Below are 72,089 nucleotides of genomic sequence, written 5' to 3'. Positions count from 1 at the left end.
AACAGAGACTAATAATGCGTGCTTCTTCTTTGGCTCACACAATGAGCATTTAAATATAAAACTTATTTTAATTTAGATCAATAAAAGTATAATATGTTTTAATATTATAAATAAAATATTTAAAAACTATTATTAAATTATTAATAGTTAAATATTTTTTTAAAAAATAAATACATTTAATAAATACAAATGATGAATTCCTCTTAGAAGACCATTTATCAGGAAAATGGGAACTAACATTAGACATAATGACTTTCCTTCAAGCAACTCTTTTAGGCTCTATGTGATCAACAACTCAAATTCTGGGAAAGAAAAAAAAAAGAATTGTTCAAATATTCTCCACTGAAATACTGTTCAGCATTTTATTCTCACAGCAATTCAATTGTAACCTGCAGTATGTACTGAAAATATGATTATTTCAGTGTAAAACAAAATATAATTAGAGGAAATGAACATTTGAAAGAGTCAGCATTAGGTACAAAAAATCAAATGAGCCCAAACAACCACCAGAACTTCAAACTCAGCAAAATTTCTCCCAAAGGAAGTCTTCATGTTCATCATTGGTGCTACTAGATGCAGTCTTTACTACAGCTCTTTGTAAATCAAAAGGTGTGCTCGTGAGAATGATCCTCTGTCAACAACTGGATACATAAAATTACCTTGGAAATCAACAGAAACTGTGGCTATGAAGATAGAAGATGGGTACAATATCTCTCAAATCTCTTACATTATTGAACAAGGTAAATGATTGTTAGAGCTAGTCTTTTTCCTTATGGAGACACAGGCTAATTAAGAAGCTATAGGAAAGTAAATGCTGAGAGGCACTTGTGTTCCAAGAACAGGGTTTGGGTTAAGCAATGATGGCCAAGGCAGAAATGCCTGCTCTCCCTTGCACTGAGAGATACTTGAGGTGCCTCTCTGAGACAGAAGGGTAAATCTAATGGAGGCAGGGGTGGTGCGAGGTAGTAGGGGTCCAGCCTCTTGATGCTGTACTGCTTCCTTTCTTTAGATGCTGTGGCTTTCCTAAAGCTGATGAAGGAAGAAACCACTAAAGAATAGGGAAAGAAAGCCATTCCATCTTGCAAACACTGGCTGCTCAAAGATGGTGCTGGCACACCACCATCTGTGGGCTGGTGGCTGGAGTCCTAGCTGCCATTCTTCATCTCAGAGATTGTCAAAAATGTCTCTGGTGCAGCTGTGACAGGACATCAGAGAAATTCAAATGACAACATCCTGACGTTTTTCTAATAGGTGTATACATTTAGAGAAAAAAATAATAAAATTGAAAAAAAAAAGTAACAAGTAGATATAGTCTGGTAAAATAAACCAGGAACAAAGTTATTTAAAAAAATATATATATTTAATTTAAGTATTAGTTAAAGCATGTTTTTAAATCATTTATGATCTGGCTTATTTTCAGTATAGGATATCTTTTGGCATTTTTCATTAGTCTTCTTTGTCTTTTTGATTGGGAATTTTAACAGCAATAGCACTAATTTTGTGGATAATACAATATATATTTATATATGTGTGTAATATATACACATATGTGTAATATATATTAAATATGTATACACATATATTAGCACATACACATATATTACACTCATGCATACACACATATATGTGAGATATATGTATATATGAAACTTGAATACTGACAAACTTAAATGGAAAGATGTCACAGTTTAAGAATGCTGTTCTCTGGACATGTGTTAAAAAGTCTGAAGAGTGAACTTTAATCTGTGACATTAGGAATGTCACTCTATTGTTGGAGCTAAGATCATGTACACTGACACTTGAGGTAGATGGCTTCGAAAGATCTTCTGGAGCTATAATCCGAGGACCAAATAAAAACAAAATATTTTTCAGAGGGAATATAAATAACTAGAAGGATTTTGTTATATCGAAGGATTTTTCTTGGGCACTTTACTCATATTTATTTTCAGTAGTAGAGCTTTAAGAGTGCCCTCTTTCTAGGAGATAACTCATATTCTGTTGCCAATAAACAACATCTCAAGATTCCATCCCAAATCAAATATGCCCATCACTACTAGTATATAGGTAAACTTCAGCAGTTACAGGCTCATCTGCTTACAGGACTTTAAATCATCTCCACACCTGTGGTATATCTGGATAGTAGTCGTCCTATGATGTCTCATTCAAATGTACCTTTCTCTTCCTCCAAATTCCACTGATTGTTCTAGGACAAATTCAAACTTTTCTTTCTCCATAAGAGCCTCTTCAAATATACGGGGCAATCTTCAAACTCTCCTGATGCCTTTTGCTACAATTCAGCTTGTATGACAGGACATAGGAATGGCCTTGTGAAATGGCTCCTGCACCTGGCATCTTTGGATATTTTAACAAATAGTTAATAAAAAGAGTCAGGGCAAAATGATGAGTGAGACAGGCGAAGACCCTGCCATCCTGAAACTTGCACTGTAATGGAAAAGACTGAAAGGCATAAGCAAATCACCAAGTATATTGGTAACCTCTAATCGTTATACAAAGAAAATAGAGCAGAAATGTGTGATTGAGTGGGAGGAAGGATGGCTCAAGAAATATGTTGGAGGAGAGCACAAGTCAGATATGTGTCCGAATCCACAAAAGAGCACTGTAGAGAGAGGAAACACATTTCAAGCACAGGGTGATCTGAGCCTCTGTAAAGATCAAGGTTTATATGAGTCTGTGATCTGCCAGGTAAGACAAGTGGTGCATATAGACTCAGAGCCAGAGAGCCAGAGTCTCTGTTATGGAATGTTGGCATGTAAGTGGCCTGTCCCTAGGCTGCCTAGCAACCTCTGATATCATCACATGCAGCCAGCTGTGTGCCAGACTATAAAAGATCCGACCTGCCATCTTGTCTCTCTTTCTCTCTTTCACTTTCTCTAAGGATATTCTCTCTCTCTCTCTCTCTCTCTCTCTCTCTCTCTCTCTCTCTCTCTCTCTCTCTCTCCTCTCATGACCCACTCAGAGCCCAACTCCTCTCCACTTCCCTTCTCCCCAACTAAATCTCTCTATAATCATATCTGTTGTGTGGCATTTCATTTTTAGTGATAACAAATGTGGCATTCCTTCTTAGTATAAAATGAAGCAACTGAAAGCTTTTAAGAAAGAGAGAAACATGGACCACTTTATATTTTTAAATAGCTATTTTGGATGCTATGTGAAGATTTTCTTTTAATTTCTTTTAATGTTAACACAAGAGAAACTGTGGCATGAGGCCATTGCACTAATAACTTCATTCCTCCCCCATTCATGCCTTCCCTACTCTGAAATGCTGGCAGATTTCTATTAACTTACATAGCAGAATTAACATGAATTTTTTGCATATATAAAGATAATTTCTAAAGAAATATGTCATAATAATGAGGAAAACAAAGGCATAAATATTATAAAGCTGTGGCTATATCAGCTGTGCTATTTATAGCAATTGTTAACTCATTTACCAACACAATATTGGTTGAAAGCTGGGCTGAGTCAAGTACAATGTGAGTTTCTAAGACTAGAGAAATTATTATAATGAACAAGCTAATTAACGTTATTGCTTTCAATATTTAAAGTTTACAAGTACTTTACATATTCTAATTCAAGTTTTCTCTTAACATATTTATAATCCAAAGGTTTTAAAAAAATTATTTGTCACTTTGTATTATATACAACTCCTATGGAGAACTTCAGAAACCTCCCATAGATAACTTCTGGTGTGTTGACATGTATTCCTTGGATAAAAGGTGGAAGATGATATCTAGCAGTATGCTTACAGTTTGTCATATTACATAACAGCTGGCCTTACTTTAAGCATTTTGTGTATTACATCCAGAACTCAGTACCATACAGGTTCATGAACTGAACTCAGGTTTGTAAGGGTTTGGTTTCAGAAGCCTGAGACAAATGGCTAGCTGAGGTGCCTATTTAACGTACCGAAGCCAATTCTGGCCTGTTCCCCCCAGCTCTCCCAGCATAATTCAGTACCTGGGATTCCTCCCCAGACTTCTTACCCTGCCCCCTACGCAGAGGCTTGCCTTTCCCTTCCCCAGATTGCTCCTTATATAACAGCCATTTTGGCTGTGCCAGCCTCTAGGTCTTTAGGCCCAAGCTACCTCTGTCAGCCAGCAGCTCCTCTTTCCAATGTGGCTGCTATGCAGAAGTCCCTACATCGGGTTAAGGACAGGTCAAATCCAATTGTGAAGTATTAATGAATAAGAGAATGTGGAGGCAATCAGAGAATGGATTAGTAAAAGTGAGAATGCTTCCAGAGCCAAATAAACCATTATCAGGGATGGGATGTGCACTTCACGGCTGAAAGCTTCTTACTCCACCGGGGTTGTGTGTCACACATCCTCCTGAAGAACAGGTGTCGGCATCGCCTGCAGCTCATTCATCATTCTGCTACGGCAGCGTCAACATATGTTGCATTTGCGCTAATTGTGTTTGTTTTCACATTCAACGTTTGAGTTGCCCTTCATCATGCCAAAGAGATAAATGTGAGCTAAGGAGAAGCAAACTGAGAGCAACCTATTACTTACTTATTCAGGTGCCTCTGCTGGCTTCCCCCTCCAAGTATGAGATAGGAATTCTCAAAGATGTGAAATGCCAGGTTTGTGATAATTTAAGAGGGAGACATAAGAACTGCACTTGCCATGAAATTATTAGTGAACCTCTGGTTACACTTTTAACATTCTGATATTGATTTTATGTCAATGGCTTAACTGTAGATCACTTAGTGGTATCATTTTGAAAAAAGCCATTTGGAGACAAGAATTTGAAGACAAAGTTGAACTAGAAACAGGCTTGGTTTTCAACTGACAACATATAAGACTAGAATTAAATGTTTAGCACTTTAGGAAGCAAAAGGAAGCAGAATTCCATACTTTCAAAACAATATATTATAAATATCCATTGATTAGGTGCGACGCGTCTGATTTAAGGTAAATATCCACGTGTAAATTGTTCCTTCCCCCTTGAGTTTATCTGGGGCTTCCATTACAGTCACCTGACTTTAGCTGAAGAGATGAGAACCGTTAATTAATTGGCTCATTGAGGATTTTTAATATGCAATTTCTATGATAAATTTTAGATCTGAAACAGGTTTCCTAAATACCTAGAAAAATTTCTTCTCAATTTTTAAAATTGTTTACATTGCCTGTTTCTTATGTTGATAAAAGTAAATTTCAGCTTATGTAAATACATTGGAAATATATTTTTTAAATCGAAGAGTAAATAATTGAGGGTGTACAGATACTTTTAGCAGCTTTAAATTTTATTGTGCTATGTTTTGTTTTGTTTTATAGTAGCATACTTGTTTTACAGTCATGCACATATTTGTGTGTATGTGTGTGTCTATGTCTATGCGTCTATGTCTGTGTGTAATGGTCTATGGCTGCATCTCATTTCTCATTTGGGTTTTAGCTTGTCTTTTTCAGTGTGATTATTTTCTCCCTAGGGTTCTGGATTAAACTGCATTCTCTGTGGTTGGCCATTTCCTTTCAGATCTCTGACTATAATTGACTTAATGTAGTGTTGCTTTTTGTCCAACTTATACACTTGATGGGCTTGTTGAAATAGCGAAGTTTATTTGATGAATGTTTACTGCACTGAACTTTTCTGTTAAATGTTTCCCAACTAGTTTCTTATTTTGGAGCCTAATTTTACTAAAATCCTCTTTCTTTAATACAAATATTTTATTCTGTTTACTTTTATGACACGGAATCTTACCGTTTTTATGATTTCAAATTACCTTTAAATTTTTACTCAAACAATAAATAAATATTTTCTGCAGCATTTTCCATTATGTTAACCTATCCATTTTTTAAAATAAGAACTTAAAATTTACTATGAAATATAACCATGAGACCACCCGGAGCCAGGGAGATGTCTCTAAGTCCAGGCACACGCCACCAAGCCTCAAGCCCGAGACCTGAGCTCAGTTCTAGGATCCCATATAGGAGCAGGAGAGCGGAGACTCCTACAAGTGGTGCTCTGACCTCCGCATATGCAGTCTGGTATACACCACACACCTACACCCCTACACAAGTTAATGTTAAAACATATTAGTGACATTCATCCTGGAGTAAAGGCTGAACGAATGAACATTTTAATCAAATGATCTTCCATTCTTACCAATTTATCCTTGAACATATTATTAGAACTGCTACCTCAGCTACAGAATATATATAAGATCAATATGATGACTTTATAAAAATACAGTTGTTCAACATTATATGAAGCATTAAAATTTTACTGTTAAAAATAAAGAACTTTGAGTTTTCAGACCAAGCATGATCTTATCTTTTTTTCTGGGTTCAAATCTTACATGCATGTTACTTCCATGAATTGATGTGTACATGAACACACTCCCATACATATCACATGGTAACATACATTCATACATAAAAGCAAGCACACACCACATACACAACACATGCAGAGACACACACACAAACACATACAAGCACATACACACATATACTACACACACAGAGACAGACAGGCACCATATACAACACACACACACACTCACACAAACACACACACACACCTAACTGTGCCTTGAAAATATCCATGTAAGAACATAAAGTGCTGTTTTAACACCCAGACTACATCCCGAAGCCTAATACATTTGTTGACAGGGATGCTCCCCTGTTACATAAGCACACTTTATTGTACACGCAATGATCACATCACAGAAGAATGTACTTCTCAGATGGACTGAGGTTAAATGGTGCGAGACTGTCCTCCACTTTAGTTATGTCCAAATGTCTTGTATTTGCAATCTCGGAGACCTGAATTTTGCTTAGTGAGAATAAGTGCTTCCATGAAAGATCCCCTATATTAATGAGAACAAAGCATGACCAGTGTCCTTAACCATCCTTCACAGCTTTCAATTCAAGATCTTGAGCATTCAGAAAGCAAAGCTGTGTATCTACAAAATGATTAAGGAAATTTAATGATGATGTATTAACAAACTCAGGTTTGTTAAGATCTTTCTCAACCATCCAGAAATCCAAAACTTCGCAATAACCAGATATAGGCAACTCTCGAGCAGTTTTTCTATGGAGTTTAAAATATTAGAAATGATTTCCACATATTGTATTTTATCAGTGAGTATTAAAATCAGGATATAATTGATATACTGGTACTCTTTGAAGTAAAATTATGTCCGAATTGGACGTAAATAACTCACTGTCTAGGCTGTATACTATTTCTGATTACCACTATAGCAAATAACCAGTATTAAAATTCAAAATTTCAACATAAGGGGAAAGCGGATCATGTCATGTCATTGAAAGTATGGCATTCTACCCCATGGTTCATGGAATGAAGTCAGCTCCCCTGCTTTTAATAACTTAAGATACAGCACAGATAGGATAAGACTCCCCTTGCTTACCTGTCAGGTACTATGAAGCAAAGGTTAAGTGATATGTCAGCTTAGTGCCTAAGGGATTGCCTTCTATTATTCTGAGAGCCTGTTACCATGGTAAATTGTGATCTTTCTCAGAGCATGGCGCTACAACCACTTAACACTCATGTTTTGAATGAAGTGTCTCCATTAAGAGTTGATATCGAGGTGAGTGAAAGAACAAAGACACTGGTCACTGGTCTTATAGCCAGGACCCGGTCTTGGTACAGTAAGAGTCACTTGCCTATTATTTGACTCATATTTTAGTTTCTAGTACATTCAGACACAAACTACGCTGTATATTCACAGAACATTATATTACCTAGAAATCATAAAAATGTGAGGCATGCTTTTTACTTGTTAGAAGTTGTGATTTTTTTTAAAGGTTCATTTGGTCAAGTATGGTGGCACACCCTTTAATCTCAGCCCCCAGGAGGCAGAGGCAGGGAGACACCTCTAAGCATCAAGCCAGCCAGGTCTCCATAGCAAGTTCAAGGCCAGCCATGGAGACACGGCAAAGCACTGTCTGAAATGAAAAACTTTATTTGTGCATTTGAGATGGTGACAGCATTTCATATGTATTAACTAAAGTGTTGGTCTTCAAGATGTCTTTAATTTTAATGTGTTTGTTTTTTACTTCCTTTCAGTCCCTTTTTGAGGGTCATCGTATTTCATAGCACAGTAGAGAAAACACTGAACAGACAAAAATGACCTACTCTCTTGTCAGGAAGCAGGTTTGACAGAAAGGAGTCTTGTCAGTCGCTAATCAGCAAATTTGACATCATTGGCAACAGTGGCTTTTGAACCTCTTGGCATATGAATATACGTAGTAGTGTACTGTGATAGAATGGTTGAACCTCAGTTAATCTTTAAGTGACGTTTGTTTTCATTTTGTCCTTATTTTGACATAACGCTGTACAGAAACCTGCAACCCAGTAGGAAAAAAAAAATACATCATAGTAGCCATTGCTGGAGTCATATATAGCATGTTGTGATTGGTATAGGAAGGTATTGAAGCCATGAGGATACATCATGGACACTTTCTTGTTGCCCTTTATTTATTTCATTCATAAATTTCATCTCAAAACCATTATCTCCATATCTAGACATTTAAAGAACTGGGTAGGACTGCTCGAATTTTGCCTAAAAATAGGCAAGCTTGGATGCAGGCAGAGTTGCTGGCCAAACTCTGCCAAGACAGGGTAAGCAAGTCCTCAGTAGTTCCTGCCTCGCAAATATGTCTGTCAGATATCTTGAAGGCTGAAGAAGATGCTCCAACATAATAGAGAGTTGTGGCTGACTGTTCTGGCAGAAAACTGTCTCTGTCATTTTTTTTTTTTTTTTTTTTCACTTTGGAAGCTGCTAACCTGTACTTCCTGTTTACTCAGGAAATTAATTTTATTCCTTCTCAAGTCTCTGATAGTGTTGAAGAAGCTTAGTTTTTTAGGGGTTAAGACGTTTTTAGGTCTAAATAGATGTTTTAAGTTGATAGAGATGAGATATGACAGATATTGTGTTGCATTCAGAATTTTAGACTCATCAAGATAGGAAAATGTTTTCTTCAGGGCTGCCGAATACAAACAGCCAAAACACTATGAATGTATTGATATAATTCCTGGCTGTTTCATGGTTCTTCTTGCTGTATGTAGTTTCATTTTACATATGTATAAAATATAAATGTATAAGTAGAAAAATAAAAATATTTAAAAAAAGAAAAAAAGCCATTTTCAATACAAGGAAAAAAGACAAGAAAAAGGAAGAAGGCTTTTCATTTTATGAGAAATTTCTATTCTTATTATCTTTAATATGAATTATTCATTGTAAGAATACACAAATGTTTCTTTTGCAATCTCTAATAAGCATCTCAATGACTTGCCAGTTATACATGTATACCAGTTTACTATGGAGTGCAGAGTAGCATACATAAGAACACTTGATATGGTACCATGGTAACAATAGAGTATGAAACCACGAGAGAATTTTGTTGTGAGACAGAGTATTAATTAATGTGGTTTATGAAAGAGTGGGGAAGAAAAAAGACAGTGATTTAGTATAAAAATGAAAATTTCAACGTAAAGGGGGGGTGGCGGTAAGGGGAATCAGTTAGAATCATGATAAACTGAATGTAAGCAAGCAGAATAAACTTTCTTTTCTTCTTTTTCCAAAGATCAAGAGCATATAATTACTAATTGGAATGAACTGTTGTATCTTACCTATTTTATTATAATATATGTTATTCTTCACAGCTTGAAAACAATACAAAATAACATAAATATTCTTTATAAATAACCAAATATACCCTTCAGTTATTGCTCTATATTCTCATCTGTCTTCAATCACTGGAAAAATATTCACTTGAGCATTATTCTGGCTAATGATTCGCCCTCCCCTTTCTTTTTCCTAAATAAAATACTGAAGTGCATGGTATAGTCGGAAAGATATTTGGTGATACTGTACATTGTTTGGCTCATAGAACCGTGGAAATAACCTGGAACACTTTATTTATATAAATGTAAATGTAACGAGTAAATTAGTTCGATGTCCACCATTGTGGTGGGTACCAACACATTTCACCATTGTGATGGGTACCAACACATTTCACTATTGTGATGGGTACCAACACATTTCACACAACTGATGGAAAGGACAAGGAAGGAAAACAGAAGAAACTGGAGGCAGATAAGGAGAAACAAAATAGTAAGGAGTGGGGAGAAGAAGAAATAATGGCAGCTAAGAACATAAGGAGGGATGAGTTGAGCCAGTGGCAAGGGGGTCCATGTTGGTGAACAAATGACTGTTTCAGTCAGGAAACAATACCGTTTCCTTAATACACATTTTCAATCTTTGGACGTTATTACAAAACAATTAAAATATGAATTATTTTAACCACTAGAGGTACCCTTGAAGATTCCAGGTGACAGAGTGTATGTACAAGTTCTAGTACTTGGGAAACTGAGGTAGAAAAATCACTCAATGGTAAGCCTAGGCTTCAAAATGAGTTCCAAAGTTTAGAACCATATTAAACACCACAAACACAATACACACACACACACACACACACACACAAATCCATAGTTAATAATATCATATAATACACAAAATGAACAGGTTTAGAAATATGGGCACTGCTGGGTGTGGTGGCACACATCTTTAATGCCAGCAGAAGTAGGTGGATCTCTATGAGTTCAAGGCCAGCCTGGTCTACAGAGTGAGTACTGGACATCCAGGGCTCTGTTGCACAAATCCTGTCTCAAACAAATGAAAGAAAGAAAGAAAGAAAGAAAGAAAGAAAGAAAGAGGAAGGAAGCAAAGAAAGAAAGAAAAAAGGGAAAAAGAAAATATGAGCTCTAGATAAAAATTTAATGTATTAAATATTTGCCTAAAATGATCTCATTTTCTTAATTATTCAGGAAAATATTAAACACTAAGATACATCAAATCTCAAGAAAGTCCAGCTCAAATGTCATTTCTTTTCTGTGTAGTTTACTCTATATTGTCACTATATAATTTAACTTAAATTAGAAATTTTAGTCTCCTGTCTTATAGTCATTGATGTTTCTGATACTAAATCTTAACATTTCTTTCATGCTGCTACTAACCTTTTTGAAAAAGCTTCAGTTTATATGGGATGGAACCATCAATACAAATTTAATCTAAAAAAAAATAAATAAAAAGAAAGAAAGAAAGAAAGAAAGAAAGACTTAAAAGCGAAACAGCAGAGCCGAACCAAAAATAATGTGAGCAGGCCCTCCTGCCAGTTTGCGCAGAGTGAGTGTTGTCAATTACTATCGTGGGACAGTAAATTATGTGGCACATTTGGCGTGGTCATGTCCATGGGGAAATGAGAAATGCTACAATGATTTCCATTTGCTCTCTGACTTTGAACTTTAACTGCTGATGGATCTCACTTGATGGAATTTTCTGCATGGAAGATTTAAACTGATATGCTGGAAATTAAAAATAAAAATTATGTAAGGGTTTTTTGACATGGCTTTTAAGATCAGTGTCTGGGGCTCACCAAACTACCAATGCTTTTGTTATAACCATTAATGTGACCGCTCCTGTGTTTTGCTATATGAACCATGAAAAGATGTGTACAGCCCTCCCTCCACATGCAGAGTACATACAGGGGGTTCGGGAATTGTATCATAGAAAGTCTTGGAGTGGAGGAAAGTAAGGATGCTGCTGCCAGTTAGGCCCCAGGGTAACGTTCATCCCAAGGATAATGTAAAAGGTTTGCTGATGAGGCTCTTTGAGTTTTCTCTTAGAAGGCTATTAGGGCCCAGCTGCTTGATTGGCTCTTTCATCCTGAGACCTCTGGGACCACATCCACAGCTACCATTCTGTACAAAGCATCACTCTGCCTCTAAATTGGACAGCCCATAAGTCACAGATCTGACACTCCTGGGACATAAAAAGGTGAGCTTTAAGATTTAACAGATTTGAAATTACACCTCATATTTGTACCAATGTCCATCTTCAGCTAAAAATTCAGAGCTTTTGGGTAATATTTCCTAAATTACTTGTTTACCTATTAAAGAAAAGTTTTAAAATAAACTCCAAATCTCCATTTCCCAGGTTTATCAGAAAAGAAGCTAATGATCAAATTCAACACTAACATCACATAACTGAGGATGTTCGGAGCCTGGATTGATTTGAGTGATGCTGTTTCTGAGATATTTTAAATTTATACTTGGGGCACTCATCTCTAATTAAAATACATTTAAATTTTACTTTGAAATAGAATATTTTAGAAGATTAAGTCACAAATAATACTTATTATCACTTAAATTTGAATATTTCGTATAATCCTACCATTTGTAAGGTAATGCCAAATGTGATTTTCAAATGCAGTTGAATTCCAAATAAATGGGGCTGTTTTTAAATATATTTTATTAATTTATTCATATTACATCTCAATTGTTATCCCATCCCTTGTATCCTCCCATTCCTCCCTCCCTCTCATTTCCCCCTTACTCTCCTCCCCTATGACTGTGACTGAGGGGGACCTCCTCCCCCTGTATATGCTCATAGGGTATCAAGTCTCTTCTTGGTAGCCTGCTATCCTTTCTCTGAGTGCCGCCAGGCCTCCCCATCCAGGGGACATGGTCAAATATGGGGCACCAGAGTTCATGTGAAAGTCAGACCCCACTCTCCACTCAACTGTGGAGAATGTCCTGTCCATTGTCTAGATCTGGGTAGGGCTTCAATGTTTACTGCATGTATTGTCCTTGGCTGGTGCCATATTTTGAGCAGGACCACTGGGCGCAATGGAGCTGTTTTTATTGTGGAATTTATGATCTTTAGGGAGTGATCAGACTGTAAGGTATAGGAAACTAGGCAAAAATATTATTCAAAAGTAACAACCCTAATTAATGGGTTCAAATATCATAGAACACAAAAATATGTGTGGCCAAATTTTTTTGAGTAAAAACCTTGAATAAAATGGTGAAAGAGAAGATTATTAAAGTGATCAAATGAAGTTAGCATGGTGACAGGAAATATGCCACAATATCATGTATTGACACATTAAACACTTCCCTACATGAATAAAGTCTGGGGTTCTTCCAGTGTGCTAATTGGCACTGTTCCTATTTTCTTCATTTATTTTAGCCACCTGACAATACTTGCCAAAATTCCCAGTTTAAGTTTTTAAGAGTTTAAATCAACTTACTTTGAACATACGTACTACCCTTAGGTCATTGCATTAATTGGTTTATTAATTCCCTAGATATCTGCTACATAAAGATGCACTGTGATAAACTGGTTTTGGAAACACAGAAAAGGAAAGCCTATCTAAGCCTTATTTCTCACTTTAAGAAAAAAGAGACCAGTACTATTTTCATCAAGGGCACTCTTTCTTGCAGAGCATGAAGACAACTTAACCAAAGAGGATATGTATTTCCGTCTCCTGTCACAACCAGAATCTCTGTTTGTATTAACTAAGCTCACAGGAAGGCAAGGAACTAGTTCCTCAAAGGAGAAGTGGAGATAGGTCATGTAGAGCATTTCTTTTCCTCATGAGGCCCTGGCAGCTTTAAGTTATTACATTACTCAAGAGTTCTGGAAATACACATCCAACTATTTTTTAGTGTTAACTGAATAGAGCATTGTATTATTTTTCCCTCAATGCATGGCGTGTCTGCCTACCTGTATGTATGTGTACAAGGGGCATGCAAAGGCCCCATTCCTTTCATTTTTGTTGGACCTTCCATTACACAAACCACCCGACTTCAGGTAGATAAACAAAAGAGAACTTGTTAATTTATTGACTCATTCATTAGAGACTGGAAAATGGCCTTGTATCCCCTGAAACTGGAGTTACAGATGTTTGTGAGATACCAGGTATCAACCAAATCCAGGTCTTTTGCACAGCAGTAAGGCTCTTCACCATTGAGCCCTCTCTCCAGGGCCAAAAAAAAAAAAAAAAAAGACGTCTAGCTATGATATATCTTTTCCTTGTCTGGTACTTACTATTTTCATCTGCTACCACTGAGGACTTAAGGAACAATGCCTTCACCCTTCAAGTTCAAGGTCCTCCGAAGGATTCTGTGTACCTTTATGATTTAACCATTGTTAGTTTTAAAGAAAGTCAGGTGTGAGAACACTTGATCTTCCTAGATAGCCCTCCTAAAAACATATTACCCTGTAATCAGTGCAAAGTTAACCCATTAATCTATCTTTTAAAATCTAAAAAAAGATAATGCTTTCTCTAATTTTTATCTCAAATCCTTTTCTCATTCAGTGAATGAGTATTGATTTTCTCCACAGTCAAAAGAGTATCTTTAGCTGCCATTGATTCTTAGTTGTGTATTATTCATATGACACCAAATATGTTTAATGCACTCTTTGCAAGTGAATAAACATAGTAAATAAAATGTCAGTAAAATTTAAAACCTAGAATGAAAGGTTTATTGCATCCTGGAAGCTACAAAACTAATGTCCAAAACTGGTTTATGCCCATGTGTTTGAAATATCAAAATACTGACAACCAACATATAAAAATTCCTCTTATAAAATATTATTAAAGCTTCACAAGACTTTAGCCTCTGCCTTTATGTACTCATCTCAATGAAAAACATATAAAGGTTCAAGTATGGAACTTCAATATTTATGTATATAGTATTTTAAATGATGCTAAACATTTTAAATTCCTTAAGAGCATAGGACAAGCAGATGTCAAGCAGAGTTCAAAATTAAGTATTTTAGAAAACATTATTAAAACATATCAAGAAGTAGATGCACAAAACATTTTAAGATATCAGAGTCTGCAAAGCAAGCTATATTAAAATGTATGTGTAGGCTAGCAAAATTCCTCTGATGTCCTGGAAATGCACGTTCAAATACACATTCCCTCTGGAATCTGTATGTTGTTCAACACTAATTGCCAGCAAGGCTCTATTTACAGAAAGCTAAGTAAGACATCTCATTAACGTTAGATTAAATTTGTGAAGCCGATCCGGATTTTACGTCCTTTTAAAAAAACACATTATACGCTATCGTTCTTTAAAGACATTCGGATCATTCTAGCGTGGAGGAACTAGTGATGTTCCCTTAACTCGCGGCTGCAATCTGCAAGTATACACGAAACGCAGTGACTTTTCATATATGCTTTACTAATTCTTGAACCAAATTAAAGCTGGGACACTAAAGAGGAAGCCCCACTGATAAAGTATTTGCATTACAAGCATGAATACAAGAATTCCATCCCTGTAATGGAGGATGGAGGCAGGACAATCCCTGGAGTGTGCTGGCCAGCAAGCCTAGCAGAATCAGTTACCTTGAGGCACTTGGAGTGATCGTATCCCCAAGGTACGGAGGAGAGAGATGGAGGAAGATACACAACAGTAACCAAATAGCACCCATATGAATATGCACGTGGATATGTGAACATGTACACATATACGTGCACTCAAAATAGATTAAAAAGTTGAGCTCTAATTTAATATAAATGAAATTTAAGTTTAAATTGACCAATACTTTAGAATTATCCAATGTAGCTTTCAAGTGGATGTTAACATCTTCACGGTGACTCGTTTGGTCTTATCTACTACTTCTTCCATTATTATTTAAATGTTTATGGTTATGTATTTGTGGGGGGGGCACGCACGCATGCATGGGTGGTTATGCATAGCATGGTATGCTCATGGAGATCAGAGTCAACCTGCTGAAGTAGGCTCTCTCCTTCCATCATGTGAATCTCAGGGATCCAACTCAGGATGTTGGACTTGACGACATGTGACTTTACCTACAAATCCATTTCTCTGGCCCATCTTTACTTTTAAAGACACAGCTGGAACTCTTGATTGGTATGCAGGCTGTACTTGGCTATATAACCTTTCAGAGTTTGTTATTTTATTAATATCACTCCTTATGGACATTTAACTTGAGTCTTAGGACAATAGATATGTATATAAAAATTCCTAAGAAATATTAACTAATGATAGGAAAGGTACTATCATCCTAAGAAATTAAAAATATTTTGAGTACTATTTTTTTCATAAGCTAACATTTCATAGACACCTCTCACTAAGGTTGACAGTTTGGAGCAAATAAAAGCAGTTTTGAATTTCAGTAATGAGTTGACACCAATCAACAATGATTAACAGCTATTTATTGTCTATATCAGGCACATTCTAACCACTTGATGGTATCAAAATTCATTAAATTATTACATCTCCTTATAAGCAACTCTGCTATCCTCACTTAACAAAGCTGAAACCCAAAGAGATCACGTGATTGGTCAACGGTACAAACAGTAAAAGGTAAATTTCAAATTTGAAGTGATCTTTTGTCTTTAAGACCCAGATGATATGTGGCCTCTTTTGACATGAATTTTGATTTAGTTACTTAGCATCAGAGTCATTTACAATGTTACACCCTACAAGAGATTTACTATTTCCAACTTCAAAGACTGTTGTAGGAATTGGAAGAGAAAATGTCTATAGCCGTATTTTGAACACTGCGCAGCAATAGAACAACCTCAGGCTATACAAAATTATAACTTATATTAAGGCCATGTCACCTCTAAATATCGTAAGTAAGTTATTGCAACATTTAGTTAACATTTTTCAGTCAGTATCTCAGAAGAGAAGATCAAAAAGTAAGTTCTTATGTCAGGCAACAGTTTTTAATGTAAATTAAAATAATAATTAAAAATTATTGAAAATAAAATTTAAAAGAATGACTCATCTGCATTTCCTCAACACAAACTAAAAATGGTGACTAAGAGAAAAATTGGCTTAAGCCTCCAATGTCCCTTGAAATTTTAAAAATTCCTCACTTAGCATATTTTAGTATCTTGAGATGTACTACATTTATTTTTCCCCTATTTATATCACTTGTCTGCTACTGTGCAAATTTTAATAATAAGTATTCTGGACAAATCTTAACATAGTTAATAACAATACCCTCATGTGAGATATGTGGAATATTTATTCAAATTTTCAAATTTCTTCCTTTTGCTTATCTTGACCAATGCTTACTAGCATGAAATATTGGTGTATCACCATAGCCATGGCATGAAGTTAGGAGAACACAGTCAGTATAAAGGCTATAAATAAGAAACAAAAGTTCTATAATGTATTCTTAGTCCTCTGTGTATTTAACCATAAAGAAAAGAAAACTCTGACAACACTCTGATGAAAAACCAGGTGACACATGTATTTACATAAATAAACTTGTATCTATCGTTATGCATATCAGCAGATAGTGACACTAAAAACTATGTTGATTAATCACATAATAAGAAAATAGATGCTGATTATTACCAATTATGGTTTAGTTACCAATTCCAAATGTTGTATTTATACTTATAAGTATCAAATATCCCTACATTATATAAGGCAGCTCTGGTTTAAAAATGAGTCTGGAGCCAAGTTATTTAATTTAGCCTTGTGGTGATTTACAGTTTATGAAAAGTTTCCTCATCCAAAGAATATATTAGGATACAGACAGTCACAGAAAAAGTACAGCAAAGCTGTATATATATTCTGTGAACTTACAAAGTTATAAACCAGTCTCTTCAGAAGGTCCTCATAGTTCTAAACAGTTTACCTAAGAGAATTCTGAATGTCCAATAAAAATCCTTAGGGATAACACGTTTCTACATGTGTAAAGTTCTTAGAGGCATATTTTATAAGGGTGCATCATCAGGCAAAAATAAAATGTTATATAAAGTGTAGTCTATACATTTTGTTTTATAGTGGTGTGTTAATGAGCCATGACATAGTAACGCTTTTTATCATTCCTTAAAATTGAACAGTAGCATAGGTAGTGATTTATTTTTCCCTATTTGACTTTTTATACATATTCAATATCATTTAAACTCATTTAAATTCATGTGAGCTCAGTCGCAATTTAAGATCTGGAAGGATTGATTTCATTAAATATTTTTTGTTTAATCAAAAACTCTGAACACACATGAATATTTCAAACCTGTATCCTTTTAAGATTTTGAGCACTGGGCTGTTAGTTATCACAGTGAGGAAAATGTACATTAAAAATAGTAAAGAAGTTAAATGGACTGAAAGTTCTAAATAAACCCGTTTTTCTTTTACAACTGCCTTTTACTCATGTTGCTCTGCATCCTTGTGCCCCCCCCCCTTGGGTGAGTCTGGGAAGATCCATAGCTTTTTCTGGTCATCTTTTAACTATTGAGATTTACAATGTGTGCCAGCCTTTTGATCTTTTCTTGATAAGGAAGCTTTGGGAAGAGCCTTCTTCCCACAGTCCACAACTTCAGACCTTTCTAGCAGGGATGCTGAGTCCTGGCTACACAAGAGCAATTGGGCAGCGAAGGCACAAGGTGCAGCTCTATAAGAGGGCAGTTGTCACTGATGCCATTGTCATTGCTCATAGGATATTCTGTGCTTTCTTGTGAACAGAGGCCATTCCTTTTAAGATAACATACCTTCCTGCATTCTTCTAGCAACCAACTATGGAGTCAGAATGTCTATAGAAAATGTGGGTGAATACACTGTAAGACATAGAATTGGGGTCATATTAAAAAGTTTCATTTACAGGGACCAGGATGTTCTCATTTATTGTAAAAAAAAAAAAAAAAAACCATTAATATCCTGATGCCTCATCTCTGTATTTCTTTGTCTGTCTCTGTCTCTTTCTGTCTCTCTCTGTCTCTGTCTGTCTCTGTCTGTCTGTCTGTCTCTGTCTGTCTGTCTGTCTGTCTCTCTTTCTCTCTCTGTGTGTGTGTGTGCATTTATAGAGACTGAATTTGGAAAGATTACACACTTATTCTGGCATATATATGTATAACTCAGAATAAAAGTTGTGGATGTCAGTCTTGCAAAAGTAGACTTCAAGTCACGTTAGGAAAGGATTCATGATTTGATAGACTTTTAAAAATTTCTTCCTGCATTGACACATAGAAATGGGAAGTAGAATAATAATAAAACATATAAGAAGACTTAGCCAAATTAAAACTCTTGGTGAAATCTCAATCAAATGAGCGAGGCACTCTGTGAAGTTGAGCTCACAAGCTGAGTGACTGGAGATGGCAATAGTCAGTATTCTACCTCTCAAGTGAACAACAAACCTTCCAGAAGAATTGGAAGGAAGATACAGCCCTGGCCCATGCTGTGAGGCAGGATTGCAGTTAAGTTCTTCAGAAGCTAAGCAATCCAAATAAAGAGCTCACACTTAAGTTTTCTTGGGTGTAAGATTTAGGAAAGATTTTTTTTTTTAAATCAACAATTCAAGCAAGCCATACAACAGCTCTGTGGCTTGGACTGGGGTGGATATGGAAAGTAAGTAAGGGTAGAGAGTAAAGCAAAGAAACTAAAAAAAAAAAAAAAAAAAAAAAAAAGGCAGAAAATGGAGAGAAAGGCAGTTAGGAAGAAATGGACACTGAAAGTCAAGAAAGTCCCATAGTGTCATCTCTCACTAAGAATAAGCCTATAAACCCAGATACCAAAACAGACGACCTCATTTAGAAACAGAAAGTACACATGTCATCTAAAAACTGAACTTCAATCTGCTTCTTATTAAGCTTTTTTTATTTTGTAAAAATACATATGCTGTATGTATTAATGCTCATAAATCGCATAATGACAGGAATAAAATACTAATTGGCTGATATGGAAACAATTTACTCCAATTATAGATTACTCATACAGTTGTTAAACTAGGAGCCTCTAAAGATAAGGGATAGTCTAGATTTAATATCACATAAAAATTCTCAATTAGTTGATGATGAGTATTATCAGATTGCAGAAAATATACACCATCTCTTTACCTCTCTGTTATTAAAAATTTTTCAGACAAAAAAGAATGCAAGAAGGCTATGGACTGTGCTTTACAAAACCAACACACTTTAACGATGAACTAATAAGGGGAGTATAGTAACAAAATTCACAACTCCATCTCGCTTTTGAGCATAAGTAGAACACCTCTTAAACACAAAACAATAATGAAAACAAGCAATATTTTGCATTTATATGCAATATACATATTTAAAACCTATATGTAAGAACATTAAACGAGCTCCTGACTCCTCCAAGACCTTCTATTCCCCAACTCTTCAATAAGACTTCCTGCGCTCCACCGAAGTTTGGCTGTGTGTCTCAGCATCTGCTTGGATGTCCTGCTGGGTGAAGTCTTTCAGAGGACCTTTCCTGTTCCTAATCTTCAACTGCTTCAGGTGTCTATTTTATTTGTCCATCTGAGTGAGAATTAAGCATTCTCCCTAGGGTCCTAATTATTTAGTTTAAGTCTGTGTATTGTAGCACGGTTATTCTGTGTTATTTGGCTAATATCTGCTTATAAGTGGGTATATACCATGCGTGTCTTTCTGGGTCAGGAGCTCCACAAGGAGACCAATGGAGCCAACAAATCCAGGCAGAGGAGAGGGATGCTACAGAGACTGATGCACCAACCAAGGACCATGAAGAATGAGGACCTAGACCCTTTGCTCAGATGTATTAGATAGGCAGCACAGTCTCCTTGCGGGTGCCATATTTTGGGGAGTAGGGACTACTTCTGACATGGACTCTGGCTCCCACATGTTGATCACTTCCCCATGGTAGGGTAGCCTTGCCAGGCCACAGAGAGAGAGTATACACGCAGTCCAGATGAGACATGATGGGCTGAAGTCAGATGTTAGGGGAGGAGAGCTCCCCTTTCTGAGGACTAGAAGAGGGAGGGAGAAGGCATGAGGGAGGGAGGGTGGTAGCAGGAGGTGAGGAGGGAGGGCTACAATTCAGATGTGAGGTGAACAAATTTTTAAAAATTTAAAACGTACATTAAAAGAACGAAACATAACCCTAAGGAAATAAGTGATTTCCCACCAATCTAATTCTATGATTTATAAGTTCGTAGACAATAGTAGTTAGACATATAATCACAGTGGGGGTGACTAAGCATTTATTTGTAGGAAGTAATGAATTTCAACAGACTCAGAAAAAAATGTCCTTCACTGTCTTTGGCAATTCTTTTCCCTTTTCTTCCTATCCTCCTCTCACATTCTATGAAACTTATAATTATGCAATAATTTACTTAATATACTTTACTTAGTCAACGTGACTTTACCTAGAAAGTGATCTGTGCATCGCTGCATGATCATGACCGCTAAGCTATCTTTCCCTGATACAGCTTATCCTTATATGTGTGCTCAATAAACTAGTGCGATCGAACTTGTGATCCTAGAGTGGCAGCTTTCACAGCGATCCGCCTGCCCCTGCCTCCCGAGTGCTGGGATTAAAGGCATGTGCCACCACTGCCCAAGGACTATATGTGCAGTAAATATCAAACTCCTGCCCAGATCTAGCCAATAGATAGGACATTCTCCACAGTTGAGTGGAGAGTAGGGTCTGACTTTCACATGAACTCCGGTGCCCCATATTTGACCACGTCCTCTTGATGGGGAGGCCTGGTGGCACTCAGAGGAAGGATAGCAGGCTACCAAGAAGAGACTTGATACCCTATGAGCATGTACAGGGGGAGGACGTCCGCCTCAGTCACTGTCATAGGGGAGGGGAGTAAGAGGAAAGCAGGAGGGAGGGAGGAATGGCAGGATACAAGGGATGAGATAACTCTTGAGATGTAATATGAATGAATTAATAAAAAAATTAAAAGTATAAAAAAAAAAAAGAGTTGCAAACCCAGTCAGGAGTGATGACTCACACCTTTAATCCCAGCACTCAGGAAGCAGAGTCTGGCATATCTCTATGAGTTTGAGGCCAGGATGATCTACCTAGTGGGTTCTAGGAGAAACAGTATGGAACTGCTAGGTATTTGAATGAATACTCATGAGGACTTCTCAGTATCTTCATCTTCCGTAGCGGAATCTCTATGATCTTAATACCTTGCAATTTGTGAAGGAATGGCAAGCAATACTTTCCAGCTCTTTACCTGATCACGTGACTCAAATAAAGTACACTCTTCCTAGTTCAAGAACTTCTACTTTACATACTAAATGTAAAGGATATTGATATGGGCAGATTCTTCAGCCCTTCATTGCATTATCAAGAGAAAGATGGTGTCAGTATTAGGATGTTGAAAGTAGCAAAAGTATTTAAAGGAAACTATTTTCTCAAATATTTAAACAATACAGTAGTATCTTAAAGTTATAATTAGGAGGATAGCGATAGCAATGTATAAACTGTGTGTTGTGAAAGGAAGATCAGGAGTTCAAGGTCATCTTTTGCTACATAGCAAGTCAGAGGCCACCTTGGGATAACTGAGACCCTATTTCAAAATTAAATTAGAAGTATAGTGAAGAATGTATACAAATATGTATCATAATTAAAGAAACTGAAATTCTTCACTTACCAAGATTAAAGCCATAAAGTATAGCTATTCTTAGGTATGAAAAAGTATTTTTTAGTTAATGAATTTGATTTAGACCATCAATTCTGACCGCTTTCTAAAACTCATGGTGAGTTGACATTTCAGCATCAGCAATGTTCACATATAATATGAAAGACTGTAAGTCTTTTGTGAAACTACAGTCCGCCAACTCTAAGTCCCTTTCAAATCCAACTTGTTATGAAGCATACAGTGTCTGCCTGAATGACCTCAGATCAGTAAGATAATGAGGGAGTTGGTGCTCATTTGCATTAAAAGCCAGCACAGTGCTATAGGACAGTCAAATTTACAACAAGGCAAGAAGAAAAGAAGACAGCTGACATTTACTAGGAGTCAATGTTTTATAATTGCTTTTCTGAAACCTATTTGAGATCTTATTAAGTCTGGCCATCTACTATCCATATTATAATGGAAGGAAAGGCTGGTCAGGCAACTTAGACAACCATAGTTCTCCCTTAGTGGAGGGATTACATACCAGCACATAACACACTCTTGAAATCAAGGAGTTAAGCCATTTGGTCTTATCAGAGATGTTAGCATTACCAAGCTGAAAATTTTCTTTTTATAATTTAAAGAAAGCTTTTTATGATTTCTCTTCCTTACAGCCTACTTGCCAACATGACTACTCTTACACTTTTGGTCCCTTATTAACCAAAATAAATCTACTTAAACATAAACAGTGGGACATTGTGAAAGTCAGTCTGATAAGCCAGATGGTCACTACTATGTAACAAAAAACGGTATATAGAGCTTGTATGCACTGAATAAAGAGATGTTTAATACCCTAGTGCTGTAAACAAGATGTCATGAAAATCACACTACTTAGAGGGTTATGAAACAATGTAGTTTATTTCTGGAATAGTCTACTTAACATTTTTGGACTAGGTTTGACTGTTAAGAATTGAAACCACAAAAAGAGATTTATCCCCTATAGTTGTGAAGTTATAGAGCTACACCCATGCCCAGTATGACACCAAAATTGTTGTTACGTTCCTCAAACCAATTTATCAAGATTTCTCTAACGACATGAAGTCACATTATCACCTCAAATGATCTAAAGCAGAGGGGGCAACACTTACTGTTATTCACCCACAGTAGACATTCTAAAGCTGTTTATTACAGCACCTTTGAGGTGTGTTGCTTTCTTTACAGGAAACATATAACAGTTACAGTAAAGGTAGTTCATGTGATTCTTCTACATAGCGAAATTCTTGCAACTCATTGTGGCTGATGCTGATGCCTCAAGGATAAAACATTAATGAAAGCAACATTGCATGATTTTATATCAAGTTAAATAATACTGACTTTAACTACATGGAGAATTCTGTTTAGGAAAGTAGCTTTTAAAATAAAATTTAATATTCTACTTATAAGCTGAGTGATATCCAAATGACAGAGAGTTTTCATGTTTTCTTCATTTTAAAATTACAGAAAACTAAAAGGAAACCTTTAATCCAATTAATTCTGTTTTCAATTGAAATCTTGGGGAAAATCTACTATGGTTACATAGAGTGTACTCTTTGTACAGGTTATACACACTATATGCTACTACCTACCCTTTTGTTGTTGGTAACCACTCCAGAGAGGAGAACTCCTTTGGTAAGATGACTTAATGATGTACTAATGTGATAACTCAAAGTTGATTAGGAACAGAAAGAACAACAAACATATACCATACGCAATCTATAGATTTCAAATATTTCAATGAAAATTCTAAGGAACTGGCAGACTTTGAATGAATCACTAGCCAAAGTCATAAAATGAATTTAAAAATCACTTTAAAATTTGATTTGAAATGTAAAATATTAAACTACAGAAACAAGGGATCTATTAATCATGTTGGAGACCCAGCGGCTTGGTTACGGTGTTGTCTCCAGCCAACAATGAACTCAATGTACCAACCTGAACCCGTTGGAATTTGAAGGAATTCACACCTTGAGGAAATGTGTGGTCTATCAGTTACGTTGGCATACCTGACCGTAAACATTTAACAGAGGGATGCTCTGCCTTAGTCCACAACTTGGGAGGGTCTGTCCATGCCGTTTGACCTCATGCACTGGAGCCTAGAACATCACATTGGTAGAAGCATGAGGTGAGAAAGGCTCTTGCCTTATAGAGAACGGGAAATCGAAAGAATATGGGAGGAAAGGCCAGTCATAATGAACCCTCAAGGATATGTCACCAGTTACCTACAAACTCTCAAATTTTCTAGCAACTTCCAAAACAGCGCCACCACCTGGGAGCTATGGCTTCATACACAGGGCACGCTTACATCCAAACTTTAGTACATATCCATAATGAAGTACCTTTCCAAGCATTATATATTCAGGCACATTATTATAGCCAATAGGGAATGAATAGAGAAGCTTGACAGGGAACACGGATCATTATGTTAGGAAGAAAAATAAAGGAAGGAAAAGAAAAACGATCAGCATCAGAGTAATTACTTATTTAACCGAAGGGAGAAAATTCTCTCCAAAGCAATTAATTCCATGTCTGTTGACATGGACAAGAAACCTCTTAAGTTCACCAAGGACAGCATGGAACTGTGGACTCGGTGTGCAGCTGTTAGTAAGGAAAGCGCCCATCTCCGGCTTCTTACATTCCCTCCCTCTCTTATGCTTTGGAAAATACCAGTGACTTAGGGCCCCCGGAACGTACAAACTGCGAGCTTCAGAGGCCCCACACAGGCGAAAGCAGCCGGATGTAACCGTCACAGTTAGATAGGTTTGCTACAGTTATTTGTTATTTTTATTTTTGTCTTTAGTTCTGAGAATCACATCAAACGCTTAGCCTCACACATGCTAGCCAAATGCTCTTCCACAACAGCCCAGCATTTTATCCCAGTGTTAAGGTTACAGAGATGTCTGTAAAGGGATTTCAATTTCTATCCTAATGCTACCTCGGGTTCTGGTCCAGGCTCTACATCAAATAACTAATCAATTCACCCTACAAGCCTCTTCGTGAGTTTTGATGGAGGACACCTTATATTCACGCAAACTTGTCTCCAACAGCAGCAGCAGAAGCAGGAAGTACTCTCCGTAGGCCTTGCTCATTCTCCTCTCTTGTATTCTAGCCCTCAGGTGGGGTGGTTGGTCTCAGGTCCCCAACATTAGTTGTCTCCTCTGATCAATTTGTCCTAGAATGCTCTTGTACCCTAAAAGTCACACACAGTTATCTTGCTTGGAAACTTTATTCTCAGCACGCAGGCTCTCCACACTGAGCTGGTGGAGTTACTGTGCTAAACAAACAAACAAAAACCCACTATTTTATGCTGTTCCTACAATTTCAAATGTATTTCTCAGGAAATCAACAATACCGAACTCATATTTCCCAAGGCATTGATTTTATTTAAAAAATTAAAACGACAAAGAGGAAAATTTATCTCCTCTATTTTGCTAAAAATTCCTATTGAAATATGACATTCAAGATGTACTCAAAATATACATTTACATAGAAAGACTTGAAAGTTCACATATTTGAAACTAAGAAAACAGTCCAAAGAATCAACAAAACCAAAAGCTGGTTCTTTGAGAAAATCAACAAGATAGACAGACCATTAGCCAAACTAACTAAAAGGCAGAGAGACAGTATTGAAATCAACAAAATCAGAAATGAAAAGAGAGACATAACAACAGACACTGAAGAAATTCAAAGAATCATAAGATCCTACTTTGAAGGCATATACGCCACAAAATTTGAAAATCTAAGGGAAATGGACGATTTTCTTGATCAAGTTCACTTGCCAAAGTTGAATGAAGAACAGATAAACAAGTTAAATAGTCCCATTTCCCCTACAGAAATAGAAGCAATCATCGATGGTCTCCCAACCAAAAAAAGCCCAGGGCCAGATGGTTTCAGTGCAGAATTCTACCAGACCTTTAAGGGCGAGCTAACACCGATACTCTTCAAGCTACTCCAAAAGATAGAAATGGATGGAAAATTACCAAATTCATTCTATGAGGCCATAGTCTCATTGATACCTAAACCTCACAAAGACTCAACAAAGAAAGAGAATTTCAGACCAATTTCTCTTATGAACATAGATGCAAAAATACTAAATAAAATACTTGCAAAACGAATACAGGAGCACATCAAAGATATCATTCATCATGACCAAGTAGGCTTCATTCCAGGCATGCAGGGATGGTTCAATATACGGAAATACATCAATGTAATCCACCATATAAACAAACTGAAAATAAAAAACCACATGATCATCTCCTTGGATGCAGAGAAAGCATTTGATAAAATTCAACACCCATTCATGTTTAAAGTTTTAGAGAGATCGGGGATACAAGGCACTTTCCTCAACATAGTAAAGGCTATATACAGCAAGCCAATAGCCAAAATCAAAGTAAATGGTGAGATACTCAAGGAAATTCCTCTCAAATCAGGAACAAGGCAAGGCTGCCCACTCTCTCCATATCTCTTCAATATAGTACTCGAAGTTCTAGCCAGAGCAATAAGACAACAAAAGGAGATCAAGGGTATCCAAATGGGAAAGGAGGAAGTCAAATTATCCCTCTTTGCAGATGATATGATAGTGTACATAAGTGACCCTCAAAACTCCACCAGAGAACTCCTAAAGCTGATAAACACCTTCAGCAAATTGGCTGGATACAAAATTAACTCAAAAAAGTCTGTAGCCTTCCTATACACAAATGACAAGCTTGCAGAGGAAGAAATTAGGAAAACCACACCCTTCACATTATCCACAAGCAATATAAAATATCTAGGAGTTACCCTAACTAAGCAAGTGAAGGACTTGTATGAAAAAAAATTTCAAAACTCTGAAGAAAGAGATTGAAGATGACCTGAGAAGATGGAATGATCTTCCTTGCTCATGGATCGGGAGAATTAACATAGTAAAAATGGCCATCCTACCAAAAGCAATCTACAGATTCAATGCAATCCCTATCAAAATAACTACACAATTTTTTAAAGACATTGAAAGTTCAATTCTGAACTTCATATGGAAAAACAAAAAACCCAGAATAGCTAAAACAATCTTGTACAATAAAAGGTGCTTCGGAGGAATCTCCATACCTGATCTCAAACTGTACTATAAAGCAATAGTACTTAAAACAGCATGGTACTGGCACAGCAACAGGCTGGTTGATCAGTGGAATCGAATCGAAGACCCAGATATGAATCCACACACATATGGTCACTTGATTTTTGACAAAGAAGCCAAATCCATTCAATGGGAAAAGGATAGCATCTTCAACAAATGGTGCTGGTCTAACTGGAGGTCTATGTGTAAAAAAATGAAACTGGACCCATATTTGTCACCTTGCACAAAACTCAAATCCAAGTGGATTAAAGACCTCAACATAAAACCAGAGACACTAAGCCACTTAGAAGAAAAAGTGGGAAAGAGCCTGGAACATATTGGCACAGGAGACAACTTCCTGAACAGAACACCAACGGCCCAGGCCTTAATGTCAACCATTAATAAATGGGACCTCATGAGGCTGAGAAGCTTCTGTAAGGCAGGAGACACTGTCAAGAGAACAAAGCGACAGCCTACAGACTGGGAAAAAATCTTCACTAACCCTACATCTGACAAAGGTCTAATATCCAAAATATATAAAGAACTCAAGAAATTAAACACCACCAAACCGAATAACCCAATTGAAAAATGGGGCTTGGAACTAAACAGAGAATTCTCAACAGAGGAGTATCAAATGGCTGAGAAACACTTAAAGAAATGCTCAACCTCCTTAGTCATCAGGGAAATGCAAATCAAAACAACTCTGAGATTCCATCTTACACCCATCAGAATGGCTAAGATCAAAAATTCAAGCGACACCACATGCTGGCGAGGATGTGGGGAGAGAGGAACACTCCTTCATTGCTGGTGGGAATGCAAACTAGTACAGCCACTTTGGAAATCTATCTGGTGCTATCTCAGAAAAATGGGAATAGGGCTTCCTCAAGACCCAGCTATTCCACTCCTTGGAATATACCCAGAAGATGCTCCAGCACACAACAAGAAAATTTGCTCAACCATGTTCATAGCAGCCTTATTCATAATAGCCAGAACATGGAAACAGCCTAAGTGTCCCTCAGTAGAAGAGTGGATAAAGAAACTGTGGTACATATACACTATGGAATACTACTCAGCTATTAAAAACAAGGAATTCCCAAAATTTGTGGATAAATGGATTGAGCTAGAAATGATCATAATGAGTGAGTTAACCCAGAAGCAGAAAGAATCAAATGGTATATACTCACTTATATCTGCATACTAGCCCAAGGGGCATGTCCCACGAAAGCCTTCACTTACCAGGAAATTGGGACAGAGGGGAAGGCATCCTATTGGGACTCTAAATGAGAGACGCATGGGAGAACAGCAAAATAAAAGGATCCAGAGGGTCCTAGAAATCTACAAGTAGAACAATATGATAGGCAGATTTGGGCCCAGGGGTCCCGCTCAAACTAAGGCACCAGCCAAGGACAATACAGGAGGTAAACTTTAAACCCCTTCCCAGATCTAGCCAATGGTCAGAATATTCTCCACAGTTGAGTGGAGAGTGTGATACGACTTTCTCATGTACTCTGGTGCCTCACATTTGACCATGTCCCCTGGAGGGGGAGACCTGGTGGCACTCAGAGGAAGGACAGCAAGTAGCCAAGAAGAGACTTGATACCCTATGAGAATATATAGGGGGACGTAATGCCCCTCAGGAACAGTCATAGGGGAGGGGAATAATGGGAAAATGGGGGGGGGGGAATGGGAGGATACAAGGGATGCGATAAACATTGAGATGTAACAAGAATAAATTAATAAAAAAAAAAAAGACATAAAGAACCTTCTAGTCTAAATAAATAAACATTCTTATTTGACCTTAAAAAAAAAAAAAAAAAAGAAAGAAAGTTCACATATTTAAAAATGTGAATATTTTACAATTAAAGTGAAGAAACTCTATTTCCTACGTATTTTCATTTTCTGTATTATATAATGGACACTTACCCTTTGTACGAAAATTTCTTATTTATGTCATAACATTTCATTATTCTTATTATTGTCTCCAGTATTTAATTACTAGCAATATCTGGCAGTATTTGTAACCAGTCACCTGAAAATCTGCTTTATTTGTTAAAACATGCCCTACAGTCCATTTCTCTACATAATCTTTTTTATTCTTTCTTTTTGACACCAGTACTAAATCCTTGGTGTTTAAACTGGCTGCTTTAAGTACATCTTAAAATTTGAGAGCAATATCTTAATTTTCAGTTAATCTTTTATTCTTTTCAGCCAATCATACTTTTGCTATTTCTCAAAACTTTTACCTCAGACAAGTCTTACTTTAGACTTGTGTATTTTTTTTATAGTAACAATCTAGAAGATAAAATAATATAAAAAAATAGCTTTAATCATTTTGTTCACTACATATTTCTTTAAAAACAAAATTCCCAATTTGTTTGGAGGAAAATGCTCTGAGGTAGCATTCAGCAATGAATAAAATAATTTCCTATTTCCTATATGCTAATGAGAAAAATGATTGTAACCTCATAAGGGGGAAAGATGAAAAAATGAGTAAACTTTTAAACATTAGTTATAGTGTTCAGCCTACTGTGCACTAATATTTTAGTGTAGCAAACCATTTATTCAACATATCCATATAAAGCCAAACCAACTAGTTTCTGGAAGTAAAGTAATGCACAGGTGGTTGGACACTCAGCACCGAGTGCTAAGTAAACAATTTTAGAAGGAACAACAATGATAGTATCTTCCTGTATTTTCATAAGAGTAAACAGAAACAAAAGACACCTGACTTCCAGCAATCTGGAGCAGTAAGGCAGACTGGAAATGAAGTCACCGCTTGAACACACTTGAATGGTGAAAATAACGTTCATGCAAAGAATGTTTCATGATGAAATGTTCATTGTATTGGTCTATGACTGTCACTCAGTGGTGGAGAAGTACTTGCCTAGGTTATGTGACATCCTGGCCTCTATTCTTAGCATATCTGAAGAAAACATAAGGCAAAACAAACATGTCTGTGTTTGTTTGAAATTTTTTGTTTTAAGGTAAGACAGGCTCTGTAGGTCCCGCTGACCTCGGCTCATCTAAGAAGTTGAGAATGTCTTCCGACTACTGCCCCTCCTGATTCTAATAACAATGCTGGTCGCGCAGGCATGTACCACCACCCTAACCTTCAGTGATGTTACTCTAAGAAGCTGACATTGCCTTTTGCTTCGAGCTTCACTTATGGTAACTTCTAAGATAGATAAGCCCATGCTGTCCAGTGTGCATTAATTTAAGAATATTTCTGCTTTATGATTGCTTAAACTGAGATGGCTTAAGATGAGTATGACTTTTAATTGACGTGAGAATGTATGTCCAAGAATTTCAAATGCAAGAAACTCATGAACCGTGGATTAAGATGCTCTGCCCTCATTTCCTCATGGACTAAAAACCCTATTATGAAGAATGTACAAAATCTCCAATACTTGCTTGGGACCGACTACGTTGTGAAGCAAGTGCAAAGGAACATTTTGGTTTGCTTTAAGAAACTTGTCAAAACCGTTATCTTTCCAAGCATATTCTCTACTTCAATTAGGAGTTTGTAAGTCCTGAGTTGAATGGGAAATTTCAAAATCATATTTTCATAGGCATTTTGCAGGGCTTAATAAGAAGGGGAGCTACACTGCCCGTGGAATTGCTTCACTGAAATGATCATGTAGGGTGGTTGGTGATTTTGTTTCTGCTTGTAGATTTGGTTTTGGTTTGGCTGTTGTTTAACTCACTGGCATGTTGTTTTTGTTAATTTGTTGTTTGAGAATTTCATTCACACATATATCACATTATGTCACTTTTTCAGAACTGATGATATTATTAATTCTATTTTTATGACAGTAGGAAGAGTGGCAAAGTAAGAGAGTTGTTTATCTTAAATTTATATGGTATTTAAACTATTTTTACACATTAGTGTTTAGTTCTCACACTTACCCATCTATTTGCAGTGCAACAATTTCTTGAATTTCCAATATTTTATAACAGCTTTGTGTCTTTATGTTCAAAGTGCCAACAATAACACCATCAGCTGAACAATCACCGCCTATAAACATGTAGTGTCTGTGAGTCGGGGTGCCAACAGGTGTCTTTAGGGTTCTTTAGTAATCCCCACAATAAAACCTTCCAAAATGAGAGCACTAAGGTCAGCCTTGGAAACCCCCACATCCATATGTGGAGACTTACACTCCATCGTGAGGGCAAGTTTTGGGGGAAAATTAGGGCTTGAGAGTGAACCTTGCACAAAGGAGATCCATGTTCTTAAGATGATCAGAAGACACTGAATTTCTTCCAGCGGGTAAAAAAGAAAAGCAAGAAGGTGCATTTTAGGCAGCAGAACGGCAGCCTCTACCAGTTAGAACGTACCAGATCCTTGGCCTTGGAATCTCTTGCCTTTGAATCTATGAGACATAAGCTTGTACTGTTCAGAAAATAACCAGCTTTGCATGTGATCTCAGAGTAGCTTATCAGACCAAGGTAGCTATCGAGTGCTTACTAAATTCGATGGAAGTGATGTCCACAGGTATTTTCTTGCCTTATTTTCAACACATTTTCCCACTGTGAGCTATTTTATCATTATTATGGTGAGAAGCTTTGAGCTTTGTGAACACAGGTAAATGTATCATCACTGTGCTAATTTTTTATCTTTATTAAATTGCAGATAAGTAAAGTATGGTTTTCACTTGAAGTTCTCTGTACAGCTGTAACAAGCACACAGCTTCTGTGTGATTAATGGTTTGGTTTGAATGGTCATCTTTCTGTGGCAAAATGCCTTGGATCTCATATACACAGAATACATATACACAGCATGCATACACACAGTGTACATACACACAGCATACATATACACAGCATGCATACACACAGCATGCATACATGCAGTGTACATACACACAGCATACATATACACAGAATACATATACACAGCATGCATATACACAGCATACATATACACAGCGTACATATACACAGAATACATATACACAGTATGCATATACACAGCATGCATATACACAGCATACATATATACAGCAGGCATATACACAGCATACATATACACAGCGTACATATACACAGAATACATATACACAGTATGCATATACACAGCATGCATATACACAGCATACATATATACAGCATACATATACACAGCATGCATATACACAGCATACATATACACAGCATGCACATACACAGCCTGCATATACACAGCATGCATATATACAGCAGGCATATACACAGCATACATATACACAGCATGCATATACACAGAATACATATACACAGCATACATATACACAGAATACATATACACAGCATGCATATACACAGCATACATATACACAGCATGCATATACACAGCATGCATATACACAGCATACATATACACAGCATGCACGTACACAGCCTGCATATACACAGCATGCATATACACAGCATGCATATACACAGCATATATATACACAGCATGCATATACACAGCATGCATATACACAGCATGCATACATGCAGCGTACATACACACAGCATACATACACACAGCATGCATATACACAGCATACATATACACAGCATGCACATACACAGCCTGCATATACACAGCATGCATATACACAGCATGCATATACACAGCATACATATACACAGCATGCATATACACAGCATGCATATACACAGCATGCATATACACAGCATGCATACATGCAGCGTACATACACACCGCATACATACACACAGCACACATATACACAGCAGGCATATACACAGCATACATATACACAGCGTACATATACACAGAATACATATACACAGTATGCATATACACAGCATGCATATACACAGCATACATATATACAGCATACATATACACAGCATGCATATACACAGCATACATATACACAGCATGCACATACACAGCCTGCATATACACAGCATGCATATACACAGCATGCATATACACAGCATACATATACACAGCATGCATATACACAGCATGCATATACACAGCATGCATATACACAGCATGCATATACACAGCATGCATATACACAGCATACATATACACAGCATACACATATACAACATCATAGAATAAATCCTCTTTTTTTTAAAATTTATTCTTGTTACATCTCAATGTTTATCCCATCCCTTGTATCCTCCCAGTCCTCCCCCCCCCATTTTCCCATTATTCCCCTCCCCTATGACTGTTCCTGAGGGGGATTACGTCCCCCTGTATATTCTCATAGGGTATCAAGTCTCTTCTTGGCTACTTGCTGTCCTTCCTCTGAGTGCCACCAGGTCTCCCCCTCCAGGGGACATGGTCAAATTAATTACTTTAAATATATATTTCAATGGAACAGTTACACTTATATTGCTGTATATTGATGATCACGATCCAGCTCCAATCTTCTACACTATCAACACTGAAACTCCGCATTATTTAATAGCAGCATCTAACTTGTCACATCCTTCTACCCCAGCAACCACTAGTCACTGTGTTTTTCTTCATCTATTTGAGTAGTCTATGTACCTCACATAATTGATCTTAAAATGTCCCTCTTTTTGCTTTTGGCTTGTATTTCATAGCATAATGCTTGCAAGTACCCTTATGTGAAAGCATGTGGACAAGAAATTCACCCTTATTTAAGGCTGAAATGATACCTTAAAGTATGCATATGCTACATTTTTTCTCAGATTGTTTTTTTTTTTTTTCATTTTGGGGATTACTGTAAATAATGCTGCTATGAATATAAACGTGGCAAGTATATTGCTTGCAATTTGTTTTTTGTGTATACGCCCCAAGTGTCAGCCTTTTGTTCCTACAAGACACTGGATTTGCATTTTTAGAAACCAAATTCAGTAATTCCTTCATCCTTTTCTTACAGCGTCAGTCTGAATTCCACCATCCAATAAACAAAGTCTAGCAACCGTGTTCATAGAGTGCATCATTGTGCTGCCTGTGTTCGAAAGACTGCACTGGCTTCCAATCTGCCCGCTGGTTTTCCAGTGCTCAAGCCTGACTCCCAGACTGCAGAGCTATAGGAACCCCTTTCACTACAAAGCATCATAAAAGGGAAGAACTTTTGGATAGAGATTTAAAACATCTCTATTGATAGCACACGGAATGAGCTGTTAATATCAACTTTGGTTAGGTTCAGCTACTCTGGTTCTAACCCATAATCTGAGATCCTTCTAATATGTTACATGCTACTCTGAAGTCCAGTAACAATACATGATAAGTTGAAGCTCAGTACTCTCCAGAGAAAGCAGTAAGCCTTGGGTTCAAAATTAAGAAGTATCAACTCATATAAACTTAGATAACAACTTCATGAAAAAGAAGTGTTTTTAACATAAATATATGCCCTTTCTTCCAAATACATTGCTAAAATGTCTCTATTTTTACTTAAAATTTTACTCACACAAATACTTCTCTCACCTGGATAATGTATCACAAAGTACAGATGCCACACAGCATTCAAGCTACATAAAATTATTAATGGCACAATGATGATAGAATTCAAGCATATGCAATCTGATTTGTTTGAGAAACAGTACATATTTTTAATGGTCCATTTCCCTGACAGAATGCTTAAACCATTGTTAGGTTTACCCAGAGGCTGTGCCCTTTCATGTTCATGTGGGTTCCATGTGCTGTGGCACGGTGGGAATTTGATATTAAACTTGATACATTTCCCTTCCTTTCTGCCCTGGGTTCCAGGTGATGAAAAAGGAAAAAAGTAAATAGTCTCAACATTTCTTTAATACCATTCTTTATGTTTCCCATACTCAACTGAATTTTATTACAGAATCATTCTCTGACTTTTTATTTATTTTACCATTTGGTGAAACCTCAAGGTAATGCCTTTCACAGATTCATATATTAAGTTTCTTTTATGGAAATGTCAAAATCCTCTCTGCACTGATGGGAACTTTCTAGGGCAGATGCTCATGTGTGCCTGCAAATTTACTCTGTGACACTTACTGGCAATGCTGACATTTCATTGCACTCTGGGTCTTACATATAATATAGAATTGTAATTACTTTTAATATAGAAATAAATTTTATTTTAGGTCATTTACGTCTTATATGAACCACAGATACTGCTCTGGTTGACATATGTACTAATGATTCTATGTAGGTATATACACAAAAGATGAGGCTAAAGCTTTGATTTGCTTAGTTTCCCCCTGAGGCTACATACAAGGTAAAGAGTAAACCCCACCAATGGATTCTTTTTTCAACAAAGCATTGAATGAGTACTGTTTCACACTGTAAGCTAACTCCACACTAAAGAACATTCTAGGAGAGGATCTTCATTCCTGAGATTTCTCTGAAAACCTACACAAGGGTTCTAGCTATTCCAATTACAGCTGACCATGTACAGCCGGAGAGCATCATCAGTGAGGCAGGATTCCCAGCTCCTATAGCCTGAATCTGCACTTCACAAAGTCTCCACCTTACAATATGCACTGTAGATTTTGGGCAGACTTGATATAAGCTATCTTAATTTTTGAGACTCATCCTTTTGAGCATATGGAAGACGTTCTGAATTCAAACATGTAAAGTGAAAATTGTGTTCTTTGAGAACTGGTATTTGAAGTTTGGTTCTTCACAAGATGAACCCACCAGACACATGGGTGAAAGCTCCACCCTTCTGTTCCCATACACTGTTTTAGCTTTTTCAGTGAGCAGATGCCTGGATCACATGACACGGGGTTATGTTTGATATTTAACTCCCTGCAACACACAAACTGTGGCTAGCCTTTTATGTCCAGAACTTGTGTGGCTTAGACTTTATAGGTGGAATAATAACAAAGATTATTTGTTGCCACTAGAGGGCAGTAACAACAATTTAATAATACAAAGCATGTTCCAGCTTGTCACAGGCACCGGAAAACAATGAGTCTTTGTGGGCAAGGTCTCAGTAGCTTTTGGTTCTATAGAAGGATCAACGACTTAGAGATAACTTAGTGAAAACTTTCTATTGGTATTTATGTTCAAATTATGCTCTGCGGGTGTTTCAAATTAAAAAGTCTTGTTTGCTTGTCTTACTTCTATGAGACTAACCCATTATAAATAATTGTCTATGGTAGATCTTGAAAATAAATAACTGTTTATGAATAATAGGCTTCCTCAGCATACATATAGAAAGCACTTTATCTCTGGGGATTTAAGACCTTTTATTTATCTATTTATGAGACCACACATAATCTGAATGCAAATGTTCAGGATGTTCATGGAAAATCATATTGGACTGAAAAATTCATACTTTGCTAGGTATCGTCTTCATAAATACTCTATGAGCACCACAAGAAAATGTCCACTTGAAGTTAAATAGTAGGAGGAAATAGATCAGCTCATATAAAATGATGTAGGATTTTAGCACATCCAAATGCAATTCTATTGATATCCTATTTAGCATTTAAATATGACTGCTTGTATTCTGCATGTTTCCACATGAATATTTAACAATTTTCTTAAGGAAAGCAAGGGAGGTTTTTCATCAAACTGTAACCTCCTTTGGGGATATAATTATGCAATCTCATTGTAGTCTTGATGTTCCAGGCTATGAGAAACACATGTTAATGTTGGTCAGAGCTGTCCTATAATGACCTTTGCTAGGCTGGGAAGTACAAGGCCAATGCTTCTCTGACTGTGAAGAAAAGCTCACCTATCTCTTTCTGAGTAGTAAGCAACACCTTAATATCTAACCAGAAATAAGCAAGAAATTTTAGATATTAAAATTAGAGATATTAAAACATCTATATGTTTTATATGTATTAATTGAATCTATGTGCAAAAAATAACGAAGTCATGTGAAGGTCCTCAAAATTTCTAGAAGCTTCCACTCAGTTCTTGGGTTTCAATGTTCTATGGTTTGTGATGGGTACTTGCCAGTTCTTAGAAGCCCCTTGGCTCCTCAACAGTGCTCTAAGCAGCCCTGGTCTGGATGGCTTTCTAGAAGAAGCAGATTCTTGGGGACTGAGCTGAGTCCAATAAAACTTGAGAGGGTTTGCACGAAGTCCAACCCTGGATGTCCTGATTTATCATTGACTAGAATTTTTATTCTTCCCAAAACATTTGGCTTATTTAACTATCAAGGAGCATGTGTTCAGTCTGTACTTAGAGCTATGAAGTAAGAAAAATGCTCACGTTACAACACTTGCATTTTCACAAAGCACAAAATGGAGCCTCCAAAGTGTTACTGTCAGGCAAAGAGGCTAATTGTACCCCTGAGCAAGGATTTACTTGAATCTGTATTTTGGGGAAGGAGAACTGTGGTCTGTCCCTATTCTATTGCCTACTATTGGCCTCTACTTCCTGCTCTCAAGTACCTTGTTTTTTGTTCTTTTTTAAAATTATAATTTATTCAGATTACATCCCAACTGTTATCCTCTCATTTGTACATTCCCATCCCTCCCTCCCTCCCTCTTTTGCCCTATTCTCCTTCCCTAGACCTCTGACAACAGGGGACCACCGCCCCCATCATATGACCACAATCAGATCTCATTCATATAGCCTGCTTCCCCTTTTTCTGTGTGCCTCCAGGCCTCTTCAGCAAGGCAAAGTGATCAAATCGGGGGCACCAGGAGTTCATGTTGTTTGTACGCATGACCAAGGCAGGATACAGAGATTCAACCTTGACCATCCTATGGGGGGAAAACTGCATTGTGTTTTCACACAATGTGACAGCGTCTAGAGGCAGCTTAGGCATGTATGCATGCTGAGGAAGAACATGCAGAGCAAAGTGAACTATGGTACAGATTGACAAACTTCAGAAGGCATGTAGGTACTGGGCTACTGGCAGATCGGACTGAATTTACGTTTCTGTGTCTGAGCACTCCATCCTGTTTGGAACTTGTGACATTATTTTTTTTGTAAATAAATACTTAATTTTAAATACACACACACACACACACACACAAACAAACAAACAAACACACAAGTGCATGAACATAGACGTGTGCAGTTTGAAAGTATTGGTATTTTCAAACTCAACTTTCCCAGCGGCATTTGCAGCTAAAATCCAGAATGAGTTCAGGATCACCCCTGTCAGTGGTTGCAAACCTCTCATCTGAGACCAGGCTGAGCTTCAGCTCTGTCCTATTCTGTCTCAGGCTTGGACATAAACAGACATACTCAGTTATGACTAAGCTAGAAATATATACTAAAATGCAAGTATGAAGAATTATTGTGTATTTCAGAACAACGCTAGTAGCTTTTAACGATTTTATATATATATTTTTTGTTTTTTTTTCCTTGAATTTAACAGACAACATGGAAACTTTACCCAGTTTCTTTATGCACCAGAGACACTAACACAAAGTTTCTATACTACTACATAAGTTCAAGTGTCAGACCTAAAAAAGAAAAATAGAACAGTGCATCCATTTGCCTCTATGATTTTAACAAAATTCTGTGTTTAAATCCATAAATCAATATTTGAAATTCTAGTTAAAATGAGCACTGTGAGTCACTTCTCCAGGATGAAGCACAAGCAAGCGAACAACACTAACAAATGAAAATATCACACCCATAATAAAAGCAATAACAATAAGACACCACTGAACTCTACACTTTATAACTTGTTTAAAGTGACTTGCAGAAAACTGAAGAAGCAATAACTGCATGTCAGCAGAGCTCACAGAGAACTAGCTTCCAGTTTCCAAATACTATTCTGCATCCAAAGTGCTGATATTTTCCCCTAAAGCTTCTATTATAACTTTGGTATTAAAAACAATTGTCACAGAGGACTTGTGAAGCTACGGAAAGATGGCGGCACTGATGGCACACTGCATCTGATTAGCAGGAAATACAGGACTGCACAGCGACCTAAAGACCAAATCGAGAACTACAAAACACCAGTGTTTCTGATTGTCAGGTGAGAGGGATCCAAACTGTGTGGGGCATGGGTGGGTCAGACCCCTTGCCACCCAGCTAACCCACAGGAAAATCCCTGGGAACAGCCGACATTAGCCGCCATTTTAGGAAGGACTGTGGGAAATTCCCTACGAATCAAGGCCCTCCCTCACAGCTACCGCTTATGGGCCCCAGACAGAAAAACTGCGAGATAAACTTGCAGCTCCGGGCTCTCACTCCCCCTCCCGCCTCAGCCCCCATTTGCTGCTTGCTGGATCTGAGATAGGGAGTGAACGGACAGAGCTTATTCCCAGCACAGACGCAATCCACACTAGCTGCCTCCCAAGAAAAGAGTGCAGGACACCCAAGAACCTCTGAGCTCTAAGCTATCTCAGACCCCCAGCTGCTTGCTGGCCTACACTGGCTTGATCACGGAGCAGATAAACATACCCCTGCCATACCAAGAGGGCCTGTGGAACTTATGAGCAGCTTAGAGACCTCATTTCTTAGAACACTAAAAACTGCCTACTAGCTGGGAACAAACCATGTAGCTGGCAGAGCTGAATCCGGTTCTGTTCACAGTCCACATTAGGTGTTATCCACTCAGCAACTTCGGGTCTTGGTCTATATATGCACATCCACCTGAAGCATACCACTCAGATACAGCTAAGACACAAGGCAAGCCCACTGAGCAGACACCAGCTTGGGCCACATTACTCATTAACCGCAATCCTGCTAGCAGGTTCTGGCCCTGATATTACTGCACCCACCTAAAGCCTATTGGCCAGATCACAAACCAGAGATTTGTGCAGGCCATACCCCACATTCATTGCTGTTTTCTGAGAAGCTTGGAGCTCTAATCTCTCTCCGTTGGCCTTATCCAAATGGAGGCACAGAGAACCATCTGTAACACAGCAGATAGGGCCCTACCATTTCAAAAAGGACTATAGGGTTCCTGAGCAACTTTGGGCTTAGAAATATATCAGCTCAATCAACCCTCCCCTGCCTTACCCAACTGGGGTACAGCCAAGGAACCCAGTTGAGCTGAGCTGTGTTCAGGCTCTAACACCCGCTGTCCAACATCCTAAGGAGGCATCTGGGGAGCGATAGCAAACAACCTATGGCTTGGAGTTCTCCTTACTTGCTTTCAATCTGCCCGGCCAACACGGGACACAGATAGTGACCTCATTGGAGGAAACCCAATGCTTGCTATCACCAGAGACAACCAGATGACTAGAGGACAGTGCAAGAAGACTAGCAACAAAACTGAGAGCTGTGTAACAACAGAGGAAACCAGTGATCCTAACACAGCAAGCCCTGGAGATATGATAACCCATAAAATGCAAAGAGAAGACTTTAAATCTGAGGTGATAAAAATAATAGAAGGTTTGAAAGAAGAAAATAAATCATTCAAAGAAACACAGGAAAATACACTCAATCAGATGAAAGGATTGGATAAATCCTATAAAGAACTACAGGAAAATACATACAAAGAGATCAAAGAGATGAAGGAATTGAATAAATCCTAGAAAGAATTACAAGAAAATTCAATCAAATGGGAGAAAGAAATGAATAAGACTATTCAACATCTAAAGAGAGAATTAAAAGCAAAAAAGAAAGCACAAGCTGAAGCAATATTAGAATTGGAAACATAGGGAAGAGAACAGGAACTATGGACATAAGCCACACCAACCGAATACAAGAAATGGAAGAGAGACTCTCAAGTGTGGAAGATACAATTGAAGTTATCAATACATCAGTCAAAGAAAATGTTAAAACTAAAAAGTTCCTAACACAAAGCACCCAAGAAATCTGAGACACTATAAAAAGGCCAAATCTAAGAATAATAGGAATAGAAGAAGAAGACTCCAAACTCCACGGCCCAGAAAACATTTCAAAAAGTCATAGAAGAAAACTTCCCCAATCTAAATAAAGAAATACCCGTTAGCATACAAGAAGCCTACAGAACTCCAAATAGATTCGAACAGAAAAGAAAATCCTTCTGCCACATAATAATCAACACATTAAATGTACAGAACAAAGAAAGAATATTAAAAGCAGTAAGAGAAAACGGTAAAGTCACATATAAAGACAAACCCATCAGAATTACACCTGACTTCTCAACACAGACTATGAAAGCTAGAAGGGCCTGGATGGAAGTCATGCAAACATTAAGAGATCACAGATGCCAACCCAGACTACTATACTCAGCAAAGCTTTCAATCGCCATAGATGGCAAAAACAAGATATTCCATGACAAAACCAAGTTTAATCAGTACCTAATGACAAATCCAGCCATATAGAAGGAAAACTCCAACTTAAGAAAGCTAACTACACTCAGGAAAACACAGGAAATAAATAACTCCACATCCACAAATCTGAAACAGAGAAACACACACACTCTACCACCACCAACATCAAAACAAAAGGAACTAAGAAACACAAGTCATTAATATCTCTTAACATCAATGGCTTCAACTCCCTAGTAAAAAGACATAGGCTGACAGAATGAATGTGAAAACAGGATCCATCATTTTGATGCATACAGGAAACACAGCTCAGCAATAAAGATAAACATTACCTCAGTTGTAAAGGGCTGGAAAACTGTATTCTAAGCAAATAGACCTAAGAAACAAGCTGGAGTAGCCATTCTAGTATATGACAAAATAGACTTTCAACCAAAACTAATCAAAAGAGATAGGGAAGGTCACTATATCCTCCTCAAATGAATAATATGCTGAGATGTTTTCTCAATTCTGACTATCTATGTCCCAATGCTGGAGCACCCACATTTGTAAAAGAAAAGTTACTAAAACTTAAGATACACATTGAACCCTACACATTAATAGTGGGAGACTTCAACACCCCACTCTCACCAATAGATAGATCATCAAGACATAAACTAAATGGAGAAACAAGGAAACTAATATACACCATGAAACAAATGGGCCTAACTGATAGCTACAGATATTTCACCCAAACACAAAACATTATACCTCCTTTTCAGCACCTCACAGAACCTTCTCCAAAACTGACCACATACTTGACCAGAAAGAAAACCTCAACAGATACAAGAAAATTGGAATAATCCCTTGCATCTTACCAGACCACCGTGGATTAAAGATGGGACTCAATAACCAAAGAAACAACTGAAAGCCTACAAACTCTTGGAAACTGAACAACTCCCTACTCAATGACATCTGGGTAAGGGACGAAATAAAAAGTAAAATTAAAAACTTCCTAGCACACAATGAAAGCAATGCTAAGGGGAAAGCCTTTAGAAAGAAACTGGAGAGATCCCATAATAACAACTTAACAGCACACCTGAAAGTTCTAGAACAAAAGGAAGCAGACACACCCAAGAGGAGTAGACGACTGGAAATCATCAAACTCAGGGCTGAAATCAATAAATTGGAAACAGAGAAAACAATTCAAAGAACTAATGAAACCAAGAGCTGGTTCTTTGAGAAAATCAGCAAGATTGACTAACCTTTAGCTAAACTAACTAAAAAGTAGAGGGAGAGTATTCAAATCAACAAAATCATAAATGGAAAGGTAGAGATAACAACAGACACTGAGGAAATCCAAAGAATCATCAAGTCTTACATCAAAAGCCTATATGCCACAAAATCTGAAAACCTAAATAAAATGGACAATTTTTTGATAGCTACAAACTAGCAAAATTGAATCAAGATCAGGTAAACAATTTGAACAGTCCTATCACACCCGAGGAAATAGAGGCAGTCATCAAAAGTCTCTCAACAAAAAATGCCCAGGACCAGATGGATTCAGTGGAGAATTCTATCAAACCTTTAGAGAAGAGCTAACACCAATTCTCTTCAAACTATTCCATAAAATAGAATCAGAAGGAACATTCCCAAACCCATCCTATGAGGTCACAGTCACCTTGATACCTAAACCACAGAACGACTCAACAAAGAAAGAGAATTTCAGACCAATTTCCCTTTTGAACATTGATGCAAAAATACTCAATAAAATACTTGCAAACAGAATTCAAGAACACATCAAAAAATATCATTTACCATGACCAAGTAGGCTTCATCCCAGGCATGCAGGGGTGGTTCATCATACCAACAAACTGAAAGAAAAACAACACATGATCATATCCTTAGATGCTGAAAAAGCATTCAACAAAATCCAGCACCCATTCACATTGAAAGTCCTGGAGAGAGCAGGGATACAGTGCACACACCTAAACATAATAAAGGCAACATACAGCAAGCCTATAGCCAACATAAGACTAAATAGAGATAAACTAAATTAAATTCCACTGAAATCAGGGACAAGACAAAGCTGTTCACACTCTCCGTATCTCTTCAAAATAGTGCTTGAAGTCCTAGCTAGAGCAATAAGACAACTAAAGGAAATCAAGGGGACACAAATCGGAAAAGAAGTTAAACTATCACTATTTGCAGATGATATGATAGCTTACTTAAGTGACTCCAAAAATTCTATCAAGGAACTCTTACAGCTGATAAATACCTTCAGCAAAGTGGCTGGATACAAAATCAACTCAAAAAAAAAAAAAAAATCAGTAGCCCTCCTGTTTACAAGTGACAAAGAGGCTGAGAAAGAAGTTAGGGAAACAACACCCTTCACAATAACCACAAATAATATAAAGTATCTTGGTGTAACTCTAACCAAGCAAGTGAAAGATTTGTATGAAAAAAAAACCCTTCAAATCTGAAGAAAGAATTTGAAGAAGATTTCAGAAAATGGATAGATCTCATGGATTGGGAGAATAAGCATTGTAAAAATGGCCACCGTATTGAAAGCAATCTACATATTCAATGCAATTCCCATCAAAGTACACAGAACATTCTTTACCAACCTTGAAAAATCACCAGCCAAGGACAATACAGAAGGTAAACTTTAAACCCCTTCCCAGATCTAGCCAATGGTCAGAATATTCTCCACAGTTGAGTGGAGAGTGTGATATGACTTTCTCACATACTATGGTGCCTCACATTTGACCATGTCCCCTGGAGGGGGAGACCTGGTGGCACTCAGAGGAAGGACAGCAGGTAGCCAAGAAGAGACTTGATACCCTGTGAGAATATATAGGGGGAGGTAATCCCCCTCAGGAACAGTCATAGGGGAGGGGAATAATGGTAAAAAGGGGGGGGGAGGAATGGGAGGATACAAGGGATGGGATAAACATTGAGATGTAACAAGAATAAATTAATAAAAAAAAAGAGAAAAAGAAAAAAGAAAAAAAAGAAAAATCAATTCTCAACTTCATATGGAAAAACAGAAAACCCAAAATAGCTAAAATGATCCTGTACAATAAAAGATCTTCAGGAGGAATCTCCATCCTGGATCTCAAGCTATACTATAGAGCAATAGTAATAAAAACAGCATGGTACTGGCATATGAATAGGCTGGTTGATCAATGGCATCGAATCAAAGACCCAGACATAAAATTCACATACCTATATATCTATGGACACTTGATTTTTGACAAAGCCAAATCTATACAATGGAAAAATGATAGCATCTTCAACAAATGTAGAAAATGAAAATAAATCCATATCTATCACCTTGTACAAAACTGAAGTCCGAATGGATTAAAGACCTCAACATAAAACCAGACACACTAAATCTATTAGAAGAAAAAGTGGGGAAGAGCCTTGAACTCACCGGTATAGGAGACAATTTCCTGAACAGAACACCAACAGCTCAGGCCCTAAGATCTACCATCAATAAATGGGACCTTCTGAAACTGAAAAGCTTCTTCAAGGTGAAGGACACTGTCAACAGAACAAAACGACAGACTAAAGACTGGGAAAAGATCTCCACCAACCCGACATCGGACAAAAAGCTAATATCTAGAATATATAAAGATCTGAAGAAATTAAACACCACCAAACCAAATAATCCAATTTAAAAATGGAATACAGAACTAAACAGAGAATTCTCAACAGAGGAATATTGAGTGGTTGAGAAACACTTAAAGAAATGCTCAACCTCCCTAGTTACCAGGGAAATGTAACTCAAAACAACTCTGAGATTCCATCTTACAACTATCTGAATGGCTAGGATTAAAAAACTCAGGTGACAGCACATGATGGCAAGGATGTGGAGAAAGGAGAACACTCCTCCATTGCTGGTGAGAGTTCAAACTTGTACAACCACTTTGGAAATCATCTGGTTCTTTCTCAGAAAATTGGGAGTAACTCTACCTCAGGACCCAAAAATACCACTCTAGGGAATATACTGAAACGATGCTCTACCATACAACAAGGACACTTGCTCAACAATATTCATCGCAGCTTTATTTGTAATAGCCAGAATCTAGAAACAACCTAGATGTCCCTCAACTGAAGAATGGATAAAGAAACTGTGGTACAGCTACACAATGGAATACTATTCAGCTATTAAAAACGAGGAAATCTTGAAATTTGCAGGCAAATGTATGGAACTGGAAAAGATCATCCTGAGTGAGGTAACCCAGACCCAGAAAGACACGCATGGTATATACTCACTCATAATTGGACATTAACCACATAATACAGGACACCTACACTACAAAACAGAGTCAGAAACATCAACCAAAGGCAATGTATGATGTGAACCTAGACCTACTGCTTGGATGCAGTATCACAATCTCCTTGTGGATCCCATGTCTGGAGACTAGGGACTACTTCAGGCATGCACTCTGGCCACCAAACTTAGATCACTTCCTCCTGGCAATATGGCCATGACAGGCTACAGAAGAAGAGGTTACAGCTAATACAGAAGACACTTGATAGGCTGAAGTCAGATAATAGGGGAAGAGGGCTCCCCTGTCTGAGTACTAAGGAAAGGAGGGAGAGGGAATGAGGGAGAGAGGGGGGATCGGGAGGGAATGAGGGAGGTAGCTACAATCAGGATGTGAAGAATTTAATCTGCAGAACAAGCATGTAACTTATATTGCTAATACCACCATATGGGACTAGGTCTGAGACTGGCTGAAACATGAATGTCTAGGCATAGACAGTGATTCTTGTTGGCTGCAGAACCGCTATGAATTACTATTAGATGCCACTCTTCATGGCATGAATGAAGATTTACAGATGTCTTCTTTTTCATCTCATACAAAGAGCAGAAATGCAGCCTGAATTGTTACATGCATCACACACACCTTTTATACACTTATAATTTTAGGACTGTATAATGCTTGCGAGGAATCATATGCTTTCAGAACAAAAGAATCAGACACTGACATTGGATCAGACCTGATAGGATGCATTCCTCACAGCATACTGGATATTGACTTCCTATTTGGAGAAAGTTTTGAAAAGAAAGAAGGGGAAATATAGAAATGTACAGGGAAGATAGAACAAAAAGTAGATTAGTGAATCTACTCCTCAACTTAATGCCTAAAGGTTTTAATTCACTGATGTAGAATTTTGTATATAGATGCAAAACAAGTTCTAGATAAAATGATATAAAATTCAAATATAAGATTATTCTTCACACACACACACACACACTATATATATATATATATATATATATATATATATATATTACTCTCTCTATATATATTTCTACTCTAATATGAGTTATTATACCCATATAACTCAATTATAAGACAAGGTTTACTTCCAATGCTTTGAAAGTGCTATCAAGCTGTTTAGGAGAAATAAGATATACAAATTAAATGTTAATAGATTAAATCATGGTCATGCCAATTGCTAGTCTACTTTTATCACAAGAATATACATCTTAGGCACAGCAGATATATAAGACGCTATAGAAAGATAAGGTCTTCAAAAACCCCTGAGACATGCAGAATATGGCATTTAAAATGTTTTTATTACTTTAAAGATTCATTTACAATGAGACAGGTTAACTCCTGGCAACACCCAGCCTACCTCAAAGAAGATGATGACCATTAAGAAACCTCCCTATGGAGATGGCTTCAAATGTGGCAAACTAGTCACTGGGAAAAAGGTCCTCATTTTGATCACAGACAGAATTATGCCTAAGAAAAGGGCAAGCTTGGATGCAGGCAGAGTTGAGGGCCCACTCTGCCAAGACATGGTAAGCAAGTTCTCAATAGTTCCTGCCTCACAAATATGTCTGTCAGATATATTAGGCCAGAAGGCTGAAGAAGATATTCCAATGGTATAGAGAGTTTTGGCTGACTAATCCGGTAGAAAACTGTCTCTGTCATCTTTTCATTTAGAAAGCTACTAACCTGCACTCCCGGCATACTCAGGTAATCAAGTTTACTTCTTCTCAAGTCTCTGAGGGTGTTGAAGTTCAGGGAGCATAGATTTACAAGGAAGCCTAGTTGTTCAGGGATTAAGATGTTTTTAGGTCTAGATAGGTGTTCTAAGTTGATAATGACAATGTGTGATGGAGATTGATTTACATTCAGAAATGTAGATGCACCAAGACAGGAAAGATGTCTTCTTCAAGGCTATCAAATACAAATAGCCAAAACCACTAAGAATGTAATATTTATATAATTCCTGATTGTGTCATGGTTCTTCTTGCCATAGGTAATCTAGTGTATATATGTGTAATAATATAAATGTATATGTACAAAAATAAAATAATTAAAAAAACAATAGTCACAATGCTGAGGAGGAAGAAGGCTAAAATTCAGTATTTACACAGAGCTTAGCACCTGCCAATATTGTACTAAAGATTCCATAGTTTACTTAATTCTCTTATGAATGGCTATTGTACACATGAACTCACAGAAACTTTAGTTACCTGTCCAACATCAAACCAGTCAAAATTCTGTGATGGAGAGGAAAAGGTCTTGTTGATGGGCTGCCAAAGGAGAGTCATTTTTCTTTAGGGATATGGCAGTGGCTAGGTTGCTCATGCCCCTCTCCCCCTATAGGTGACCACTCTATGGACAGCAATAGCTAAACTCACAGGACTATTAATAACAATTACAACAACTAGGAGAATATGAAAAGCATACATTTGGTATACTATAGTTGAAGAGAGATGTGGCAGGTGGATGTGACCAATATACATTACGTAAGTATTTGAAATGTTAGTTCCCTTTTTTTTCAAGACTGGTTTCTCTGTGTAGTCCTGGCTATCCTGGAAGTCACCCTGTAGACAAGGCTGGCCTTGAACTCAGAGATCCTCTGCCCCTGCCTCTCAAGTGCAGGATTAAAGGCATGCGCCACCAAGCCCAGCAAGAATAACTTCTTTCAGAGGATCCAAGATGGCGGCGAGCAGTGTGGACCACGTGTGGAGGCTCCAGTGAACAATTCAGGGAATTGCACAGATTTCTGAGCCAGGAACACCGAGGTCCAAACATCACGGCAGCGGGAGTACTCCACGGTTCGGAGGGACCTGCGTGCCCCTGCACACGGGAGGAGCGTGGATTTTCTCTGATCGGAGCGGCAGTGGCAGAGGCAGCAGCACCAGCGGCACCAGCAGCGGTGGCTGAGGTTTGCAGCTCATAGCCTTCCGGTGGAGGTGATTGGTGTGGTGGCTGGTGGGAGTTGCTGCGAGAGAGGGGACTCGGGGCAGGATTTGGGTCGCGTGGAGCCTTCGGACCCAGACTGGACTCAGCGGACAGTTCGGCCCCAGAGTCCCGGGTACTGGCCTGGCCCAGCAAGCAATTCTGCCCGAGGCACTAACTCAGCATGGCCACAGCTCCCCTGCGGTGACACAGTCTGGGCAGAGCACTTGGTTCCACCACAGGCGCTAACTCAGAGCAGCCGCAGTTCTCCTGCTGTGGCTCAGGCTTGGCCGAGCACTCAGTTCCACCCTAGGCACTACCTCAGCTCAGCGGCAGCTCCCCTGCAGTGACACAGTCTGGGAGGAGCACTTGGTTCCACCATTGGCGCTAACTCAGAGCAGCCGCAGTTCTCTTGCTGTGGCGCAGGCTTGGTGGCGTGCTCAGTTCCATCCTACGCACCACCTCAGCTCAGCGGCAGCTCCCCGGTGCTAACTCAGAGCAGCCGCAGTTCTCCTGCTGTGGCGCAGGCTGGACAGAGCGCTCGGTTCCACCAGCTCTAAGACTCTGGTTGGACACAGTGTGCAGTTTGAATCCAGAATTCCTGGCTGAGATTGGTGGTCAGTTTGGGCCCTGAGTCAATAACTGACCACAGCACGCACTTTGGGCCAAAAGGCCCTAGCGGAGCTTGGTGCGTAGTCCCAGCCCAAAAATTCTGGCTGGACCCTGTGTGCATTTTGGGCCCAGAATCCCTAGCTGAGCTCGGCAGACGGATCAGGCCCTGAGAATCTAGCTGAGTTCAGCCCGGGGTTCGGGCCCAGTGTTCCTGGCTGGACTTGGCAGGGAACACAGAAGGCTGTGGATACCTTGGCCTGACCCAACGCTCATTCAGAGACCCAGAACAATTGCAGGATCCACAGCAGGGGGGCTGAAGATCACTGGCTGTGAGAGACCAGAACAACAGGGCTAACCTCCTAACATCCACACCAGTGAAGCTTTGAGCTCCCAGCCTAGGGAAATCGTGAGAAAATAAGTGAATCTATCGTCAGACACTCTCCACCCAACTCTGGAAGCTACCCAACAAAAACAAAGGAGGCAAGAAGTCTAAAGGACAACAAAAAAGCATACACAAAAAACCCCAAAACAACATGGCGTCTCCAGTTTCCAGCTATCCCAAAGAAAACAACCCAGAGAACTCAAATACAACGGAAATACAAGAAAATGACCTCAAATCCTTAGTAATGAGGATGATAATGGAGGAAACAAATAAAATTTGTAATCAAATACAGGAAGATGCCGACAAACAGGTAAGAGACATAAAAGAAGCACATAGAGTGGAACTGGAAAATTTGCAGGAAAATGCAAACAACCAGATGAAAGAAATAAATAAAACGGTTCAAGCTCTGAAGACCTTTAAAGAGGCAATGGAAGAAACTCAGGAATATACAAAAAATCAGATGAAAGAAATCAAAAAATCAGTTCAAGATCTGAAAATGAAAATGGATTCAATGATAAACACACAGGCAGAAGAAAAGCGAGAACGTGAGACCTCAGAGAAGAAGGCGAGCAACACAGAGGTGAGCTTTTCTAACAGAATCCAAGAGATGGAAGAACGAATCTCAGGTCTAGAAGATACACTCACAGATATTGAATCAACCATTAAAGAAAATGTCAAATCTGGAAAACTCCTGACACAAAACATCCAAGAAATTAAGGACACCATGAAAAGAAGAAATTTGAGGATAATAGGCATTGAAGAAAGAGAAGACATCAGACTCCAGGGCCCAGAAACTATTCTCAACAAATTCATAGAAGAAAATTTACCCAATCTAAAGAAAGAAATGCCTATAAACATACAAGAGGCCTACAGAACACCAAATAGAATTGACCAGAAAAGAAAAACTTCCCGCCACATAATAATCAAAACAAAAAGCATGCAGAACAAAGAAAAAATATTAAAAGCTGCAAGGGAAAAGGGCCAAATAATATTTAATGGTAAACCTATCAGAATTACACCCGACTTCTCAGCAGAGACCATAAAAGCCAGAAGGGCCTGGACAGAGATCCTGCAAACCCTAAGAGACCACAGATGCCAGGCCAGACTACTTTACCCAGCAAAATTATCAATAACCATTGATGGAGAAAACAAAATATTCCATGACAAAAACAAATTCAAACAGTACCTATCCACAAATCCAGCTTTACAGAAGGTACTAGAAGGAAAACTCCATCCCAAAGGACCAAGCTACAATGAAAACTACCCATGAAATAGATAACTATACCATGGCAAAAACACAACTACACAAACGCTCGACTGGAAACAACATCAAAATTAAGACTCTTAACAGTCACTGGTCATTAATATCTCTCAACATCAATGGCCTCAATTCTCCAATAAAAAGACACAGACTAACTGAATGGGTACATAAACAAGATCCAACATTCTTCTGCATCCAAGAAACACATCTCACCCATAATGAAAGGCATTACCTCAGGGTAAAAGGTTGGAAAAAAATATTCCAAGCAAATGGTCACAAGAAGCAAGCAGGCGTAGCCATTTTAGTATCGAACAAAATAGACTTTCAACCAAAATTAATCAAAAGGGATGAGGAAGGACACTTCATACTCATCAAAGGTAAAGTCAACCAAGATGACATCACAATTCTGAACATCTATGCTCCCAATACAAGGGAACCCACATTTGTAAAAGATCTCCTAAAAAAGCTTAAACCACACATCGATCCCCACACAATAATAGTGGGAGACTTCAACACCCCACTCTCACTGAAGGATAAGTCATTGAAACAGAAACTAAGCCGAGAAATAACATCATTAACCAATGCCATGGGTCAAATGGATCTAACAGATATCTATAGAACCTTTCACCCAAACAAGAAAGAATACACCTTCTTCTCTGCACCCCATGGAACGTTCTCCAAAATTGATCACATCGTAGGTCACAAAGCAAGCCTCAATAGATACAAGAAGAGTGAAATAATACCTTGTATCCTATCAGATCACCATGCTCTTAGGCTGCAATTCAACAACAACAGAAATAACAAAAAGCCTACACGTACGTGGAAACTAAACAACTCTCTGCTAAATGACACCTGGGTCAGGGAAGAAATAAAGAAAGAAATCAAGGAGTTTCTGAAATTCAATGAAAATGAAGAAACAACATACCCAAATTTGTGGGATACATTGAAAGCAGTGCTAAGAGGAAAATTCATAGCACTAAGTGCCTTTAAAAAGAAATTGGAAACATCTCACATAAGCATCTTAACAACACAACTGGAAGCCCTAGAAAAAAAAGAAGCAGAAACACCCAAGAGGAGTAGACGCCTGGAAATAATCAAACTCAGGGCTGAAATTAACAAATTAGAAACTAAGAAAACAGTCCAAAGAATCAACAAAACCAAAAGCTGGTTCTTTGAGAAAATCAACAAGATAGACAGACCATTAGCCAAACTAACTAAAAGGCAGAGAGACAGTATTGAAATCAACAAAATCAGAAATGAAAAGGGAGACATAACAACGGACACTGAAGAAATTCAAAGAATCATAAGATCCTACTTTGAAGGCATATACGCCCCAAAATTTGAAAATCTAGGGGAAATGGACGATTTTCTTGATCAATTTGACTTGCCAAAGTTGAATGAAAAACAGATAAACAAGCTAAATAGTCCCATTTCCCCTACAGAAATAGAAGCAATCATCGATGGTCTCCCAACCAAAAAAAGCCCAGGGCCAGATGGTTTCAGTGCAGAATTCTACCAGACCTTTAAGGGCGAGCTAATACCGATACTCTTCAAGCTACTCCAAAAGATAGAAATGGATGGAAAATTACCAAATTCATTCTATGAGGCCATAGTCTCATTGATACCTAAACCTCACAAAGACTCAACAAAGAAAGAGAATTTCAGACCAATTTCTCTTTTGAACATAGATGCAAAAATACTAACTAAAATACTTGCAAAACAAATACAGGAACACATCAAAGATATGATTCATCATGACCAAGTAGGCTTCATTCCAGGCAAGCAGGGATGGTTTAATATACGGAAATCCATCAATGTAATCCACCATATAAACAAACTGAAAATAAAAAAACACATGATCATCTCCTTGGATGCAGTGAAAGCATTTGATAAAATTCAACACCCATTCATGTTTAAAGTTTTAGAGAGATCGGGGATACAAGGCACTTTCCTCAACATAATAAAGGCTATATACAGCAAGCCAATAGCCAAAATCAAAGTAAATGGTGAGATACTCAAGGAAATTCCTCTAAAATTGGGAACAAGGCAAGGCTGCCCACTCTCTCCATATCTCTTCAATATAGTAGTCGAAGTTCTAGCCAGAGCAATAAGACAACAAAAGGAGATCAAGGGTATCCAAATGGGAAAGGAGGAAGTCAAATTATCCCTCTTTGCAGATGATATGATAGTGTACATAAGTGACCCTCAAAATTCAACCAGAGAACTCCTAAAGCTGATAAACACCTTCATCAAATTGGCTGGATACAAAATTAACTCAAAAAAGTCTGTAGCCTTCCTATACACAAATGACAAGCTTACAGAGGAAGAAATTAGGAAAACCACACCATTCACATTAGCCACAAGCAATATAAAATATCTAGGAGTTACCCTAACTAAGCAAGTGAAGGACTTGTATGAAAAAAATTTCAAAACCTGAAGAAAGAGATTGAAGATGACCTGAGAAGATGGCATGATCTTCCTTGCTCATGGATCGGGAGAATTAACATAGTAAAAATGGCCATCCTACCAAAAGCAATCTACAGATTCAATGCAATCCCTATCAAAATACCTACACAATTTTTTAAAGACATTGAAAGTTCAATGTGAACTTCATATGGAAAAACAAAAACCCCAGAATAGCTAAAACAATCTTGTACAATAAAAGGTGCTCCGGAGGAATCTCCATACCTGATCTCAAACTGTACTATAAAGCAATAGTAATTAAAACAGCATGGTACTGGCACAGCAACAGGCTGGTTGATCAGTGGAATCGAATCGAAGACCCAGATATGAATCCACACACATATGGTCACTTGATTTTTGACAAAGACGCCAAATCCATTCAATGGAAAAAGGATAGCATCTTCAACAAATGGTGCTGGTCTAACTGGAGGTCTATGTGTAAAAAAATGCAACTGGACCCATATTTGTCACCTTGCACAAAACTCAAATCCAGGTGGATTAAAGACCTCAACATAAAACCAGAGACACTAAGCCACTTAGAGGAAAAAGTGGGAAAGAGCCTGGAACATATTGGCACAGGAGACAACTTCCTGAACAGAACACCAACGGCCCAGGCCTTAATGTCAACCATTAATAAATGGGACCTCGTGAGGCTGAGAAGCTTCTGTAAGGCAGGAGACACTGTCAAGAGAACAAAGCGACAGCCTACAGACTGGGAAAAAATCTTCACCAACCCTACATCTGACAAAGGTCTAATATCCAAAATATATAAAGAACTCAAGAAATTAAACACCACCAAACCAAATAACCCAATTGAGAAATGGGGCTTGGAACTAAACAGAGAGTTCTCAACAGAGGAGTATCAAATGGCTGAGAAACACTTAAAGAAATGCTCAACCTCCTTAGTCATCAGGGAAATGCAAATCAAAACAACTCTGAGATTCCATCTTACACCCATCAGAATGGCTAAGATCAAAAACTCAAGCGATACCACATGCTGGCGAGGATGTGGGGAGAGAGGAACACTCCTTCATTGCTGGTGGGAATGCAAACTAGTACAGCCACTTTGGAAATCTATCTGGTGCTATCTCAGAAAAATGGGAATAGGGCTTCCTCAAGACCCAGCTATTCCACTCCTTGAAATATACCCAGAAGATGCTCCAGCACACAACAAGAAAATTTGCTCAACCATGTTCATAGCAGCCTTATTCATAATAGCCAGAACATGGAAACAGCCTAAGTGTCCCTCAGTAGAAGAGTGGATAAAGAAACTGTGGTACATATACACCATGGAATACTACTCAGCTATTAAAAACAAGGAATTCCCGAAATTTGTGGATAAATGGATTGAGCTAGAAATGATCATAATGAGTGAGTTAACCCAGAAGCAGAAAGACTCAAATGGTATATACTCACTTATATCTGCATACTAGCCCAAGGGGCATGTCCCACGAAAGCCTTCACTTACCAGGAAACTGGGACAGAGGGGAAGGCATCCTATTGGGACTCTAAATGAGAGACGCATGGGAGAATAGCAAAATAAAAGGATACGGAGAGTCCTAGAAATCTACAAGTAGAACAATATGATAGGCAGATTTGGGCCCAGGAATCCCACTCAAACTAAGGCACCAGCCAAGGACAATTCAGGAGGTAAACTTTAAACCCCTACCTAGATCTAGGCAATGGTCAGAATATTCTCCACAGTTGAGTGGAGAGTGTGATATGACTTTGTCACGTACTATGGTGCCTCACATTTGACCATGTCCCCTGGAGGGGGAGACCTGGTGGCACTCAGAGGAAGGACAGCAGGTAGCCAAGAAGAGACTTGATACCCTATGAGCATATACAGGGGGAGGAGATCCCCCTCAGGAACAGTCATAGGGGAGGGGAATAATGAGAAAATGGGGGGGGGGGGGAGGAATGGGAGGATACAAGGGATGGAATAACCATTGAGATGTAACAAGAATAAATTAATAAAAAAAATCAAAAAAAAAATAAATTTTTAAAAAAATTAAAAAAAAAAAAAAAAAGAATAACTTCTTTGATTACTTCACCCCTGTCTTTCCAGAACACAATGGAAGAGAAAGCACTCAGTCCTAATGCCACTTAATGCACTTGGTGGCTTGTGTATTGGGAGATCTTTAATGAAGAGTAGGGAAGAAGAGAAAGATACAATACAGTCGAACCTGGAGGAGAGGAGGGAGGGCCTCAAAACACGGTGTAAAATGAATAAATAAATTAATTAAACACATTGTTTTAAAAGTTAAATAAATTAAAAATCACTCATTATAGTTCATTCGGTTTAAAAGCATATACTATAAATGTGTCTATTATATGAAGGACTACAATAACTTCTTAACCTTTCTTCAGGCTCTTTTCGTCAAATATAGTGAAACTATTAAAATGCAAGCCAATTACCATACTTGATCAAGTGCTATGAATGGCTTCCCTTTTGACTAAGATTCAATACTCCTGAGCCAGAAAAAAATGGCTCAGCAGGTAAAGGAGCTTGCCACCAAGCCTGATGACGTGAGTCTGATCCCCTGAAACTACAAGGTGAAGGAGAAAATCAATTTCTACAAGTGCATATGTGCATATGCACACACACACACACACACACACACACACACACACACACACACACACACGAGGAGGGGTGTGGAGAGGAGAGAAAGACAGAGAGAGAGAGAGAGAAATAAAGGTAATAAAAATGAAGAAAAATGTTTATATGATAAACAGATAAACAGAGGCTCACCTTGTCCTACTGGTCTCCTTATTGCTGTTTAAATAAGCTATGTTACTCTCACTTGCAAAGGGATCCTGTCTTTTTCCTCTGCCTGGAATGCCACTTTTAGCGTAACTATTACATTATACCTTCCTTCTACTTTCAGGTCTCATCTCTTCTCAGCTACTCCCAATTTAATTTTTTCCCAAACAAAATAATGATATACCCTCAGACTAGCCTCTTATGCAGTTTCTTTACATATTCAACTTTATAAAAAGCTTTGTTTGTTTGTTTGTTTGTTTGTTTTTTCATTTAATATCTGTCCTCTTTCCTCTTTCTCTTCAGACACTTATATGTAAGAGCTTGTTTCCTGGTCTTGTATTCATTGCTACACCCTTAATGTTTAGAAAAGATCCTGGTTTATTGTAAGTGTTTAATAACTACTGATGGTTTAAACTGGCTCATTCTTGTCAACTTTGTCTTCATGCTTCACTGGAGCTAAGTCAGCTTGATCCACATTTCTTGCCTTGGCTTTAGCCTCAAAGCTAACCAAACACACACACACACACACACACACACACACACACACACACACACACACACACACACTCAGTACTTGAAACTTTCCTCTACTGTGCTAGGATTTAAGCTCTGAAAGATTACAGAACCCATTTTTTTTTTTTTTTTTTTTGGTATGGAAAATTTAAAAATGTAAAGACAAAATGAAGTCATAGTATGATAAGTGTAAACTATCAACATATTTTTGTGAAGCCTATAAATACATAAAGGACTAAATAGCATTAAAATATTATTAAATATATGATTGAATGCTTCTGCCTCCTGAGTGCTGGGATGAAATTACTGTTCCACCATGCCTGGCTTTTTTTTAGGGGGGGCGGGGATATGTTTTTTTTTTTTTTGGTATGATTTTTTTTTCTGTCAAGTGAGAGAATGCTTCTCAAAGCAAAGCAGCATGTGCTTCACCGGAGGCATCAACAAGGATTGTGGAAAGCGTCATGCGGACCCACACAGCAGAGAGGAAATACTCTCCTAATAACATGACAACTCCCTGATTCACTACGGGCCTCAGTCATTGCCTTGTTGTAATTACACATAGAATTAACACATCCATGAGTTTTGCAGATCATTACCATTTCTCTGCTTCAGGTAGCTGATTGTTGTTATGGAATCTTGGTGTATATATTAATTGGAAAAGCTATTATGAGAATCATGCTAAAATACATTGTGCTTAGTGCTCTTTAGGCAAGAACAAACCACATGAACAAATGCGCATCCTCCCTGGCAACAAGAGCTGTGTGAACTTGTATTTTGTTTTCTGAGTACAGTAGGGCTCAATGGCATTGATGGAAAGGGACACATGCCATGTTCTGTCACTGGCTGCCCCAGCGTAAGAATAACCAAAAGATGAAACTGGCTTGTGTTATGAATTTTTCTTTGTCCATGTCTATTTTGAATTTTATCAAGAACTAGTTGTATACTTATATATAATTATGCCTCTTTATATTTAAATATTTGTATATATTTAGGAAATTTATACACACACACATACACACACCTATACACACCGTATTTTTCTGCATATAAGACATTCCCCAAGTATTCCAGTAAAAATGTAGAATTTGGTTTATACTCACTATATAAGGCTACTCCTCTTCCAATGCACACCTGTGCAGCAGGCTCAGGCATGTGTCTATTTGCAGGCAGGGCACAGACAGCCAGGTGCTTTATCAAATGCCAGCTTTATTAAATCTATCTCTATCATTTATTTATCTATCTATTATCATCTATTTATCAACTATCTATCATCTATCAACTATATCTATCTACCTATCTATTTACCTATTTATCTATTCATCTATCATCTATCTATGCAAGAAATACATTTATTGATAATTTTAAATTTTATTATAAATAATAAGCATATCAGGAGTCACGATTCCCAAAAAGCAATGACAGTGTGTGAAAATCAGTTGTAAGCATCCTATTGCATCTAAGAAGAGTTTCCTAATATCAATACAGAGATGGCTGCTATCATCAATTTTATTAAGTTTAATTAGCAGCTCTTCTGATCAATAACATTTAACTCCACCGTGAATATTATCATTTTCAACACAGTAGAGGGAAACAATACTCTAATATTGCTCCACTGTTAACTAAATCTGAAAGCACTATTCCAAAAGGAAAATAAAGCTTTCAGGGAAAATGGACATTGAATGGGAAAGCAATTACTTTTATTGATATTCTTCAAAAAGAGGACTATACTGCAGGTTGCCAAATTCAAAGCTATTATAAAGAAAAGTTGAGTTAAAATGTTTGGCTTGTTATAAGTACCTTACAATCTGTGTGTCTGGCACAAATTTTACATCCTATACAGACCTACAAAATTAGGATGGGAAAAGCCATGCAGTAGGGTATATGATGTATTACAGTGCAACATTAAATGACAGAACTAGCAAATATTTAAGACTTACTTTTATTTTGGACTTATTCTTTCATAATGTCATCTTGATAATCAGCACCTGAATGGAAAAGAAATAAATTGAAGTATTATCAGTCTTCAGAATATTCCTGAGCCAATATCTAAATTGTTCGCATATATTCTCCAAGAGGGCTTAAAACAAAAGCATCCTTACTAAAATAAAACTAACAATAGAGTTAAAAATTCCACTTTTAACATCTGTCAGATTCAATATGCTGGATATAAATATACCTGCAAACTATAGGAAAAAGAATTTAACAAGAATTTAAAACATTGAGCATTTAGTTCTTAAGCCTGAAAATACATGTCTTATAACCATCAAAATTCATAAAATACAATTAGTTAAATTATTAAAGTGAGCCCACTGTAGTCAGGTTTCTATGAAGTCAAGTTGCACTGTTGCTTCCATGATTATTGGTAATTGAATGGTAAAATGATTTTAGAAATGAATTATTGGCCTGTGCATAGATGTACGAAATTCTGCCTATTGACGTGTTCAATGTCTATAAATATATGAACACTTTTTTCAATCACAGTCATTACTAACTTACCAATGAAAGGCTACCTTCATAAAATAATTTTGAAGTATAAAATTAAAAAATCTAATGTGGTACATCGCAATGTTAAATAACTTTCAAGTACATTTTTTAACTTTTAAAAATAGATTGTTTTATATAACCATTATAACTCATTTATATCCACTTTTATTTTCTGTGATATCTGTCCAAAATTATTTATCCATAACACAAAGTAGAATAATTTTAAGTGAGGTGAAGATTTGGGGGTTTTACAGATCACACTGAAACTCTGTTCTAAGTGGCAAATATTAACAAGATGATTGATGAGTTAATCCAGTTTTTCAGACAGCAGAATGTTAGTGTAGGGAGCAGAAAGCATGTTTTCCTCTGTTGACCTAATTCACTCAGAGCTGGCATAATATTTGGAAACTCAAACATTAAGTAAGGCTACTCTCCAGACCATGAAAATACCAAAAAGCAGAATGGAAAATTATAACTCAATGTTTCAACTTTTTCATTCCAAGCCAATATGGTCTAATTTTTTGTTATATATATATATATTATATTATATACATATTATATATAGGTTATATGTTTACTCACATGCATATGTAGCAGATATTATTTTTGTTTAATGAATAAGTAATTTCTTTAAAAATTTTAGCTTTATTGCTATGTTATGAATATGTATGAACTTGCCTGATGTGTATATGTGCCTGTAGGTCTGCACATGCTGCAGTACATGTGTGGAGGGTGGAGGTCATGTTTTTGAAGTTGATTTTCTCTTTTTGCTTATACATGCATTCCAGGGATACAACTTAGTTCATCTCTTTAGCTCATGTACAAATAATTGTTAGTCTGCTTAATGACGTAAACTAATACTAAACATTGATAATAAAATCATTATACTGTTAACAATAGAGCACAAATAAATTTGCATTTATTGAGTAAAATGATATAAGCTTCATTGGGTTTGTATTCCTAAAAAGACACAGAGGGGAACAAGCCAAAATGCTTAATTGACTGTTAGTGCCTGTAATTTACTTTAAAAGGCTCCTTAAGTAGAGTCTTCAGTATATTAGTTTATCTTTAATCTGCATGCTGGCGAAATGGGATCTCTGTGGAGCACTAATCAATGATCTACTTTTTATGCTAGGCCTGATTACAATTTCCTGATTTGAAAGTGATACTACAGTGCCTTAATACTGCTCTGTGAAACTATATGTGGAACCTGGTAAATCACAAACAATCCTTGTAGGTAATTACTCATTGATTAGGAAAGGGATGATTGGCCATAGATCTGGGGCAACCACCTCCTACCATTGTGAATGAACTGTTAGAAACAGCATCACTAAGAGTAACATCTCAGAAGTTATAGGTCTAGAATCTATTTGACTTATTAGCAGCCCTTCATTTTGGAGGACTATACTCCATTTGCTAAGTAAAGCAGGCCCATTGTAATTCCTGTGCAGAGAAGCAATTTTCTAAGACATGTGGCCATAATCCTCAAAGGACAGTGAATAGAAACCTCCCCCAAATTACTGCTACTGGATATTTAGGGATGTGACTATTAAAAAATCATCTATACTTTTGTGGCAATTGGCTTACAACTTCATTTTTGGTTATTTTTGCTTTTTATTTTAATGTGTTGAACTACCTGATAGTAAATTGAGAAAATGCAAACAGCTCCCATCTCTTTAATTACCAATGGTCAAAATACCAACACAGATTCCTCCTAATTGTTGAAGGAGTGGAAAAAAAAACTTAGGCTAGTTCAGTTATCTGCCTTCTTAATAAAAAAAAAAAAAAAAAAAAAAAAAAAAGAAGAAGAAGTCCACTCAGGATCAGGTGTTCCATGTTGTTAGGAACGCTAATAATTGGAAGGATTCTTTGCATCATGCCCTTGAATTATTAAGTTAAAGTTACAAAAGAGTATTTCTCCACAACTCTAAGTACCCATTATGGGCTGGCCTGAGAGTGTGACTAATCGGAGTAGCTTGGGCAAGCAGGGTAGCGGGGATGCTGCCATGTCAAATATGGAAAAAGACTCAAGTAAGAAGGAATGCTGGCAACTAAGTGTTCTGGCTACAGCACCACACTGCTTGGCCACAATAATTTTCCTCTCTCTATCTAAATCATATGAGGGATGGCAAATGGAACACAACTGTGTCATGTGCCTCAAATAGGAAATCACAAATATCTGATACTTTAAGTGCAGTGTAGTTCATTATTCATGATGTAAAATTTTTCCTATTTTGATTGGTTTATCCTAAAGTTGCATATATCCTAAAATTATATTTTTGAGGAAAAGCAAAACAGTTAAGTGTGGCTTTGCAATTTAAATGACATTAAAAACTATTTGACTGAAATAAAATCTATTCTAATCCCAACAACCTAGAATATGAGTGGGGCAATTCAAATACATAAACTATATAAACAATCATTAAATATTTTGTCCTGGAATAGTGTGAGAAAACTATATAAAAATATTTTGCCTTATATTGAAACGCTCCAACACAATTAACAAATTATTTATGCAGATTAGCGGCAGTGAAACATTTAAAAAATGAGTTAAAATGAAGACCCCTGGACCATGGCTTTTCCTATGATTTGCTATGCCTAGTATTTTAGTGCAGGGACCTACATTTTTAAACTGTATCCACTTAATTCTAAAACACAGTCCTTGAGTTCTGGGACCAAATGGTGAGCAATGATGTCGTGGTTGGTTAGTTGCAGAAATCATGTGGAAGCCTTAGACCTGAGAGAGATCACAAGGCGGTTCCAGGTTGCAGTATACTTTATTTGAGTGCTGTAACTCTTTCAGGAATCCTGTGTCAAGAAGCCAGTCCCAGTGGCTCATGTCACATCTATAATCCCAGCACTTGGGGGCTGAGAATTGCTGAGCTCAGTCTCAGTCTAAGGTGCAGAGTAAATCAAGGCCAACCTGAGCAACAATGTGAACCTAGGTCTCAAAGAAGACCCAAAGAAATTTTAAATTAAATTAAAACTAAAAAGCAACAAAAGGATATCTGTCATGATCTCAAGAAAGCCCAGTGGCAGTGTAGGCAGTGCCTCCATGTTCTGCATGAGACCCTTGAAGACCTGGTGTGCCATCGGCCTAAATTTTGATCATGGAAAACAAAGGAAGTCCATTCTCCTTAAAGACTGTTCCTAACTGAGATTGTCAATCCAATCTATTCTTCTTTTCTGAAAGTGAGACTTATGTATCCAATATGGCACTCAGCATCTCCACATATCCAGGATCAGTCTCTTTATGCTCACCCTCCAAATATCTCTACTCAAAGATATGTCAGTCTTTGTCAGCGATAACCATTCCTTCATCTACGTAATGCCCAAACTCTGGAAACCAAGTTTGATTCTTTTTCTATACTATTTAGTTAAGAAATGCTTTCTTAATTCTCCATCATTTGGCAGTGGCTGTGCTATCTTTAATTTTTTAACCGAGTTTATTCACTTTCTAACAAAACTTTGTGATACAAAAACATAATTAAATCTTTTAAGATGTGAAGCAGAATTCAGTGGTGCAGTCCTGTAATCTCAGCACTCAGCGAGGCAGAGGCAGGTGGATCTTTGTAAGTTTGGAGTTAGTCTGGCCTACAAGGTGAATCTAGGATAGTCAAGGTTACACAGAGAAACCCTGTCTCAAAACATAAAAAACAAACAAACAAAACAAAACAAACAAAAAGAAAAAAATTGTGAAATACAGGGAAGGGAAGGAAACAGAAGAGAAGAGAAGGGAGGTGAAGGGACTTGAGGGGAGGGAAAAGTAAGAAACAGAAGGAAAAGGGGACTGGGAGAGAAGGGAAGGGAACTGAGGATGAAAAAATAAGGAATAAGACAGAGGAGGTGGGAGACCAACAGGGAACACTGAAGGAAGGGAGGAAAAAAGGCAGCAAGAAAAGAGGGAAGGAAGGAGAGAAGGAAGTGAGGAAGGAAGTGGGAGAGCTCATGGTGAGATGGGAGTAGAGATCATCATGCAGATTTCCCTTCATTCATCCTATACAGCTGAAAACCTCTTCATCACTACCCAGCAGCCAGGGCAACCAGGTACTGATGTGCCCAAGGGCTTTCCATGGACTCAGAGTACGGTCTTAGATCTTGGCCAAAGTTCAAAGCCTACACACCTGTATCTAAACCCTTCCTGCCATCACCTCCTACCCACAACTGACACACTGCCCTGAAGCCACCATGGCATTTCTCTCATCTTTGAACTTAAGCAAATATGCCTCATGTCATAATCTTTGTACTCTCAGTTCCCCATGCTAGTAACACTTTTTCTCCAGCTAGATATTTTATTTTTTCTTGACCTTTGAATTGATAGCACCTACGAAGAAATGTTTATCCCTAACATGAGATATAAAATGGCACAAATGACCTTCAGGATTTAATCCTTCAGCTTGTTTTATTCCTTTTCACGAGCAGCATTTGCCTCCTGGCACCTAAGTCTACATATAGATAGTTACTATTATCAATATTTATTAGTGACCATCTCCTTTAGGGCATAATCACTGACTCAGCTTCATTGCTAATTCCCGTGACAGTGGCTATCACATAATGAAGTAATAAAGTTGTATTGACTAAAGAGGCACACGATCTACAGGCAAATAAGCAAAGGTGGTTATTCCAGGTAGTGAAAAGTGCCATAAAGCAAGTGAAAGAAAAGGGTAGCTTGTCCACCAACAGGAGGCAGTGTCTCATGAGTAATGTACATCTCAAGAAATGTTCATTAAGGTAAGGTCAGAATTTCTATGTTTGGTAGTAAAAGTCTCGCAAGGAGACAAACTCATAATGGGATTAAAAAAAGAGGCTGCATCTCTGGGAGTGACTTTAGGGTGTTCTAGAAAAAGCGGTGAAAATAAATAATCTGTTAATGTGTCCAGTAAAGTCTCACGCTGATTCATAATTTATATCTTCTAACCCCTGATTCAAAGGGAGGTAGGGTAGTAGTGTGATGGAAAATAAATGGAGAAATTAATACTCGGTATAAGACATTAAATTTTCAGAATTTACAGAGACAAATTTCCTGGATATACTTATCTCTGGCCCAAGTTCATTCTTCTCTCATCATTGAGAAGTGCTAACACTCACATTTTGTGTCTTCTCTGTGAGTAAAAGACTGGCTATGGAGTAAACCAGGCTGAGACTCCACAAAGCCTGCTGTACTGTGTCCACTGAGGGGTGTTGTCTTAGAGAAAACCAACAAAAGATTACCTTGAATTCGCCAAGTATTCAGATCCCCAGAACTCAGGCCCCAGAAGGACAATTGGTTAGCATTTGGATTCTACAAGCTAGGGCTAAGATGCTCTTTTGGCAAGGAAGCCAGTGCCAAGATCAACTTTCAAGATTCCCCTAGGACCTCCATTTCTTGCAAATAAAGCATAGTTAGTATCCAAGGCACAGGAAAGGGACTGAAGTGAATCTCCAGTGTTTCTTCACATAGCGTTGGTGTGTATGTTCTTGAATGTGGTATGTTTTCATGAGGGTATGTAGATGAGTTCATGGCGGTGTGCTTACATGTGAGTATAGAGGCCAACAGTGACCTTGGGGAACTCCTCCATCACTTTCCACCTTAGTGGTTTCTCACTAAATGTAGAGAATGAATTTAGTTATTCGGGTCAGCTGGTCAATCCCAGGGTCTGATTAAATACCACTAGGTCCAAGAAGACAAATGGAAACCTTTGACTTTGTGATTCTTGAAGAAGGAAGAAATATGGGAGAAAGAGCAATAGCAAAGTAAATGAATACAATTATTTGAAAGCATTGGGAAAACTGAGGTAAACGGAAGGAGTCAACTGTGTCAGCCCCAACTAACACAGTGAGCTGTGCAGGGCAGATGTACAATAGATGTCTGTTGAATGAACAAATGAATGAACCAGCAAAAGGAGAATTAAAAAAATAACTACTGGCAAACATGGTGGCATCCAGCTTTCAGTCCAGCATTGAGGTGGCAGAGGCAGGTGGATTCCTGTAAGTTCGAGGCTGCCTTTTCTATAAAGTGAGTACCATAAGAGCCAGGGCTACACAGTGAAACCCTGTCTCAAAAACCCATTAAGGAATTACCTTAATTCCAAGTCTCTCAGTTTAAGAGAGGTGGACAGATTTCAATAGAAATTAGCTTACTAGCATGGCATGTTGTATTGAAGGCATGAATCTTAGGATGTCTTGCCGATTAGCTCTCTTACATTTTTTTTTCATGGCCAAGAACTTTTCTAATTGATTTAAAACACAGCACAGAGAAGTTCTGCAAGAAGTCAGGAAAAAATGCCAGGGACCCACTTACTTACCCCCATGAGGGTAAGAAGAGACTGGGAAGACTAACTCAGATTTAGGAGTAGAGTCAGGGATCAGGTCAAACCACGTTCCCTGGCATGCTGCTTCTGCTCACAGCACTGTTGCCTCCACTGGACTTATTAAAACTGCCAAATCTCTGATTCCCCTCCTAAAACCACAGTTTTGCATATGAATAGTGTTTATAGATGGATGTATTGTTCTGTTTTTCAGGGTTGGTGATCCAACTTAGAGCCCGGGTGTGCTAGGCAAGCACTCTACCACTGAGAGACATCTCCAACACAACTCTTTCTAGTTTAGAAATTAAAATTTACAGTTTAACTGGTATGAAACTGTATCTCTGCCTTAATTTAAATGCATAGACCATGTCAGCCACACCTATACACACTACCCACAGGGATAGAGGAACCATTGTATAGAAATGTTATACTTATCTAAAATAAAGTATTCTTATAAATAACACTCATATTACATAACTGTAATTACTATAGCTTAAATAATGTTTTATAAAGAATTCTCAGCATAATTAAATGACACTATGATTTATATAAAGTATATGATGACAAATATATATAAGGAGTAGATTTTAGTAACACAAAATGGTCCTTCAAGAAATTATAGAGAAATGAGCTTTTTAAAAATTAAAACAAAAAATTGAGCAGTCTGGTGAGAATTAAGGTCTATGCATTCAATCATTTAGCTGTGGGAGAAAATGAATCCCAGAGGGAATACAAAAAACAAAATAATTGTATTCAATTTGCAAAATGAAATAATGGTGAAATGTTCACTTTAACATGTGCTAACATCATGGGGTGTGCATACAAATATGGACATGCACAATAGCTGGGTGGAATAGATTTGATGCTACACAGGCAGAGGGAAGTTTTGTTGTGCCAATTGAGAGTGATAGTTTTTTAAAACTCATGTTATTAATAAAAAAAAAAAACAATAGAAAGCTGCACACATGAAACCTAAACATGGCTTTGAATAATCACACACTTGTCTCTTTGCTACATAAAACCGTGGATAGGACTAGGGGCTGGGCTTTAGATTCCTTTCACATGGAAAGTGAGGTTTCATTTTGAAGTTTTAAATCAGACTAAACATTTTTTAACAATAGTTGGAAGTTCAGAGTTGAGTTTTATACTCAGTTATTACAGCTTTCCAGTGTAAAATTTTTGTGTCCATTTTAAGATTTTTCATATTCCCACCTGTTTATCATTATTTTCTCTTGGTGAAAACATAAATATGAGAGTAAATATGCAGATGAAATTCCATCTAAAACCACTCTAATTGGGCAGTAGTACGGCCTATAGATTTACACTGTACATAAAAATATCTGAAGTATGCCCATTCAGTGCACGGCATCACAAATGTCATTTGAAAATGTTATGTAACTAAGTATCATGTGTAACTCTCAGTGTAACTATCATCATTGATTTGTTTTTAGATTTGGAAAATACTTTTTTGAATGGGAGAATACTTTCTTTTGCAGCACAGAGAAGATGACTTTCTGTTCTAAAATTGTACAGCATTTGCAGAAGAGGTTTTTTTCTACACACATCATACTTATTTTTCAAGCATGATTCTTAAACTAGGTGAATATTTGTAAATGTATTTACACATAAATAAATGATTTAAAGGAATTGGAATGCCTTATGTTTCAGTAAGGATGGTCACTTGGGTGAACAACACACTTCTGTAGCTTTGAACGCATAGTCAAGTCACCATCTACTGCAGCGACACATCCCCATCCTCAAACAGTAGGGTTTAGCACAACCAAGTGTTGTGGTTTGACCTATGCTTTTATATTTCCCAAGAATGACCCCTAGCATTTCCCAGAGCACTCGCTCTTAATAGTTTGTCATGTTCTGGAAGTTGGGCATTGTGTTTACCATATTTGTGACATTTTATCTTGTTCAACTTCTTTGTAAGATATTACTTTATTTAACTTACATTCCACTTCACTGACTTGCAGTATAGGTTTAAAATAAAGCCTCTCATAAGTTTATATTGGCTATAGAGACTGCAGAGTGTCATATTAATATGTTCAATTGATTTGTTCAAAGTACAACCAACTGGCAGTAAGTATTCAAACACTTTTTTTTCACACAGACACACATGCACACCATGGCACCTAAACTGAATCCTTGTACCAATTCCAATTATACTTAGAATTCATATTTGTCTTATGATGAATGGGAGGTATCCTTTGAGAATTTCTGCTATATGAAGCTTTCCCCCGTGTGCTCATAAATATGAATAGAGACAACATATTTCTATAATTTATCTCTCACTTATTCTTTACTTAAGGTCTCAATAGGGATTTTTGCCTTCTTTCCCCAATTCTGTTCATCATCATGTTTGTGATCATTATCTCCCTGTGACAGACCAACACAAGTAATGGTTGAATCCAGACACTCTATGGGATTCTGAGATTAAACATGAACAATTCTGGGAATTCCTAATATTAATGTGCATATTGCTTTCAATTAAGAAGAATTCTATTCAGCTGATTTTCTCCAATGCTAGAAGCACACCCAAGAGTCTGTACATCACACTGTGTGTTATACAAAAGTCAAGACCATGTGTAAATTAATCTGTAATCCCAAAGACCAGTCCAATATTTGAACGAAAATGGACAGTTAGATTATTTAATTACATTCGCATGGCATATGATGAGATGAGACATGTTTAGTGTTTACGGTGCATGCTTTGAGAAGGTGAATTAGAACCATACTATGAATACCTCATATGTTTCTCACTGTAGACACCCAGACACCTTTCAAGACCTGTCACCAAAGGATTCAGTGCTCTAATTTAAGAACTAAATCCATTTAGAATTTTAAGTTCTTTATTAGTTTTCCAGAATGGCATACATTTTGAGGTTGAACCTCTAACCTATCCCCAGTAAAAATCAGTCAGAAATAGAATGGTTTATTTGTCAGATGGTAAAGACAAATTCCACAATTCATAATTTTTATAATTTTGTACACCTCTAAGAAATTTAACTCCAGATGTAAATTAGGTCAGTACTTGAGATAAAATTCCAAAATTTGAATTATAAGTTATAGACAATTATACACTACTTTAAAAGATTAATCATGTCAGCTTTCTAAGACAAAAGATGAGGTTGGCCTACAGATCCTTTTAAAAGATGTCTGTCTGTTTTCGGAACCTTGATACCAGAGCATCACTTGGTTCTCATTTGACAATTGTATATTGAAAGAAATGAAAGTTTTCTCTTTTGCTTTTTGACAAACTCCCAAACTTTTAATCTTGTCCTCAAGAGTGAAATAAGTATCAGCATGGGCTTGCACATCTGGCCAGTACATTCTCATTTTTATACAAGCAGTGGAAATGATAAATACAAATGCTTATCTACCTAAATACAATTTAAAATTACAGTATAAATTTTGATATAATACCCAAACACTTAAAGAAAATCTACTGTCCAATATCCCTTATGGCTTTCCATCTTCTACAGCTACTGTTTATATTAGTTTAAAGAGTTTTGAGTTTCAAGGAGTTTGAACTTTTTGCCTCATTGTGGTCATGACTTACATACAGAGGAGAAAGCAGGGAAGAAATCAGGCTACAGAATTAGAAAGCAACCAGTTTTCAAGAGAGCCAAGAAAGCCAAACACATGCTATGTAAGCACTGGTGATTCTGTCATAGATATTTCTGTTTAAGCTGGTCCAAGGCTAAAAAAGAGGATTCTGTTAATTAAAATGAAATATAGATATGTATAGACATTAATTGGTACTTTATATCTTCTATAAGTCAGCTTTGGCAGATCATGAAATTAGGCTAATAAACCATTTGGTGAAATGCTGCCAGTTATATGTCTCTCTTTGGGATATACTAAGTATTGGTACATACACACACACACACACACACACACACACACACACACACACACACACCAGGGTTTCTCTGTGTAGTCTTGGCTAACCTGGACTCACTTTGTAGACCAGGCTGACCTTGACTCTATATTGATATTTTAAATGTCATTAAAACTATGTACTTACATAATCCATTTTAATATATGAAATCTATATGAATGCATAATGATTGCTGATGGTTCACAAAAGTATTCACTTTTATAGAAAATTCATTACAGTTTTAAAAGTAATATCCATTCTAATGCAAATAATTCTGCCCTTTCTCTCACGGGAGGTATTTATTGAGCATGTGCTATGTTCAAGACATTATCACATACTGGGGCAACAGAAAATTTTGATGTCTTTAATTGTGGACACATTTTACACAGTATAAAATTTGTTTTTCAAAAATATTGTGATGGGATATCATAATAATTACTTTAAATTTAATTTAAAGAAATGTTTCCAGCCAACATATGTTGTGATATGAGAGGGGTATATCTGCACATAGTATAGATACTAATAATCCACTTACTACCTCATAGAAAAGCAAGTGTTTATGGGGGAAAAAGCTAGTATTTTCCTTTAAGCATTCATTATTAAGTATTCGCATGTACATATTAATATATTAAAGTGATAGCAATTTATAAGCTATCAGTTTTACTCTGAGTATGTTTCCAAGTATTTATATATACCCATATTTCTTGTTCGTAAAGCTTATATTTACATACATATAGTCATAAAATGAAATATATTTCTGAAAATTCAAGAGCAAGCCTAGACAAAAGGTTAACTTGATGGATAAAAAGCATTCCACTCCCCGTCTCATGCCAGACACAGTGGAATAGTTGTTTTTCCTTTAGCCACACCTCACAGACTTTAATTCAATGTGTAATCCTTAGTGTATTTGGGTTTGCTCAGTTTTCCTTTGGATAATTGACAGGTAGGTTTTTCCACAATATGTCTACAAAATATCTGGTCACTGACCCCTGGCAGAAAGTATGATCAGTTGGTGCTTCAGAATTCTCTGAGGTTGAATTACGTTAACATTTTTTTTCTGTTCTATAAAGAAACAACAGTGTGGTTGCGTTAACATAATATAGTTGCTATTTATACTAATGAGTGATTACTATGTGAAAATAGCAATTCTTCAAAGTTTCATTTTTTAACCCAAATGCTTTCTCAACATAAAAGTAATATATATATATATATATATATATATATATATATTCAAAGAAAGCAACCAACATGAACACATTTACACATGGACTCATGTCTACCTAGCTCAAAACAAGAACCACAGTAGAGAAACACAGGAGAAACAATTTTCTCATTTCTCAGTGAAAAGACTAAGACGGTCACAGTCATGTTCACAAACATTTAGTTGGTTTTGTAAGGCTTCAGAAGAGCGTTCCTTTGGAGGAGGTATTTGAAATGAATTCTGAAAATCAAGTTCACGTGGTGCCCCTTTAGGGGAAAATGCATAGCTTGCCACAGCAGGGTGTGTATGTGTGTGTGTGTGTGTGTGTTTCTTAGCCATTTCCCACCTCACAAGTTGAGAACCTGATTTTAAGGAAGGATCTCAGTATTCCCACTGACATTCTTCTGGAAACCAAAACAAATCAAAACCAAAACCAAACTAAAACCCCAAAACAAACAAACAAAAAGCCCTGCAGATGTCTTGTGCATTATCCTATGGGTCGCTCTTTCCTTCTTCCTTCCCCTATTTTTACCCTATGTAAACAATAACTGCTCCAAAATAGATGGTAGGAAATATCTGTAGTACATAACCGGAAAATGACCAAACCTGCTCTCTCTCTCCCCTGCTTTGTGGTGCGTGGCCGGAACAATGCCTTGTCTGTGTTAGTATGCATGTCTACTGAGGGTATCACGAAAGATACAGAATGCACCCTAGGTCATATTTGTTAAATATTTGGCAATAGCTACTGAGGTGTCATTAGGTCCAAGCCGTGGCTGGTCCTTTCACAGAGAGGAAAACTTTAGGTCTGCACCCACGGAATGGCTGAAGCGAGCATGAAGTGAGTGAAATACAAAGACCAGAATTACAATAGAACAGTTGTCAGGGGCTGTGCATATGCTAAGGATTTGCAAAGACAGAAGAATCCTTTCACTTTCTTCAAACACTAACACTGTACTAAGGAAGCTTCTCCCCGAACCTCATAGGTTTTCTGATGGGAAACAGCCGCAGAAATGAACATAAAATGAGAAAATATTGGTTACAGCACCAGAGAAGATGAATCAGAGAGAACCATTCAGAAGACTACACATCCAGGTTACCTTTCGCCGAATAAAATAAAATACAAAAATAAATAAATAAAATAAAAAGGAAGGAAGGAAGGAAGAAATCTTTTACAATAATAAGCATCATAAAGCTACACTAACAATAGGCTTTCTGGTCCTGCCCCTGGGAGAAGAGTGTCTTGACCCTTGACCTTTGGTTCACATAAACACTAAAGAAATTAAGAGCATGTTTGTCATTGCTGTTTGTTCTATAGAATTTTACCCTTTTTATTAAAACTGCTATAAGGAAAAAAATTCTATTTCAAAACAGCCCAAGTCTTGCTAAGTCATGTGACTTGCTTTTTTTTTTTTTTTTTTTTTTTTTTACCCCTGCCAGCCATGTGCTCTGTATCATCTTACTGTGAAATAACTCTGCGATTTCAGCTGAACCTGCCTTCCCTTACAATGCACAGCATACCCCACGAGGGAGCCTGAGAACAGACTCCCTTGAAAAGCAAGGTTCTCATAGTTGGCCTGTAACCATGGAAGCAGATGCTGTTTTCTTCTTACCCTGCTTACCTCTTTGCAGCCTCGAGCTGCTCCCTATTGTTAAAAGGGGGTACGCCTCGATTCTTCT

This window comes from Acomys russatus, chromosome 8 (assembly GCF_903995435.1).
Source record: "Acomys russatus chromosome 8, mAcoRus1.1, whole genome shotgun sequence".
NCBI classification, from domain to species: domain Eukaryota; kingdom Metazoa; phylum Chordata; class Mammalia; order Rodentia; family Muridae; genus Acomys; species Acomys russatus.
Note: the sequence above shows the minus strand (reverse complement) of the source record.